At 47.6% G+C, this 72089-nt stretch overlaps 1 protein-coding gene across 1 annotated transcript; it reads right to left on the minus strand.

The window, feature by feature from the left end:
* Window positions 1-6330: 6330 nt before the first annotated feature.
* On the minus strand, window positions 6331-55418 carry pyroxd1 (pyridine nucleotide-disulphide oxidoreductase domain 1). The gene is made up of 12 exons (XM_038811075.1): window positions 55269-55418; window positions 53786-53866; window positions 53562-53681; window positions 41171-41299; window positions 30431-30504; window positions 28042-28202; window positions 27379-27479; window positions 23532-23670; window positions 20498-20610; window positions 9655-9777; window positions 9416-9553; window positions 6331-7918 (listed from the first exon to the last, which is right to left on the minus strand). The coding sequence occupies exons 1-12, from the start codon at window positions 55347-55349 to the stop codon at window positions 7670-7672; spliced, it is 1509 nt and encodes a 502-aa protein (XP_038667003.1). The 5' UTR covers window positions 55350-55418; the 3' UTR covers window positions 6331-7669.
* Between the last annotated feature and the right edge of the window lie 16671 nt (window positions 55419-72089).

Below are 72089 nucleotides of genomic sequence, written 5' to 3' on the forward strand. Positions count from 1 at the left end.
GCAGTGATGCAAAGACAAGAATTAGCTAAAGACATGTAGTTCAGGGCATTATCGGAAATAATTTAGAGATGTTTTAAAGCAATTCAAAGAGAATGAATTACTTTCTAAGTGTCGATATTATTGTTTTGTAGGCAAACCTGACAGCCACCACGCTCATAGACGTGAGTGAATTAACAGACAGGATGCCTGAAGAACTCAGCTATTCCCACAAAAAAGTGCCATGCGATCTTTCGCATCTGCAGACATGACTTCAATTCAACAAGAGTTGAAGGACAAGAGTTGACATCCTGCAAGCATGCCCTTAGTACTCGGTGGAAGTGTCAGCCTAGATTATGTGCTTCAACTCTGGTGTGGGTCTTGTGCCCACAACCTTTGAATCCAAGGCAGGGGCCTCACCATGGCACCAAGCTAATGTTAGGCATTTAAAACAGATCCCATTTTAGGGGCGCCATGGTGGCACAGTAGTTATCACTGCTGCCTCACGGCGCTAAGGACCCGGGTTTGATCCTGGCCCTAGGTCACTGTCCGTGCAGAGTTTGCACATTCTCCCCAATCGCTGCATGGGTCTCACCCCGACAACACAAAGATGTGCAGGGTAGGTGGATTGGCCACGCTAAATTGTCCATTAATTAGAAAAGAAAAGAATCGGGTACTCTAAATTTAGAAAAAAACATCCCAATTTAAAATTGTACGGTAAGCATATTATCTGTTTTCTGAAGCCATTGATTCTTCAGAGACTTTATAATTTAACAACTCCAATTGCCTTGACAAGACTGGCAGTCTGAAGAATAGGCCTGGATGATGCAATAGGAATGATATCTATGTGTGCTAGCGAGCGGGAATTATCACGGGTTTTCCAGCGAGACCAGCAACGCTAGTCAACGTTAATTGGTCCACTTAATGAGGTCTCCCGGGCTTTTCGCCCCGAATGCCGACTCGCCAGCTGAGTCGCCAGGACCGCGCTCATCAGCCCCCCGCTGACAAGATCGAGCAGCACTTAAGCTGCACTCACTCACCGAGCCCCAGCCAGCTCGCAATAATGGCGCGGAGAAGACCAGCCGCAGGATTCAGGAATAATAATAATAATACTCTTTATTACTGTCACAAGTGACTTACATTAACAGTGCAATGAAGTTACTGTGAAAAGCCCCCTTATCGCCACATTCCTGCACCTGTTCGGACATATTGAGAGGAATTCAGAATGTCCAAATTACTTAACAGCACGTCTTTCGGGGCTTGTGGGAGGAAACTGGAGCACCCGGAGGAAACCCACGTAGACACGGGGAGAACGTTCAGACTCCACAGGCAGTGACCAAGCAGGGAACTGAACCTGGGAGGCTGGTGCTGTGAAGCAACAGTGCTACCCACTATGCTATCGTACTGCCCGATGCTGACCTGGACAGGGTCCTGGACGCGGTGGAGGCCAGGAGGGATGTCCTGTTCCCCCGAGCGTCCCGGAAGGTGAGCCACAAGGCTCGAGATGGCGGCAGCAGTCAGCCCGGCAGTGCGACCAGGAAGACTGGCCATCAGTGTTGGAAGAAGGTCAATGACCTACACCAAATGATGCAGGGGCAGCCAGGGCTTAAACCAGCTGCCCCTCTGTAACAAGGTTAACCCCAGGGCCCTCGGCCAGGTGGAGGGGGCGCTGAGTGCCAACCGGGACCCATCGCATGGGGCGGCGACGGTGGCCATCAGCTCTCCAGAGTTCCATCCCTCTGATGAGGCTGCGTCTTGAGGCCAGCACACAGGACAGGGCAGCACGGCTGTGCATGTACCATCCACAAGTGAGCCAGTGCCCTCTGGCCCCAGAGGGCGCCAGCCAGGGGCATCGAAGGCGACGGCATGAGGTAAGCAGCTGCCTGTCCACCTCAGGTGTGCATGCTGGGGAGACACCTAGATGTAGTGGTAGAGCTAGGAGGACAAAGCACATCGAGGATCACTGAGGGCACCGGGGGAAGGGGTAGGTAGGGGTGAGGGGGCTGCATCATCGGGAGAGTGGGGACCTATATTGAACAATAAACACCCTTGTGCACAACCAGTAGCATGCCTCTGTCACTTTCTTCCACAATGCATCACTGCATGCAGGTGATGGGTGTGAGCGAGCACTCAGCAGAAGACAGGCAGGGGTCAGACTATGGCATAGATTGAGGAGCACCAGCGCCCATCTTTCTGTGGATTATCATCACTTCCCTGCCCTCGACAGTGCCGACATAGCCCCACACCCTGGAGTGATTTGACACAACCCCAGGAGGGTGGGAAATAGGGGTGATGGGTGGGTAAGGATGCGACGATAGACCAGGCTAGTGCAAAGGGAATCTGGCGAATATGTGGGCCTCCCTGCCCCTCCAGGTTTGCCGGACCCTCACCGCTGCCGTCTGTCCTGCAGCCTCCCTCCAGGGAGGGCCTCAGGTTCTTCCCTGGCCTTGTACTCCAGCCTCTGCCGGTCCTCCTCTTCCTCTGCAGTTGCCACATGTTCCTCATCATCAACATCCAGCTCGTCGCCCCACTGCTGTGCCAGGTTGTGGAGGACACAGCAGATGGCAGCAAAGTGGGCGACACTGCAGGCACTTGCATCTGTAGAGTGGTTGAGGGATCGGAACCACATCTTGAGGAGTCGGCGGCACCGCTCAATGACAGCCCGGGTGGCTGCATGGGCCTCGTTGTAGCGGGTTTCCGGCCTCCGTACTGGCGTCATTAGCCAGGTCCTCATTGGATATCCCTTATCCCCCAAGAGCCGCTGCCATCCTCGGGTGCTCCTCGAAGAGGGCCAGGCTGAAGCTGTCGTGCACACTCCCTGGGAAGCGTGCACACACGTGCATTATCTTATTTGATGATCGCAGACGAGTTGTATATTGAAGGAGTAGAACCCCTTTCGGTTAACATAGGGCACTCCCAGATGGTCCGGTGACCACATGGCAACATGCGTGGCGTCTATGACTCCCTGGACCTGTGGCATCCCAGCAATAGCAGAGAAACCTGCTGCCTGAGCATCCTGCTGGGCCTGGTCCATGTCAAAGTGGATGTAGTACAGGGCATTGTGACCAGCCAGATGCACCTGTGGGTTATGGCTTGTAAGATACTGCACATGTGCCAACTTGAGTCCTGGAATGATTCTGTGGCATAAAAGTTCAGGGCTGAAGTGACCTTGACATCCACTGTGAGCAGGTGTCCTCCTCCATGTGGTGCCAAGTCCACGAGGATATGGCACAGGTGTCGTACTGTCTCCTTGTTGAGTTGGAGCCTCCTGCGGCACACACTGTCCATCATCTGTTCAAACGACCAGTGACACCTGTACACCCTGGACCGTCGTGGGACTCCCCCTCAGGGTCCCTCTCTAGCTTGTTGGGCGGCCAGGTCCTCAGGGTGTGGGGCGGGGTCCGGCGCTTGGACCGCTACCTCGAGCATCTAGACACTGCCACCTTCTCCGGTGTCTGGCCGCATTGTGTAGCACCAGCACCACTAAGGCAACCTCTGCATCCAACATCTCTGCCATCATATTCAATATTGGTCATGCATTGGGAGAGGGTGTCAGATCAACAATCAACGATGGCTTCCACTCCGGGACCCTCCATTCCCCCACTGATCCTCCCCACCCTCCCATTCGGAACGTCCTGTTCACGTACTCCAGGGTGCAGCAGGCTGACAACTTTGTACCCCGACACTCGCTCACATCAACCGGGGCGCTGGTCCCCTTCCCGTGGCATTCACCAACCCTCCGCCCGTGGACATGTGATGGTTATTGGTGGTGCCGGAGCAGATGGGCAGGGACAAGGGTTGCTCCCGGAACAGGTACACATGATCAAGGGGTTGGCATGTTGGTACAGCAAGCGGTTGCCTCCCACCCTCCCATGGCTGCCCACCCCTGCAGAGGGTCCCCTGCCCCCAGCCAAGGGTCTGCCATCCCCCACCGAGCATAGGGCATCAAGCCCAGTGCCCTGGGCTCTTTGCCTGTGAGCAAAGATGGCTACTCACCTCCTCATCTCCCCACAGAAGCCCTTCTGTCAGGTTCATGTTTTTAAAAAGGAGTACTAATCGGCGCCAGCATGACCACTTGCTGGGGAGGCCGCTGGCTAAGGGGTGGCTCTCATTAATTGCATGGAAATTAATTGGTTTCTCGCCTCCTATGGCGTGATTCCGATTTCGCCTAGGGGAGCGGGCCAGATACATGGCAATCTGTTTGGCATCTGGCGCGGTTCCCATTTTTGGCCTCTCCCGCTATTCACCGGCCTCGTTTCGCTTGAGTGCGAGTGTAACGAGAACAAAGAAAAGTACAGCACAGGAACAGGCCCTTCGGCCCTCCAAGCCTGTGCCAACCATGCTGCCCGTCTAAACTAAAATCTACACTTCCTGGGTCCGTATCCCTCGTTTTTCATCCTATCCATGTATTTGTCAAGATACTCCTTAGATAAAGGCCGGAAGATCGCGCCCATTAGCTTTTATTAGCAGCTGCTCATAATTGGGGAAAAAGATAGGAATCGCTGAGTCCGTGATCCACCATTCAGGATCAAGAGGAGGGGTATGTGGCCACCTAAAGTGGCATCCAGCAAGGCATGCTGGGAATAGTGGCCAACATCAAGGGAAAGCAGGCTGCAGCTCAGAATAAACACTAAAACTGCAGCCTAGACTCTTGCAAATTCAGACGAAAAAGTTAATCTCCAGGCCATCCCGGGACAATAGGACTTGCATGTTAATTTCACTCAGCTAAAAGACATAACGGCACCTACTTTCCATATTTGGATCTACGTGCCCATGGCACCTACGGATATGGCAGGTAAAGACATGCCCCACCATCAAGGTGATGGACCTTGATTGGACTTTATTGATCAGGATAATCGAACCGTGATCGATTGATTGGACCACAAAAGAGCGCAAAATCCCCAGGGATAAAAGATGCTGCGCAACCCCACGATCTCTCTCTGCAGCAGCAACCAACAGCGGTGACCTTCACCGGCCAACAAAGATGACCATCAACCTAACCAGCAGAAGGAAGACCAGAGTGAGGAACGAACATCGTGGACTGCAAGACTCAGGATCACAGATAACGGCCGATATCTGTCCGGTACTTGTCAATCACTCCAAAGTTAAGTCAAGGTCTTGTATGAACTTGTTCTGTAATATAACTTATATTGGGTGTGTGTGTTATTGTCTAACTTTAACATTGTGTGCACGTGAATAAATATTGATTGTTTTATGCACAGACTTGCAGTCATTTGTCCACTGTATACGGGTTAAGACACACTGTGGTTTAGGGACAACAAATTCTGCAATTCATAAGTCCTATACAGTAATGTCGAAAAAACAAATGTACCTCTTTTATGGATGCAGATTGTAGAACTTCAGAAGAAATGGTTTCCAGGGGCACATCAGCAAAGGGTGACAAAATATTGGAAATAATTCCAGATCCTAGAGCTTTATTCCATTCCAGAATTTTAATATCCCTGAAACATTAGGCTGCAAATTCCAGGATCAATAAAATGGCTGGGGCCCTGTTCACAAGGGGCACCTGGATTGAAAACGCTTTACAAAAATGGGTGAGCGGGATGGCAGTAGTGAAGGAATTTTGGTCAAACATACGAATAAGGAGCAAGAAGAGTACATCACTCAAGCCCTCGAGCCTGCTCCATCATAATAAGATCATGGCTGATCTGATTGTAACTTCAGCCCCACATTACTGCCTACCCCCGATAACCCTTCATCCCGTTGTTGATGATCAAGAATCTATCTAGCACTGCCTTAAAAATATTCAAAGAATCTGCATCCACCACCTTTTGAGGAAGTGAGTTCCAGAGACTTACAACCTTCTGAGGGAAAAAAATAGTCTGAATCCTGGCTGTCTGTTGGGAGGAAAATGAAGATATGCAAGCTTGTGGACATGATACTTCTGCTTGTCTGGTGGAGAGATTGCTATTGTGACAGTACTTTATTGTTACAATTGTGGTATTTCATATCTGGGTTCCTTTAACATTACAACATGCTCAAAAGCCCCAGGGACAATGTGACACTTGTTAAGCATAAATTACACATTGGGTATAAACTACCTTAATTAAAAAAGCCATGATGTGGAGATGCCGGCTTTGGACTGGGGTGAGCACATAAGAAGTCTTACAACACCAGGCTAAAGTCCAACAGGTTTGTTTCGAATCACTAGCTTTCGGAGCACAGCTCGGAGCACATTCACCTGAGGGAGCTGTGCTCCGAAAGCTAGTAATTCGAAACAAACCTGTTTGGACTTTAACCTGGTGTTGTAAGACTTCTTACTGTACTAAATTTAAAAAATAGACAGAGTAGCTTTAAACACAATGGCTGCCCAGCATCGTTTTTTTGGGGGGGGGGGGGGGGGGGGTACTCAAATGGGGAAATGCACTGGATAAACCCTCTCAGAAGTTCCCAAGTGTTTATCCAGCAATTTTGTCCAGAAATGCTAACTTCCCCAGGCAATTGCGCTGGGCTGGGAACCATTCAGCAAAGCAATTTAAGTCACTAACTTCGGATGGTTCTGCCTCTTTTACCCTAGTAGCTACTCTTGACAGTTAGAAGGAAAAACACACTTCTAATTTCAGCAAAACTATTTTAACACCCAGATGCAGTCCTGCTCAGGACCCTCTCTCCTCCCAACATCCCCACTCCACCCTGGTTTGACCTCTACCCACCAACCCCGCCCAACCGCCACTCCCATCCGATTCCACCCCATGCCATAAAAGGGGATGTCCCCCCCCCTTCGCTTAACTTAATTTACACGCCAGTGCTGCGGCTAGGGGTGCACTCCGTTGCTCGTGTCTCACTCTCTCTGAGTGAGGATGGGCAGGCGACACAGGGATTTGCAATGCGAGCGAAAGAAAGTCCCTCGAGTGGCAATCTGCCGCTGACTGCCACTCTGAGGAAATTATGGGCCAATGACGGAATTAACATGAGATAAATGCCTAGTTAGAAAAACTGAATACTGACAAAAAAATTTACAACTTTCACTTGTGCTCTATATATTGGAAATATAAACATATAACGGCAAATTTTGTTTGACAGTGAAGCATTTTCGGATGTTTTAGTAATTTAAAGGCCCGACATAAATGCAAATTGACGTTGCTGGTGTGATGCTATTTCTAAAAAAAAAATGACAAAACAAAGTAGAGCAAGAAGCCTTCTCATCAAAATATCAATTCCCACGAGGTCAATCACAATCAAACACAAAACATAATTCAGAGCATTTTACGCCCCCCCCCCCACCCCCCTAGAAGAACAATTCATATGGAAGATCCGAGAAAGATGGAATCAATTCATGGCATTTCAGTAAAAATACAACTTAAAGCACTTTAAACAATTCAGGATAGATATTACACCTCCCACATACTCAGGATATCCAGAAGTGCTCCAGAGTCAGAGGTACCTTGAAGTGCAATCCCTGTTTTTTTATGTAAACAATCAAAGCAGCCAATTTCCACATAGCAAGATCCCCTGAACAGCAAATGATACAAATGACCATCTAATCTGTTTTGCTTGTGTTGGCTGAGGGAGGAAGGTTGATCAGGACATTGGAAGAACTCCCTGCATCTCCTCCAATAATACCACGGAGTCATTAACAACCACCAGGCACATGGTACTTCACTATAGTCCATCAGGACAGAATTAAAGAACTCGCACAATAAGATGTAAATGCGTTATTGATTTGTTCATCTTAATCAAAATAATCCTCAATGTCAATGTTTGGGTCGAGTAAATTCTCTCCATAAGCAGAAAGATCCATCTCATTCAAAATTAGATTTTCGAAGGTCTCTTCCAAGTCGGTTTCACCAATGAGCACGGCTCCCTTCATCCTTCCGTTCTGCATCACTGTTTTCACATACTCCTGGCCGCTGGTGCATCGCAGTAGCAGCTCATGATCTGTCCCCAGACCCTGGCCATTGTACTTTGCGAGCAACACCACCTTAAAGGGAAAAAAAGTATAAACAACTTGAAAGCATCAATGTTAAGTTAAGTCCTCTAATGAGTGAGTTTTTACACATCATTGAGTCATTTAGTTAAAAGCACGTAAGGGGCTGGAGCTGGTATACGCATATACCAGGACTTTACGGTGGAGTTGGCGAGGAGGCGGCCGGGTGAAGAAGGCACTGTACAACAGCAAAGTGCAGTGTGGCATAGTGCATCCAACTAAGTTTTTAAAAATAAATTTAGAGAACCCAATTCATTTTTCCAATTAAGGGGCAATTTAGCATGTTCAATTCACCGACCTTGCACATCTTTGGGTTGTGGGGGCGAAACCCATGCAAACACAGGGAGAATGTGCAAACTCCACAGTGACCCAGAGCCGGGATCGAACCTGGGACCTCGGTGCCGTGAGACTGCAGTGCTAACCCACTGCGCCACCGTGCTGCCCGTATCCAGCTAAATTGATGGTGACCTATTAATGCAAGGACTTATATTTTGGGACGGTGGAAGCGGCGGAGGGGTTTGCGGAGGCAGAATTGAGAAATGGGACTGAGAGCTGGTCTTGTATTGATGTAGCCTCATGTAACTTTATTTTTCAACTGCGTGTTGGTGTACTAAATGAGTCGACACTGTATATTTGGACAAAGGAAGAGTTGGGACTTTCATTTGCAATGATGGTTCTTTGGGGCTTGGGTATGTATGCTGGGGTTGTGTGGTAAAGGGGATTTGAAAATGAAAAAAATGAAAATGAATGAATTTCTTTGTTCAGATTTCTTTGTTTCCTTGGGACCGGGCAGGGGGGGGGGGGGAAGGAGCCCCGGGCGTGTGATTCCATGCTGGCTGGTTTAAGCCGGCCAGTGAACAGGAGAGAGGTGGGGGGAGGGGCTGCAGCCATCGGAGCCGGGTAGAACAGGTTTTGATGAGTCTAACTGGGGTGAAAAGTTGTGGGAGGGAACTGATGCTGGGGGGGAGGAGTTTACAAGAGGAAGTGGAGGGGAGGAATCTGTGTGTGCGGGGGGGTCTACAATTCATGGGTGTCATCCACAGTATACTTTTGGGGATTGGGTGGAATTGAATATTAGGGGGGGTTGACTATATATGTTAATGGTGACTATGACGATTCCTGATTCCTTTTTCTTTTCTTGGGAGGTTTCTTTTTATTTGATGCTTATATTGTCATGCGGGCCGTTGTTTGGGGGTTGGTGGGAGGGTGGGATCGTTGTTGATAAGGGGATTGACATTGTATTCGTTACCGTTTACTGTTTGTTGGTGGGGTGTAAATTTTGAAGAAAATGTGAAAAAGGAGAATAAAAATGTTTTTTTTTAAAAAAGCACGAGAGGACCATTCTCTCAGCAGTCATTGTGTAAAATAAATGGTAAATCGATTTAAAAAGCAGCACATAAGGAACTTTCCGCTATTATTAGTACCGATACTCAAGCTTCAGCTGAAAGCACTGGGTTCAGCTTATTTTATTATAACTGCTTTCAAGATTACCTTATAATTGAAGAATTTGGTGACGTGGGCAAATGATTCAAAGCAGAAGTCCAGTTCAATCGATTCCCCCAACATTTCTGCTGCTATACACTTTGCTGCATAATATCCCATCTGTCTAGCCTGGGTCCACAATCGCATCTGCTCGGTTGAGTAAATGAAAAAAAAATATCCGCTCATTCAGGCAAATTGCATTTTCTAAGGTGAATGACAAATGCTTTGACAGATGGCAGATACTGTACCTGTTGCCAAAGAGCACGAGGCTCCCATGATACAGTGCAGACGTCACCTGCAGCGAAGATGTCTGGGATCGAGGTATGCATCTGCTCATCAACTTTAAGGCCCCCATCTTCTGCCACGTCAAGCTATAAAAGAGAAAATTTGGAATTATGAATCAATTAGAACAGTACGATCAATACAAGAATACTTCTACCTGTTATGAATTAAAAGTTCAATTTAGTAATTTATTTTGATTGCACCGGCACACAAGGTGGGCAATTGACCTGTCGTGTCTATACTGGCTTCTTGCTGGAGCAATACCGAATTAATTCCACTTCCCTTTGCAGCAAACTTACTGTTCTAGCAAAGAGAAATACAGCAGTCAATTTGTGTACAACAAATTCCCACAGATAGTCATGTGATGGCACCCAGATTTGTTTTCTCAGGTATGGTTGGTTCAGGAATAAATATATTTGCCAAGGGAATGTAAGCAAGTAATTCAATATTTTTGCACTAAATTCCCATTTCCCTACATTATGTATATATCTCAGTTTCATAAAATCCTTTCAGTGCAGAAAGAACTCCATCGAGTCTATACCGACCCTCTGAAAGAGCACTCAAACTAGGCCCACTCCCCTGCCCTAGCCCCGTAACCCCACCTAACATACATATCTTTGGACTGTGGGAGGAAACCGGAGCTCCTGTGGGAAACCTATGCTGACATGGGGAGAATGTGCAAACTCCACAGTCACCCAAGGCTGGAAGTGAACCCGGGTCCCTGGCGCTGAGGCAGCAGTGTTAACCACTGTGCTGCCATGGGATTGTGTCTTGTGACTAATTTATATAAGCAATATTGACACTGAGCTGTCGTCCATAGACCATAGAATTTACAGTGCAGAAGGAGGCCATTCGGCACATCGAGTCTGCACCGGCACTTACAAAGGGCACCCTACTCAAGCCCACGTATCAACCCTATCCCCATAACCCCCACTTAACCTTTTTGGGCACGAAGGGCAATTTAGCATGGCCAATCCACCTAACCCACACATCTTTGGATTGTGGGAGAAAACTGGAGCACCCGGAGGAAACCCACGCAGACACGGGGAGAACGTGCAGACTCCGCAGACAGTGACCCAGCCGGGAATCGAACCTGGGACCCTGGAGCTGTGAAGCAACTTTGCTAACCACTATACTACTGTGCTGCCCTAGTCCTGGTGGGTATGGGTCGGTCATGATGGCAGGATAGGGAAGCATTCAGAATTCAGGGGCCAGAAATAAATGATAGTCATTAATAACACCCTGGACTGGTCAGGTGGGCAGAAAAGTGGCAAATGGAATTCAATCTAGAGGAGTGTGAGCCGGTGCATTTGGCGAAGTGAGAGTGACTGCCCTTGACATCAAGGCAGCATTTGTCCAAATATGGCATCAAGAAGTCCTAGAAAAACTGGAATCAATGGGCAAGCGGAGAGGGGGGGGGGGGGGGGGGGGGGGAAGGAAAGCGGGGAAGTTCTCTGCTGGTTGGAGTAATACTTGGTACAAAGGAAGATGGTTGTGGTGGTTGAAAGTCAATCATCTTAGTTCCTGTATATCAGGGTAGTGTCCTAGGCCCAACCATCTTCAGTTGCTTCATCAAGGACCTTCCTTTCATCATGAGGTCAGAAGCGGGAATGTTCGCTGATGACTGCACAATGATCAGCACCATTCCTGACATTACCATCACTGAATTCCCCACCATCAACATCCTGGGTTTACCATTGATTAGAAATTGAACTGGACTATCCATATAAATACTGTGGCTACAACAGTAGCTCAGAGGTTAGGAATCCTGTGGCAAGTAACTCACCTTCTGAATCCCCAAAGCCTATTCACAACTTACAAGGCACAAGTCAGGAGTGTGATGGAATACTCTCCACTTGCCTGGATGAGTGCAACTCCAACAACATTCAAGAAGCTCGACATCATCCAGGACAAGGCAGACCACTTGATTGCTCCCCCTTCCACAAACATTAATTCCCTTCACCACCAACGAACCACATCTGGATTATTGTGAACAGTTGTGGTCTCCTTACGTAAGAAAGGATGTACTAGCACTGGAGGGGGTGCAGAGGAGATTCACTAGGTTGATTTTGGAATTGAGAGGATCGGCTTGTGAGGAGAATGGGACTATACTCATTGGAACTTAGAAGAATGAGGGGGAATCTTATAGAAACATATAAAATTATGAAGGGAATAGATAAGATAGACGCAGGGAGGTTTTAATGTTTTTAACCACTAGCTTTCGGAGCACTGCTCCTTCCTCAGGTGAATGAAGAGGTGGGTTCCAGAAACATTTATACAGACAAAGTCAAAGATGCAATACGATACTTTGAATGCGAGTCTTTGCAAGTAATTAAGTTTACAGGTCCAGACGGAGCAACTGGAAAGAGGGATAACCCCAGGTTAAAGAGGTGTGAATTGTCTCAAGCCAGGACAGTTGGTAGGATTTCGCAAGCCCAGGCCAGATGGAGGGGGGTGAATGTAATGCGACATGAATCCAAGGTCCCGGTTGAGGTCGTACTCATGTGTGCGGAACTTGGCTGTAAGTTTCTGCTCGGCGATTCTGCATTGTCGTGCGTCCTGAAGGCCGCCATGGAGAACGCTTACCCGAAGATCACAGGCTGAATGCCCTTGACTGCTGAAGTGTTCCCTGACTGGAAGGTAACATTCCTGCCTGCCGATTGTTGCACGATGTCCGTTCATCCATTGTCGCAGCATCTGCATGGCTCGAGGGGCCAAATGGCCTACTCCGGTCCTAGTTATTATGTTCTTATGAACGATGGCAGCGGTGTGTACCACCTGCAAGATGCACTGCAGGATCTCACCAAGGCTCATTAGGCAGCACCTTCCAAATCCATGCCCACTACCACCTAGAAGAACAAGGACAGCAGATACATGGGAACACCACCACCTAGAGGTTCGCATCCAAGCCATTCACTATCCTTTTAGAATTAAAAAAAAATAAATTTAGAATATCCAATTGTTTCTTTCCAATTAAGGAGAATTTAGCTTGGCCAATTCACCTACCCTGCACATCTTTTTGGGTTGCGGTGGTGAGACCCACAGACACGAGGAGAATGTGCTAATTCCACATGGACAGTGACCCAGGGCCGGGATTGAACCCACGTCCTCAGCGCCGTGAGGCAGCAGTGCTAACCACTCCCCCACCGTGCTGCCCTAGCCACTCACTATCCTCACTTGAAAATATATTGCCGTTCCGTCACTGGGTCAAATTCCTGCAACTCTCTCCCTAATCTTTACCTGAAAGTGTAGTAGAGGCGGGAACCTACCAGCTCTTTTAAAAGGTGCCTGAATAGGCACCTCGAGTGCTGTATCCTGCAGGGCTATGGACCAAAGGGTGGAAAGTGGGATTAGGCTACGTGGTTCATTTCTCGGCTGGTGCAGACACTGGGCTAAGTGGCCTCTTTCTGTGCCACACGCTTTCTAGGATTCTGAACCCACTAGGGAATTCAGGAGAAGCTTCCTTACTTGATGCAGAGTTGGAAAACGGGCATGTAGAGCACAAACACCAGACTCAACCTGCTGGGTCGAATGACCTGTCTGTCCTGCAAATTTTATGTAACTTATCGAACCGTCACAGCATATATTCCATTCCTTTCTTCCTCATTTACTCCTCTAACTTTCCCTTAAATGCATCTAGGCTGATTGCCTGTTTGCCCCAAGGGTGAAGGGAGATCTTCACTGTTTTGCCAACACAGAAATGATGGCAATTGACGCACAAGCCACGCAAAGTTGCATTACTGGATATTCAGCCATCCTCCCAAGAGTTAATTATCCATTTTAAATTGCAATATTACGCACAATGTTGTTTAAAAGAAAAACTGTACCTAAAATGATTTCTCCAAGCCACTGTTAATCAGCCAAAAAGTCATTTAATTTTGACGTTGAACATCCAAGTATAGCAACCACACCGCATACTTTAAAACAACATGCATCAAGGAACTGAGTGGTCCAGCTAGTGTGCTGGACCAAAGTGTCAGCTTTCTGTATACATGAAGTGGAATAATTGTGTAGTTGCTGGAAATTGTAATGAAGCCAGATGCCGAGATTTTCCAGTAGAGGAAAAAGTTCCACAAATATTCCCAACCTTAATGATGGAGGAGCCGAACACATCTGTGCAAAAGACAAAATTAAAGAGTTTCTCGCCATCTTCAGCCACAAATGCCGAGTGGATGATCCACCTCACCCCTTTCTGAGGACCCAGCAACACAGATGCCAATGTTCAGCCAATTCGACTCACTCCATGTGATATCAAGCAACAACTGAAGGAATGGGATGTTCAAAGACCATGGGCCCTGACAACAACCCGGCTGCAGTACTGAAGATTTGTGCTAACTACACCTCTCGCCGAGTTGCACCGGTACAGCCAGAGAACTGGCAACTATTCAACAATGTGGAAAATTGCCGAAGTATGCCCTGTTCATAAAAACAGGTCAAATCCAATTTGGCCAATTACCATCTCATCAGTCTACTCTGATTTAAGTGATGGAAGATGACACTGACAGTGCCATTGAGTGGCACTTGCTCAGCATTAACCTGCTCACTGATTCTCAGTTTGGGTTCCACCAGGATCACGCAGCTCCTGACCTCATTACTGCCTTCTTCCAAACATGGACAAAGGATATGAATTCCAGGGTGAAGTGAGGGTGACTGCTCCTGACATCAAGGTGACATTTGACCAAGTGTGGCATCAAAGAGCCTTAGCACAGCTGAAGTCAATAGTTTTCTGTAGGTTTCAGGGGGGAAACTCTCCACTTGTTGGAGCCATACAAAAAAAAGGAAGGTGGTTGTGGTTGTCGGGGACCATTTGTTGTGGCGAAGTTTGCACAAAATGATCTCAGGAGACTCGCGTACAGCATGATCATTTATTCTTCCAACATATACTGGGAGAGAACGACATCGGAAGAACCTCTGAAGGAGAACTCTGCTAACCTATAGAATTGCAGTACCTTTATATGCTGACAGTCACCTACGCAGAACATTGTTTAGATTCCAATGCAGTCTGCATATACGTTTATATATTAAAACATTAGATTCCAATGCTGTTTGCATATATGTTTATGCATTAAACAGGTATCTCTAGATCCAGGTGGTACTTGGTTCATAAGCAGGGCTTAGGTATTATCTGTCCTCCTCCACCTTCACAGAAGCTGCACCTAATCTCTGTCTCAATGTCTGTCCCTCCTACAAAGAACAAGACACCTTTTCCTTCTACAATAAAAAGTTACAGCCTTGAGGAGTACAAGGCTCTCTGGGAAACTCATCACACTGCTCTGTGTAAAATTGACCCCATGGGCGGGATTCTCTGACCCCCCGTTGGGTCGGTGAATCGCTGGGGGCCTGCGCCAATCCCGCCCCCGCCTTGTCCCGAATTCTCCGGCACCGGAGATTCGGCAGGGGCGGGAATCGCTCCGCGCTGGTCGGCGTGCCCCCCCCCCCCCCCCCCCCCCCCCCCACGATTCTCTGGCCCGAAGTCCCGCTGCTGTCATGCTTCTCCCGCCGGATCAAACCACCTACCTTACCGGCGGGAGCAGGCGTCGCGGGTGGGCTCCGGGGTCCTGGGGGGGGGGGGTGGTGGCTATCTGGCCCAGGGGGGTGCCCCCACAGTGGCCTGGCCCGCGATCGGGGCCCATCAATCGGCGGGTGGGCCTGTGCTGTGGTGGCACTCTTTTCCTTCCATGTCTTCACCATGGCGGAGGCGGAAGTGACTGCCATCAGCAGCCGCTGATGCTCTGGCGCATGCGCAGACTTCCGGCGGCCGGCGAAGCCCCTTCGGCCCCGGCTGCCATGGCGCCAAAGGCCTTCCACGCCAGCCGGCGGAGCGCCAACCACTCCGGCGTGGGCCTAGCCCCTCAATGTTAGGGCTTGGCCCCTAAAGGTGTGGAGACTTCCGCACCTTTGGGGCGGCCCGACGCCGGATTGGTTCACACCACTCCATCACGCCGGGACACACCGCCCCGCATGGTAGGGGAGAATCCCGGCCCTTATGTAAACATGTAGCTAGTGGCGTTTTTTACTCCAAGTGCATTAATATTGGTTATAATCTCTTTTAATAAATTCACATTTCTTTAATTCGTTTTAACAATTCTTAACACTAATGATCTCAGACTCAGGACATTGGTGCGGGTTTCTCAGTCCCAGCCATCTTCAGTTGCTTCAACAATGACCATTTCTCCATTCTATGGTCGGAAGTGGGAATGCTCGCTGATGATTGCACAATGCTCCATTCATACCTCCTCAGATACTGAAACAGTTTGTCCCTATATGGAAGCATGACCTGAGCAACGATCAGCCTTGGGTTGGTGTGGCAAATAAAATTCACACTATGCATTAGTCAGGCAATGATCATCTCCAACAATAGGGAATCTAACCATCTCTCCTTGACATTCAATGGCATGACCCATTGCTAAGTCCCCCACGAATAATAATAATGTTTATTGTCACAAGTAGGCTTACATTTACACTACAATGAATTTATAGTGAAAAGACCCTAGTCGCCACACTCTGGCACCTGTTCGGGTACGCTGAGAGAGAATTCAGAATGTCCAAATTACCTAACAGCACATCTTTCGGGACTTGAGAGAGGAAACCCACGCAGACACGGGGAGAACATGCAGACTCCGCATCCCAGGTGTCACCATTGAGTAACGTTATTTTGTAATACCATTGAGCATAATCCCACTGGGAAAATCAAACTTGGACCAGCCATATAAATACTGTGGCTACAAGATCAGTACAAAGGTTTTTTTTTGCTGGGAATAACACAATATGTAACTCAAGGACTCCCCAAAGCTGGTCCACCACCTCTGTGGTACAAGTCAAGGGTGTGATGGAATACTCCCCACTTTCTGGAATGAGGACAATTTCACTAAACCTTACTTGTGGCAATAAAGATTATTAAGCAGCGTGACATCCAGAACAAATCACTCTGTTTGATTGGTGCCCTGTCACCTTAAACATTCACTCCCTCCCTGTGTCACCAGTGCACAGTGACAGCAGTGTCTACTATCTGAAAGATGCACTGCAGCAACTTGTCAAGGCTCCTTCAACAGCATATTCCAAACCTCTACCACCTAGAATAACAGGGGTAGTAGATGCATGAGAACACCACCACCTGCAAATTCCCCCAACCAACAAATCATTCTGACTTTAGAAATATAATGCCATTCCTTCATTGTTATGGAGTCAGAATCCTGGGGCAGGATTCTCCAATTCTGCGACTATGTCCGCAGGATCAGTCTGGTCTTACCACCAAAATGTCGGCGCCCTCCCCCGCACCGATGCTCCGTCTGGTGGGGGCTGGCAGCCGCACTGCGTAAAGCCCCCTACTTTACCTGCCAATGTGGACGCAGAATTGCCGGCTCTATGGCAGCGCATGCGCACAACGGTGGCCTGCAGGGGCCACGCCACACAACACTGTACCGGCCATGTGCGGAGCCGGCCTGCCAAACTGCACCCCTGTAACACCCCCTCGCCAGTCCTCCCAACTCTCGCCAAGCACCCCCCTGCCAGCAAAACAGCTCTACCCCCCCCCCCAAACTGTGGCGATGCTGGACACAGTCCACAGCCGCCACGCGAGGTCCCCGAAAAGATAGAGGACACGTGGCCCATGCCATTGGGAACCTGGCCCATCGGGGGCGGAGCATTAGGGGAGGGCCTCAGGAGATATTCTAGGGCCGTCCCGGCGGTGTGGGGCATACTTCTCGAGTACGCCATTTTTGAGGGGGCATAGCATTGAAAAAATAGCGGCTCCCCCGATTCCGGCATAAAAATGGATTCTCCGGCCAATCGCCGAACCCGATTTCGGCGTTGGCGATCAGAGAATCCCGGCCCTGGAATTCTCTTCCTAACATCACTGTGGGTGTTCCTACACCACAAGGACAGTGGTGGTTCAAGGAGGCGGCACACCAACACCTTCTCCAGGATACCAAAAATTGGGGAATTAATACTGGACTTCACGCTCACATCAAGCGAGTAAAGAAAAACTTTTAAAGTTGCGAAAAAGGACAAACAAAAAGTGAGGCATGGTGAGCTTTCAGAGGGCTTACAGCGACATTTTATACAGAATACTTTCAATGACTGCTCCTTTACCTGTTTTTCAAATTCCAATTAATTGCATAATCTGGATATTATTTGCAGGGTTTAAAAAGAGAAAAGAAGAGGAGCAAAAAGTACAGCAGCTGCAGAAGTAACACATGCCTGGTGTGCTAGGGAAATTAAGCAAGTTAAATATTCACGCAACTCAACTAAAACGTTGAAAACTAACCCAGCCTTAATAACTGCAAGTATAGTAAGAAATTTAATACTGGAAGACGTGACTGTTTTAGTCAACATTGGGATTCCGCAACTTGGAAGAAAGTTTTCTTTTTATATCCCTCACACAGCTTTCAAATTAACGAATCCTAATCATGAACCTTGATTTAAAAGGGTAAGAAACACGCTTCATTAAGATTGATTAAAGTCTGGCAGCACATTTAACATAATTATAAACTAGAGTTTACAGTTCAAAAGCATCTTTATAAATCCAGTAGTGAGTGCAAGGTGGCATAGAGAGAACATTTAATGGTTCAGCGTGTTTATCCCATGAACAACTGGATTACATAGTAAAGGACGGAGTCCCGGTCTGTTATGTTCATTTCTTGCGTGAGTAGGTGTGGGAATGTTACGCCAACCTTTTGAGCAGGTATATGTATGTGGGTAAGTAAAATGTCCCTTCCAGAGGAGGGCAAGAAGAAAATCTGCACAAAATAAAAATCCTTCGGTGACATTCAGAATTCACACCTGTACATCACCACAATGCAATACAAAAGTCAAATGATTATTGCCATGTAACATTTACTTTCATCAACTGGAGATTGCTGGTAAGTATTGCACACTATGTACGTTGCGCACACACTCAAATTCATTTGCTTAGCATTCAGATACTCAAACATACATGAGGAGTTACTGCTCGGGTGAAATGCCCACACAAAGAGTTATAACAACTTAGCATGGGACCACCAATAACATTCAGATCCAGCTTTTCATTTTCCAGCTTATTGATACTTCCTGTTGGGGCAGATGTAGTCACATATGGAAATCAGGAAATTACATTATTTCCACCTTCATGTTTGATCAAATAACAAGTTGAGATATCAGAAAAAAATTCCAAACCTCTGCAATTGATCTTCATTTGTTAGAGGTCAGATCTTCCAAATGATGAGAACTAGATAAATCTGCTTTATCAACTGTGCTACAAACTACCATTACTTACATACAGGAAGCAAAATATTCAGTGCCTTCCATATGCCATTTTGTTCTATTGACCGATAAATATTTTAATGCTCATTAACTTTTAAATGTTTACTAAACAAATTTAACGAGCGGTTTTGAGGGTGAAGAGATGAATTAGTTGTTCCCTTTCAATGTTCAAATTGAACGCATTTCGAGAATTAGAGCATGTTTTCACCCGTTGCTCTCTAGACATAGAATAAACCCCCTTCTACCTGTTTTAACCCCAAATTCTAATAAGCACACTTTAATGCAAAAAGGTGAACATTCCCAAGGTAACTATCATTGCATCCCAAGCAAAACTAGCAATTTATTTGATATTGATTTTCACATATTATTATTATCTGGCAAAGATCAAATCCACCACCCACCACCTCAAGGGTTACTGAAGACATTCTACATGATTGTGGCAAAACCAGCCCTTAAACCAATACATCTAACAACAATGTTTTAAAAGGATGGGTATATGAACCTGTTGTATTTGACAAACCAATCACAATACTAAACCATACCAAACATTCACAAAGTATTTCAGTGGAAACATCCCATATATAGCCACCAGGGTGCAGCCTTTAATAAGGTGCCACGACATTTTTGCAAGATTGCTCCATCCTCGCTCAGTTGACACAAGAAGGGGATCATTTTTTTTGTCAATACAAAGATTCATTTGTAACATAGCAAAAAAGCCTAAAAGTTTTAAGTTAAGAAAAAAGAGAAGACAACTTTTGACAAGCTAAGACTGATGCATGATTGACAGGGCGGCACAATGGTTGAGGCTACTGCCTCACAGCATCAGGGACCTGGGTTCAATTCCGGCCTTAGGTGACCGTCTGTGTGGAGTTTGCACTTTCTCCCCGTATCTACGTGGGTTTCCTCTGGGTGCTCTTGTTTCCTCTCATAGTCCAAAGATGTGCAGGTTAGGCGACTGACCAAGCTAAACTGCCCCAGACCTTAGTGCCCAAATGTTTGGTGGGGTTATGGAGATAGGGAGGGGGAAGTAGGGGGAGTGGGCCTAGGGAAGGCACTTTTTCAGAGGGTCGGTAAGACTTGATAGGCTGAATGGCCTCCTTCTGCACTGTAGGAATTCTGTGGTTAAAATCAGGATTTATGAATTGCTTTCAACAAAGCTGGAGAATTGCTGGTTTGAGACGCACAACAAGGAGGAAGCTTTCGATTGGGCATCAAATTTGAACAGATAGCTGATGATGGGCTCCAAAATGTGCACCTGATTCAACCATTCACATTTCACGATTTTGATTCATTTCTTACAAAGATAGTGGGATGGATTCTCCATCCCGCCACGCCAGATTTTTGGTTCAGCCCGCCAGCGGGATGCTCCATTTCGCCGGCTGGTCAATGGGGTTTCCCATAATGGGGCAGCCCCACGCCGTCGGGAAACCGGCAAAACAGAGCATCCTGACGGCGGAGAATCCAGCTCAGTATCTGTGTGGAGAAGCAACTTTGTGCCTTCGCTGAGGCCTAGTTCCAATTTCTAATACAGTACTCAAGTGGCTGAATAAAATCATGTACTGTACTTACAGGATTGTTTGTGATGAATGGTTCAATATTTGGTGTCACTCCAGTTGCACTCACGATTAAATCAGAGCCATAGACCTTTCCATTTGTCAATTGTACATAAACAGGCCAAGATTCTGAAAGGAGTGGAAAAGTAAATGCCAGTTAACTCTTATCTGGGAATTTAGGCATACTTCACTGCACCAGGCCACAGCAGATCATTCAAGGGAATATCAGCAGTAATTGAACAGCTTTGTGCAGCAAGAATTTTAGACAGTTTTCTTCCTTGATTCAATTACAATAAACTGAATTGATTCTACCCAGACATATTTTGCACAAGATTCTTACAGATGGGAGACAAGAGGGAACTTTGGATAGTCTGGACTGCATTTGATTGCAAATTGTAGCATGGAAAGAATATTGTCCACTGTTCTATATGACTTCACAAAATAAACTTGTAATATCCATTATTGTCATATGACATTTGTTTTGTTTCATTGTCAGTGCAGCAGTGAACCAATTTACATCCAGATAGAAGTGCTGAATTTACTTTTGATGTAATTGGAAGGCTTCGGGCAGAACAAAATGAAGGCTGAGTATAGTTGCGCACAATTTCGCTATTTTTACCCTCTTCAATTATTTATAGCCGCAAGTTAAACACTGACAATCCTGTTTATTCTACTTAATCAAGTACAGCATCCATAGTCTATATTAGGAATCCCGTTAGTAGCTTTATGCAGTCAGCTGGGGATGTACGACCACTGACTCCCAGGATTATGGATTAGAAAATTATTAAAGTTTTGAACTGCGATGTGTTCTGCAACACCACATCATTAACTCTCTAAACAACATCGGAAACCAAAGTCTGTGTGTCTTTCTATAGATTCCAGCAACTGTCAGTCTGCACAGTAGCAATGTCGATGTTTTTAAACTGAAAATGTCCTGGCAGTTACAGAATTACACATGTGAGAGGGATTAACTTCAGTAGTAATTGTAGCCTCTTCCTTTCTTTAATAACTAATGACTGGAAAATTAGGACATTGGACTTTGCATAGTAACTATTGGACATTGGGCTTCATAGTTAATTAATTCATAAATTACTGCCAACTATCTGATGCTGAACCAGACTGCTCACAAATTTGGTGTCATATCTATCTGACCCTGAAATGAGCTTCCGACCACTGGTACAGCCGGCGACATCCCCACATTAAAAAAAATCTGCACCGTTGTTAAGCTCACATATTTCCACTTCAATAACATTGTCAGATTCTGCTCGGTCTCAGCTCATATGCTGCTGACATCAATGCCTTTAATACCTCCAGACTTGACTTTTCCAAAACACTCAGATGGCCTCCCTTCTCCATTCTACTACTACTAATAATAATAATCGCTTATTGTCACAAGTAGGCTTCAATGAAGTTACTGTGAAAAGCCCCTAGTCGCCACATTCCAGCACCTGTTCGGGGAGGCTGGTACGGGAATTGAACCCGCGCTGCTGGCATTGTTCTGCAATACAAGCCAGCTGTTTAGCCCACTGTGATAACCAGCCCGTTAGGTCATCCAAACTCTGTTGCCCGTGCCCTTAATCGCACCCGTCCTATTCACCTCTGCACTCACCGACCTACAGCACTCCCAGTTAAACAAAGCCTCGATTTTAAAATCTGCATCCTTAGTTTGGAACCCTTTCCCTCTCATCCCTCCCTATCTCAGTAATTCTCTCCAGCCTCACAACGTTTCTTTTATTCAGGCCTCTGGAGCATTCCTGATTTTAATCGCTTCACGATTGGTGACGGTGGCTTCAGCTGCCTGGTTCCTGAGCTCCGGAAACTCAGCCCAAACCTCTCATTGAATCACAGAATCCCTACAGTGCAGAAGGAGGCTATTTGGCCCATGGAGTCTGCACCCACCCTCTGAAAGAGCACCCTACCCAGGCCCACTCCCCCGCCCTATCTCCCTAATCCGGTAACCCCACCTAACCTATTTTAAGGGGCAATTTAGCATGCCCAATCAAGCCAGTCTGCACATCTTTGGACTTTGGGAGGAAACTGGAGCAACCGGAGGAAACCCACGCAGTCATGAGAGAACGTGGAAACTCAATAAAATGAGTCATTCACGGTCAGAATTGAACCCGGAGGGCGGCATGTGGCGCAGTGGTTAGCACTGGGACTTTGGCACTGAGGACCCGGGTTTGAATCCCGGCCCTGGGTCACTGTCTGTGTGGAGTTTGCACATTCTCCCCATGTTTGCATGGGTTTCACCCACACAATCCAAAGATGTGCAGGTTAGGTGGATTACCCATGCTAAAGTGCCCCTTAATTGGAAAAAAGATAATTGGATACTCTAAATTTATAGAAAAAAAAGGATTTGAACCCAGGTCCCTGGCACTGAGGCAGCAGTGCTAACCACTGTGCTGCCTCATAAGAGTCAACCACACTGCTGTGGATCTGGAGTCACATGTAGGCCAAACTATATGAGGATGGCATATATTCTTCCTTCAAGGACATTAGTGAACCAGATGGGTTTTATGAAAATAGATAATGGTTTCAGGGTCATCATTAGACTTGAATTGAATTCAAATTTCACTATGGTGTAATTCGTACAGGGGACCCTCAAGGCATTACCGTGGGTCTCGGGATTACTAGTGATACCATTGAGCCACCACCTCCCTGTCCACCTCTCTACCTCTTTTAAGATGCCCCTAAAACATACATCTTTGGCCCACGTCTTGACAATCTGCCATAATATCGTCTAAATGGCTCAGTGTCAAATATTTCTTCATAACACTCCTGTGAATAATAATCACTTATTGTCACACGTAGGCTTCAATGAAGTTACTGCGAAAAGCCCCTAGTCGTCACATTCCGGCGCCTGGTCGGGGAGGCCGGTACGGGAATTGAACCCGCGCTGCTGGCAAGTACCGTCAAGATGTATTATTTCATAAAAGGCACTAGATAAATACAAATTGATGTTCTACCCACACTCAACTTTCAAGTCAGGTGTCACAACGAAAGAAAAGATGCAATAGGAAAAACTGAAAGGTAGTCTTGTTCCTGAATACCTTCATCTGCATTTCTTTTTCTTTCTTCTGACCCATTTTCAGGGAATGCGAGTGATGTTTTCTGTGTTGATACAAAATCATCTTGCAGGTAAATCTTATCAATTTCACACTGGTATTCAACATGGACTCTGTGGGAAATCTGTAAAAAAAGAACAGGGGTGTTCCACAATCGTAAGATATCCCAAAGGTTTTTTTTTAGTTTGCCAAATATGTGCTTTCTTGTGGTCAGTTCTGATGTAGGAAGCATGGCAACCAATTTCCACAAAGCAAGTTCACACAAAAATCTATGTGAAAATGACGACAGAATATTTTTCCGTGATGTCGATTGAGGGATAAGTACTAGCCAGGATACCAGAGAGAACTTCCATGCTCTTCTTCAAAATGGTATCATGGGATCTTTTACATCTGTGATGAATATAGGAATTTCTTAAGACATATTGCATTATAGGTATCTGGTGTAGTAATGGCTTTAAAAGTTTGGGTTAGAGATAGAGATAGAGAAATACAGCACAGAACAGGCCCTTCGGCCCACGATGTTGCGCCGAACTTTTGTCCTAGGTTAATCATAGAATTTTGGACAATTTGTCATGGCCAATCCACCCAACCTGCACATCTTTGGACTGTGGGAGGAAACCGGAGTACCCGGAGGAAACCCACGCAGTCACGGGGAGGATGTGCAGACTCCACACAGACAGTGACCCAAGTCGAAATCGAACTTGGGACCCTGGAGCTGTGAAGCAATTGTGCTATCCACAATGCTACCGTGCTGCCCTTAAGAAGTTAACCTACACTCCCTTATTCTACCCTAATCCAAGTACCTATCCAATAGCCGTTTGAAGGTCCATAAATTTTCTGACTCAACTACTACCACAGGCAGTGCATTCCATGCCCCCACTACTCTCTGGGTAAAGAACCTACCTCTGACATCCCCTCTATATCTTCCACCATTTATCTTAAATTTATGTCCCCTTGTAATGGTGTGTTCCACCCGGGGAAAAAGTCTCTGACTATCTACTCTATCTATTCCCCTGATCATCTTATAAACCTCTATCAAGTCGCCCCTCATCCTTCTCCGTTCCAATGAGAAAAGGCCCAGCACCCTCAATCTTTCCTCGTATGACCTACTCTCCATTCCAGGCAACATCCTGGTAAATCTCCTCTGCACCTTTTCCAAAGCTTCCACATCCTTCCTAAAATGAGGTGACCAGAACTGCACACAGTACTCCAAATGTGGCCTGACCAAGGTTTTGTACAGCTGCATCATCACCTCACGGCTCTTAAATTCAATCCCTCTGCTAATGAACGCTAGCACACCATAGGCCTTCTTCACAGCTCTATCCACTTGAGTGGCAACTTTCAAAGAACAATGAACATAGACCCCAAGATCTCTCTGCTCCTCCACATTGCCAAGAACCCTACCATTAACCCTGTATTCCGCATTCAGATTTGTCCTTCCAAAATGGACAACCTCACACTTGTCAGGGTTAAACTCCATCTGCCACTTCTCAGCCCAGCTCTGCATTCTATCTATGTCTCTTTGAAGCCGACAACAGCCCTCCTCACTATCCACAACTCCACCAATCTTCGTATCATCTGCAAATTTACTGACCCACCCTTCAACTCCCTCATCCAAGTCGTTAATGAAAATCACAAACAGCAGAGGACCCAGAACTGATCCCTGCGGTACGCCACTGATAACTGGGCTCCAGGCTGAATATTTACCATCCACCACAACTCTCTGTCTTCTATCGGTTAGCCAGTTTGTTATCCAACTGGCCAAATTTCCCACTATCCCATGCCTCCTTACTTTCTGCATAAGCCTACCATGGGGAACCTTATCAAATGCCTTACTAAAATCCATGTACACTACATCCACTGCTTTACCTTCATCCACATGCTTGGTCACCTCCTCAAAGAATTCAATAAGACTTGTAAGGCAAGACCTACCCCTCACAAATCCGTGCTGACTATCCCTAATCAAACAATGCCTTTCCAGATGCTCAGAAATCCTATCCCTCAGTACCCTTTCCATTACTTTGCCTATGTGCCTATTACTTAGGGTATGTGTGTATGTGCTGCAGTAATGTTTTTAGAAAATCCCGATTTAAAATACAGGCAGACACTGTGGCTACAGAATGTGCAATTAAGTGTTATACAAGATCGATCATCATTCATTCCAACCCTATGTTTTTTACCTAAATAGGGCTAATGGAAATTTTCTTATAGAAAGAAGGCTCCCTGTGGAGTAGATAATTAGAGACATTGGGCCCGATTCTCCCCAAAAATTTCAAAGTTAATTTGTGGTGTTTTTTTCAGAGAATTTCCCGCCAGCTCTTCTGGCGAGTTCCCCATTGCCATACATGACATTTAGATACTTTTTTGGATCCTGGGCGATTCCCACTGGTTTAGCCCACACTTGTGTTTATTTTAAGCACTGGGGAGTTGAACTCAGAGATTGGGCCGCCATTTTGAAAGGGTGCCCCGATCTCTAAGTGAGCTTGTGGGTCTCCCACACGCCCCACCCATGGGTAATGTCACCCCCCCACATACATGGACACTACCCCACACCCCGCAAGTGAGGACACCCCGCAATAGGATCCCTGGGGGTCCCTCTTCCTCAGGCTCCCCCAAGCCTCCTTACAGCACCTCCTTCTAGGACCTTCACTCACCACCTACCCAAACTCCTGGAGGCCCCTACCTATCTGGTCTGCACTCCCCCACCCATCAACCCCCCCTCCACCCTCATTTCATGAGCATGGTCCCCCTCGCCCCCTGGCCCTTGGCAGTGCCACCCTGGCACTCAGGCGGTGCTCCTGCTGGCTTGGCAGTGCCAGGGTGGCAATGCCAAGGTGCAAGCTGGGCTGTGCTAATGTGCCCGTGTTCCAGGGGCAGGGAACCACCTTGCACTTACCCTGACCACACAGAGGTCTCCGGTGGCCAGGGATGCCCCCCCCCCCCCCTCCCCTCCAGTGTGCTGTTCCGCTTGGTTCACGTTTGTGTGGACCAGCGCTGACAGACGCCCAGTTGCAGCCTCCCTGGGGAGCATAAGAATCAAGAGAGGCCGGTGGATCCCATGGAGGTAGGTCGTAAGTAGGTTTACGACTTACATCCGCGAGCGTCATTCAGTCCCACCCATTTGGGACGGGTCCTGACTCCGACATTTCGCGGGATGTCTGAGAATCACGGGAGGTGCGGAGCCCGTTGGGAGGGTCGCTGCGGGCCTTTCCCGGCATTCTCCGGCCACATTGCGCTCAAGCGAGATGGGAAATTTGCGCCAAATGTGTTTAGCCGTAGCAAGATGGTCATAACCTGGTGAGTGGAATAGAGATGAAGATGATATAAGTAACAGGAGGAGCCAGGTCTGAGGCAGTCAGTTTTGAATCAGTATAGATTTAGCTGTGAACAGAACAGCAGCTTCTGAAATGGCTGCCAGGTTAAACAGGAGTCTGACACAAACAGGAACCTGCAGGCTGTTGCCCGACTTGATTTATCTTTCTCTCCAATCAGTCTTTTAAAAGAAACTCTATTGAGCAGGTGACCTTTTGTTTGCTGACTGTATTTCAAAGTGTTTTTTTGACCTGTGGTGGCTTGATTGGAAATAAAAACAAAAGTATTGGGGTTTCAGTCCAGTATCCCAGCAAACATGGAGGTCTGGTCCGGTATCATAATACATCCACGTGAGAGACCTCCAGGTTTATCAGCGTGGCACTCACTCAGTAGTGCACAGAGTGTTAGGTGAGATTTTATGCGAGGTAGTGCACAGGTACTGAGTAAAAATGTGATTATGCAAGAAAAATCAAACAGCGAAAATAGACACACACAAATCAGCATTGAAACAGCTTATTACCTGTTTTGTTCCTTTCAATTTCATGCCCTCATGCCAGTCTGGTCCCAATGCACTACCATGTGCTCCATCTTCAGCAAGACTTTTCTTTTCCTGTTCTAAACCTGAATGTAAAGCGACCAAATAAGCTGCTATTCATCAAGACCATTTGCCACATCACCTACATATTTAATTTGGGTTAAAAATGATTGTTTAAATATCCTCAGCTCCACACAAGTGGTTCACCCCAGAGAGTGGGGAGGGGAGTCTCTTCAAACTCATGCTAGTGTTTAATATATTAGATGGGATTACAAGAGATCAGATCATCCCCAACATTTAACCAAAAACAGGTCAGTTTCAGGATACCACAGAAAATGACCTGGGTGAGGGAACACAACACTTCAACTTGAAATTATGCTCATCCATTGATGCTCTGTAGTGCTGCAATTAATTTTTAAAAAATCTTTTCAAAGATGTCAATTTAAATTGCAGATAACTGCAAGAGTAAGTGAAAATTCAGTCTAGTTCAGGTTCATTTTATTTCACAAGGTGTTCAGAGAAAAACAAATATTCTAAAATTAGATTCATGAGGGATAATGCAACTTTAACAGCAGCACAATTGGTGTAAAGTTATCTACACATCATGCAGTGTAAAGTGGATTACAAAAGCTGCATCTGTACAATTACCTTCTGTAGTGTATTTTGTCCTTTTACAAGGAGGAATAGCCCCAGGCTTATCAGCCTTGAGGCGAGGAATCAGAAATTCAGCTGCTCCTGCATCAAAGAAATTATTTCCGATAGCTTTATCTTTTATTGCCCAAATCACTTCGCATCCTTCAACTTCATAGCTAGAAATACAACGGAACAATTTAAAAAACATTTGATGCTTATCGGGCACTCACAACATAATACGGTTGGAAACTTATAAACCTAGTCTGTCAACAGGGCTGTTGATTAACACAATGGGCATATCAGTGTGCAGTACACGATATGTAGTTCTCACTGGCTGGTTTTCAAGCTATGGAGTGGAGCAGGTTTAATTCTTGCTAAATAGCAGAGGTAGACTCAACCAACCCTGTTAATGGAGGAAAGACCACAAGATCCGTCCAAACCAACGCTCTCAACCAATTCTTTCTTCTATGATTCTCAGGTCTTCGGCCTTACTCTACCCAAAGATCAAAGGACATTACAGCACAGGAACATATCTAGAAGTCCATTCCATACATTGGCCACCTGTACCTATAGTAAATTACATTTGTCTCCGTTCTGACCATTTAATGGAGCTAACTCATCTCGTGGCCCCTTGAATATTTCTTCAGATCTCACTGCCCCTCATCTGCCTCCACAAATAGTATAGCATCATCTGTGATTTGATCAGTTGACAGTGAATTTTTCAATCCATGTCATGCTGTAAATTAAAGAGGTTTTTTTTCCTGTTCTGCACCTGCATTTAAAGCAACCAAATAAGCTGTTATTCATCAAGACCATTTGCCACATCAGATACATATTTCGTTTTGATTAAAAATGATTGTTTAAGATATCCTCAGATCCATGCAAGTGATTCACTCCAGGGAAATTATGAGTCTCTCCAAACTCATGCTAAACATGTTTAATATATTATATGGGGTTACAAGAGATCAGATCGTTCCCAGCATTTTCTTGTAGCACTCCCTCCACCAACCTCAACAGAAGTGCTCTAATAAACAACTTCTGCTTAAGTATTGCTGAAAAAAGTAGACATGCTATCGAAGCTTTTCATTGTGTACTCATCAGGACAAGAATAGCAATAGTAACGTGACCAACAATTTATACTGCATGAGAAGAGAGCGCTGATTGGTTGGCAAGAGAGCTCTGATTAGTAGTGGCATTGTCCTGGACAATGCACCAGGGAATAATTAACTGGCAAGCATTTGTTCGATTTCAAACCAGGCAAGTCGACTCTGATTGGTCAAGGTATTGTCATGGGGAATGAACTGGGGAATGGCTATACTGCAAGCCTTGGTTTAGCTGAAAAATGTGCAACATGTGGACATGCTCCGTCTGCCTGTGAAGGACAGGGCCCTGTGTGTGAATTTATGTAACTTCTAACGTAGGTAAGAGAGCCGCACTGCGAGCCCAACTGGTAATCTTAAGTTGGCTTTCAGTGTAATTCTTAGTACAATCAGAACTTTTAGCAAGTGTTGTGAAATCATGGAATTACATCTAATTTTATCTAAACACATCTAACTTCTGCTTTCTACCTGCAGTTTATTTTCTATTGAATAACTAACATCATAGATTTGGCTATGTTGAAACCGCCAAGACACATTTGGATCATGACATTTGCTGCCTGAGGATACTGGTTGGCAATTGATCAAGAGGTAGATTACTATTCATTGTTTTACTAAAAAAATGGACCCGAACACCAAGTTTGTTCCACTGTTAATTTTAGAAAACAACTACTAGACTAGGTTCCATCCTCATCACCATGTCTTCAGTGATGCCATATGAAAATCATCCATTCTCTTACACTGTGGATCTGATAAAACAATTGAACCAATTGACCAAGAGAAATGCATCACAATTTATAATGAAATATTGGGCACGCAAATAACAAATTCAGAATGGGGATTTAGAAATCTACATATCGAGAAATGCAATGCTTTCCATTCAGGCACCACAGGGTCAACATCAAACACTCCCAGATTGTATGTATATGCAACATGGCAGAAAATCCCCATATTTACCCAAATGACAGACCTCAGCCTAAACCTCACAGAAGCCCCTTCACTGCACCAATGTGACTTTTCTTCTTTTCCACACAACTGATCCTGTGGAGAGTCTAAACAGGATTGCAAATTATGGTCTGCAAGCAGAAACCCACTCAGAACTGCCCATTACACACTGGACGTTTGCAGAGCCTTTCTGGGCTGAATTTGAACCCAGAGAGTGAAAAGCCTGGTGTCCAACTCACAATGCCTCCCCAGTTGTGAACTCATGTTTCCAACTGCCCAATATTCGAAACACTTAAACCTGGCAAATCAAATTTGAGCATTTGTTTCTAACATTTGGACTTTTCACTAAGAGACATACTTACACCAGTTCCAGCGCTATACCTCCATTGCCTATAACGGTAATCCTTTTGGCTTTAGCTAAACGACTTTGAAATTCCTGCAACGACAAACATACTTCAAATTATACAATACAAACATCTTCCCCTTTGGCAAGATGTTGATGTATCTCAAATTCTGGCTCTCAAACACTTGCTTTTCTGCGGTAGTCACTGTAAAAAGGCAAGTTGCTGCTGCACTGTGAAATGAAGGAAGAGGACTGGATGGGGCCAGGAAACTGTTAATAATCAGTACACTCTTGGTTCATTGGACTGACAAGATTAAGTTGTTTTGAGAATTGACATGGACCAATTATCCTGGTCCTGGCATGAGGGGCGAACGGTTTCCTTCTGTGCCAAAATTTTTGACTCTTAATTCGTTCTAATGAGATTTTGCTGATGGATATTTCTTGGCAGGGTCAATGATTAGGAGTATAGTACATGGAACTTTCAGCACTTACACAGGTCTTTCAGCCCACCTTGTCTGTGATGTCATGCTTCATACGAGTGTCTCCTTCCACCTTAAAATATCTCAACCCTCTCTGCTCATCCTTCTATTTTTCTCCCCTATATAGATTGAGCTTCTAAATAAATACATCTATATAGTTCCACATTCTCACCACTCTCTGCGTAAACAAGTTTCTCCCGAATTCCTTATTGGATTCATACACTACCTTATATTTATGGCTCTTGTTTTGGGTTTCCCCACAAGTGGAATCCTCTTCTCTACACCTACTTTATCAAACCCTTTCATAATCTTCAAACACCTCTGTCACAGTATCTCTTTTTTTTTTAATAAACATTTTATTGAGGTATTTTTGGTTCTACAACAACGACAAAATAAACGATAGACATAAGTCTATAAACACAGTGCAAAAAAAAGCCTGCTACCTCCCTTGCAGGTCGTACCTTTATTAACCCCCTACTCTAAACTAAACTAACCACCACCCCCCTGCCCCGCCCTTCTGCTGACGATGAATATTCTGCAAAGAAGTTAACAAATGGTTGCCACCTCCGGGCGAACCCTAACAGTGACCCTCTCAAGGTGAACTTGATTTTCTCCAGACAGAGAAAGCTAGCCATGTCAGATAGCCAGGGGGCTTTGAGTTCCTCCAAGCTAATAGTATCCGTCTCCGGGCTACCAGGGAAGCAAAAGCCAGAAAGTCTACCAGGGGCTGGTTTAGCACACTGGGCTAAATCGCTGGCTTTTAAATCAGACCAAGGCAGGCCAGCAGCACGGTTCAATTCCTGCACCAGCCTCCCCGAACAGGCGCCGGAATGTGGCGACTAGGGGCTTTTCACAGTAACTTCATTGAAGCCTACAATAAGTGATTTTCATTTTTCATTTTCATTTCATTTAATTTAATTTCATTTCTCCTCCTGGATTCTCGGGTCTTCCAACTCCACGAAAATCGCCATCTCCGGACTCGGTGCCACCCTTGTTTTTAACACCGTGGACATGTCATCTGCAAACCCCTGCCAGAATCCCCCGAGCTTTGGACATGTCCAGAACATATGGACATAGTTCGCTGGCCCCCCCGCACACCTGTCTTCTACAGCAAAGAACCTGCTCATCCGGGCCACTGTCATGTGAACCCGGTGAGCGACCTTGAACTGTATCAGGCTGAGCCTGGCACATGTTGTGGATGCTTTGATTCTAATCAACGCATCCGCCCAGAGACCATCCACTATCTCTCCGCCTAACTCCTCCTCCCATTTCCGCTTCAGCTCCTCTGTCTGCGTGTCATCTGACCCCATGAGATCCTTATAGATGTCGAAGACCTTCCCTTCTCGCACCCACACTCTGGAAACTACCCTATCCTGAATCCCCTTTGGTGGTATGAGCGGGAAGGTTGAGACCTGTCTACGTAGGAAGTCCCGCACCTGCAGGTACCTAAATTTGTTTCCCCTCACCAATCCGAATTTCTCTTCCAGCTCCCTCAAGCTACGAAAGCTCCCTTCTATAAACATATCCCCATTCTCTCAATTCCTGCCCTCTGCCATCTCTGAAACCCCCCCGTCCATCTTTCCTGGGAAAACTGGTGGTTATTACAGATTGGGGACCAGACCGATGCTTCCTTCACTCCCATATGCTTCCTCCATTGCCTCCAGACTCTCAGGGCTGCCACCACCACGGGGCTGGTGGAGTACCGTGCCAGCGGGAACGGCAGAGGCGCCGTTATCAACGCCCCCAAACTGGTGCCCGTACATGAAGCCGCCTCCATATGTTCCTATGCCAACCCTCCCCCCACCACGCACTTCCTGATCATGGCTCTATTCGCCGCCCAATAATAGTTACTGAAATTTGGCAGTGCCAGCCCGCCCACTACCCGGCTCCGCTCAATCAAGCCCTTTTTTACTTGCGGGGTCTTGCCCGCCCATACAAAGCCCGTGATAACTTTGTTAACCCATTTAAAGAAGGAGTGCGGAATAAAGATGGGGAGACACTGGAACACAAACAGGAATCTCGGGAGGACCGTCACCTTCACCGTCTGGACCCTCCCAGCTCGTGACAGCGGAAGCGCGTCCCACGTCTGAAAATCATCCTTCATTTGGTCAACCAAACGGGCCAGATAAAGTTTGTGTAACCATTCCCATTTCCGCGCCACTTGGATGCCTAGATACCAAAAACTTCCCCCTCCCACTCTAAACGGCAGTTCTTCGAATCGCCTCTCCTGTCCCCTTGCCTGGATCACAAACATCTCGCTTTTCCCCATATTTAGTTTGTACCCCAAGAACCGGCCAAATTTCCCCAGAATCCTCATGATTTCTTCCATCGCCCCATTGGGTCCGACACATATAGGAGCTGGTCGTCTGCGTAAAGTGAGACTCTGTGTTCCACTCCTCTTGGACCAACCCTTTCCAGCCCCTTGAGGCTCTCAGCACTATTGCCAGCGGCTCTATAGCTAACGCGAACAACAGTGGGGAGGGGGGCACCCCTGCCTCATCCCCGGTGTAACCTAAAATAGTCTGATGTCACCCTATTCGTTCGTACACTCGCCACAGGAGCCTGAAACAGCAACCTGACCCAGTCAATAAAGTCCAGTCCAAATCTGAACCATCCCAGTACCTCCCACAGATATTCCCATTCTACTCAATCAAAAGCCTTCTCTGCGTTCATTGCGGCCACTACCTCCACCTCCCTACCTTCTGGGGCATCATGATCGCATTTAGCAACCATCTTACATTGGATACCAACTGCCTTCCCTTAACAAACCCTGTCTGCTCTTCCTCAATCACATCCGGAATACAATCTTCAATCGTAGAGGACAAAATTTTGGCCAGCAGTTTGGCATCCACATTCAATAGGGATATCGGCCTGTAGGACCCACACAGCTCCGGGTTCTTGTCCCGCTGTGACATCGTCGGGGGAAGCACCCCTCTCTCCCTTGCCTCATTGAATGTCCTCATCAACAGCGGCCCCAATATCCCAGAAAACTTTTTGTAGAACTCCGCTGGGTACCTATCTGGCCCCAGGGCTTTACCCGACTGCATGACCTTCAGACCCTCCACTATCTCTTCAATCCCGATCCGGGCCCTCAGCCCTTCTACCAGCTTCCCATCCACCTTCAGGAAGTTCAGCCTCCGAGGAAGTGCCTCATTCTCTTCGGCCCCGTTAAGGGTTCCGACCTGTACAGCCGACTATAAAACTCCTTAAACTCCTTATATCACCCCTGCTGAGTCTCCCACCAGGTTCCCATCTCCATCATTTACTTTCCTTATCTCCCTGGCTGCCTCCCTCTTTCAAAGCTGCTGTGCAAGCATTCTGCTGGCCTTCTCTCCGTGCTCATAGATTGCCCCCCTCGCCTTCCTCAGCTGCTCCACCTCCACCCTGTGGTTAACAAGCTGAACTCCACCTGTTGCCTCTTCCGTTCCCTTAAAAGCCCTGCTTCTGGGGTCTCCACATACCTCCTGTTGACCTGTAGTATCTCCTTTACCAATCGGTCCATCTCTGCCCTGTCTACCTTCTCTCTGTGGGCCCATATCGAGATCCCCTCTAACCACCGCCTTCAATGCCTCCCAGACCACAGCTGCTGAAATTTCCCCCGTGTCATTGACTCCAGGTAGTTCTGAACACATTTCCTCAACATCCTGCACACCTCCTCTTCCGCTAAGAGCCCAACGTCTAATCTCCAGTGCGGGTGCTGATTACTGTCTTTACTAACATGTAGGTCAACCCAGTGCGGGGCATGGTCTGAGATTGTAATCTCCGAGTACCCCGTGTCCACCACCCCCGTCAGTAAAGCCCTGCTCAGAATGAAGAAATCGATCCGGGAGTACACTTTATGCAAGTGTGAGTAGAAGGAGAACTCCTTCACCCTCGGCTGCCCAAATCTCCATGGGTCCATCCCCCCCATCTGCTCCATGAACCCTTTTAGCCATTGCTGGCACCCTGCCTGTTTTTGAGCTTGACCGGTCTAAACCAAGGTCAGTAACTGTATTGAAGTCCACTCCCATGACCAACTTATGCGAATCCAGGTCCGGTATCTTCCCCAGCATCCTCTTTATAAACTCCACATCATCCCAATTTGGCACATATACATTCACTAATACCACCTGCACCCCCTCCAATTTCCCACTGACCATAATGTACCGGCCTCCCCCATCTGAAACTATTCTACCCGCTTCAAACACCACTCGCTTGTTGATCAGGATCGTGACCCCTCTGGTCTTTGAGTCCTGTCCAGAGTGGAAAATCTGTCCGACCCAACCTTTCCTTAACCTAGTCTGATCAGCTACTCTAAGGTGCGTCTCCTGCAGCGTTACCACACCTGCCTTCAGTCCCATCAGATGCGCGAACACACATGCCCTCTTAACAGGCCCATTGAGTCCTCTTACATTCCAGGTGATCAGTCCAGTTGGGGAGCTCATCGCTCCCCCACTTTGCCGATCAGCCATCACCTTTCTTGGGCCCGCCGGCCCGCCCCCAGGCAGCCTCCACCCCTGACCTCCTCTCTGTCCCTCAGCAACAGTCCCTCCCTCGTCAGCAGAACATTTTTCTCCCCCCTCCCCTAGTAACAGCACTAAATAAATCAACCTCTTTGATAAGCCTAACATCTGTACACCCCCACTACGCTTCCATCGGCTAGCCCGCCCAGCTAGCTTGGTGGCCCTCGCCCCTGGCGCCAGACAATCTCCCACCTATTGTCCCTTCCCCATCTCCCACCTATTGTCCCTATCCCACCCTCCCCCTGCACATACATACATATTCAAATGAAAAACAATCCCAACCCAACTGACAGACAGAGATGAAAAAAAAAATCCCAGTTGAACTCAAACAAAGGACAGTAAAAGATCCAGCATCTGAACAAGCACACCTCCATCCCACAACAGTGCAAATACAAACTTTTACCTCACTCAGCTCTGCAGCTGGCCCCAGATCCATACAGCAGGCTTTACAAATAATGTCCGAAAAAAAATTCCAAGAAACAAGAAATCTTTTCTTTGCAAAACATAGACGCTACAGCCAAATTCAAAGTTCAAAGTTGTCAGTCTGACACCAGTTCTTTCATTTTCGCGAAGTCCAACGCTTCCTCTGGCGACTCGAAATAGAAATGTTGTTCCTCGTATTTGACCCAGAGGCAGGCCGGGTACAACAGCCCGAACTTCACCTTTTTCTTGAAAAGGGCCGACCTGATCTGATTGAATCCCGCTCTTCTCCTGGCCACCTCTGCACTCAGGTCTTGATAGGCCCATAGAATACTGTTGTCCCACTTGCAGCTCCGTGTCTGCTTGGCCCACTGTAAAACACGCTCCTTATCCAGATATCTGTGGAATCTCACAATCATTGCCCTCGGGGGAGGGGTTTCCCATTCGCGGCTTCCTCGCAAGTGCTCTGTGAGCCCTGTCCACCTCCAAGGGATGGGCGAATGCCCCATCCTCCAGCAGCTTCTCAAACATGACCGCGATGTATGCCCCAGCGTCCGCTCCTTCGGATCCCTCCGGGAGCCCAATGATCCTCAGGCTCTGCTGGCGGGACCTGTTCTCTAGATCCTCCACCTTCTCCAGGAGCCTTTTCTGCTGGTCTCTTAACATCCCCACCTCCACCGCTGCTTGATGTTCCTCCTGGTCAGCCAGCGCCTTCTCTACTTTCTGGATCGCCCGATCTTGGGCATCCAATCTAAGTTCCAGCCGCAGAATTGCCTTTTTAATCGGGTCCAAGCAGTCCTGCTTCTGCTTGGCGAAGCCCTCCTGGATAACTTGCATCAGTTGCTCCGTTGACCGCTGGGTCGACAAGCCAGAGGTCTGGTCCTCCGCCATGCTTTCTCCCCCTACAGCTTCAACCCAAGCCTTCTCTATCTTTCCGTTTCTGCCTTTACGAGCACTTCTAGTCGTCCTCTCCATGCACCGATGTGGGAATTCAGTACACAATTGCCTCGGCCATCGATTTTTCAAATCAAGCCCGGTAAAAAAATCGGGGGAAAAGGTCCAAAAGTACGACCCGAGCGGGAGCCACCAAATGTGCGACTTACTCCTTCATAGCTGCCACCGGAAGTTCCGTCACGTTATCTCTTAGCCTTCTCTTTTCTGGAGAGTAAAACCTGAGTCTGTTCAATTTGATGATCATTATAACATCAATCCTGGTATCTTGCTTGTCGATCAATTCTGAACCTTCCATAATGCCTCCATATTCTTTTTAAGGATTATCTAAATGTGACGGAGCTTTCTATGAGACCACAACATCTCATCTTTCAACGGCCCCTGACCGGCGCCGTGTTGACTGTGCGCACGCGGCTGGCAACGATTCTCCAGTCGCCAGAGAATCGCGCGAAGGCATCGCAGGTTCGACACCATATTCTCCGCCCCCACGCCGGGTGCGATTGCGGCACAGGGGCTCGGAGAATCCCCGCCCTTATGTTTAATATTAAAGAACCATGTCTCGGAGAGCCTAAAAGTAACAGAAAACAAAGAATAAAACTGAATCCTCCATTTGTCATTCGGTATTTCAAATAAAACAGTGAGCTCCATTTTAAAATATATTTCCCTCAGTAACAGTTGCCACCTAAAAACCAACACTAAAGTCAAAGGCTGAGGCCAGAGGCCAATGACTAAGGTCAAAGACTATCAAGGATTAGAAGCATGCCCTAGCACATTAGATTTCATATCCAATTCTGTAAATTGGACCACAACAGCTGGATGTCCCCCGACAAATCCATACAAGCAAGCACTTCAACCAAATCTCAAGTTTTTGCAAGAAATTGTAGCAAAACATTTCATGTAAGCCCAAGCAAACAACACAAAGGTTCTAGTTGTCAAATGGGTGGAATTCTCCAGTAATGGGGCTATGTCCCCACACCCACGAAAAAATGCACGCGGATCACTCTGGACTTACTCCAGGTGTTTCTGCGATTTCTCGGGGACTAGCAGGGCCCTGGAGTGCTCCTTGCAGCTCCAGCTGCCGATACGGGGCCCTGCACTTCCGGTCGGGGATCCGCGCAAACGCACGGCGGCAGCCTCGGTCGGCCACGCCGCGTAACATGGCCGACCCACATCGCGGACTGGCACCGAAAACATAGCCCCCCTCCAGATCATACGCGCCCGCTGAACGGTGGCCCCCGATCGGAACCCTGGCCGTCCTGGAGGCCCCGCTCCCGGCGAAGGATGCCCCCCGCCCCCCCCACCAGGGCAGCCGCGGATTCTGTCTGCAGACGCCATGCCGATTGGAACCATGATAAAACCACGTATGTGGGAACTTGGACTTGGGAGAATCGCCCCGGGGGCCTTTTTCAATGGTCCCTGACCGGCGCCGCGTCGACTGCCACAACCGATTTGCAGCGATTCTCCGGCGATCTGAGGATCGCGGGAGCGGCATCGGACCCGATTGCGAGTTTGACGCTCATTTTCCGCCCAGCGCCGAGCGCGTTTACGGTGTAGAGACTCGGGGAATCTTGCCCACTGTGCTTCTGTGGACTATATTTGTGCAAGAAAATTGAATTTTTATCATTTAGTATCTCAAGATCACATTAGTCTGGTTAATTATGGGCAAGTACAATTAGAAAAGGTTGACAACATGTATTAATTCCCCAATATCACAGGGGCAAAAGCACAATACTTCTAACACTCACCCTTCCCATCACATTCCCCTTGTTCTAACTAGCCTGCATATATATATACTTTTCCAGTAATATGATACATCCATGACCAATTTTATTGAAATCAAACATACATGGCGGCAAATCCAAAAAAGAAATTATATAAAATAGTACTTAATTTGAAATGGGTGAAAGTCACTGGGAAATTGTTAAGATCCCTTTAATATTAAACATAGGATGTATTTTTCTTTTGAAACATTTATTTTATTGCTGAGAAATATTGCTGAGAGACCAATAATGTTTAAAAAGAAATTCAACTTCCAGCTAAAAAGGATGACGCAAGAAGATTACGATTTTACTGTAACAAATGACCTGAAAACAGTATTAACTGAACTTGTTTTTGTAGGCAACATATGCTTTAAGCTACAGGAAGAAATGTTTGTCATTTACACATTGTACTCTCGGCGGAATTCTAGTCTTAAAGCAAACAATCCACAGTTTCCCGAGTCGTAACGTCAGCCGACCATCTCCAAGCACCTCCCTCAATATTCAGAGAGACCCCCTGTCCTGACCATGCCAGGCGAATCTCCCAGGGTTTCTTTAGATGGCTGCGGAATGCTTCTCTTCGACTAGACTGTGCCCCTTCCACATCCTGCCTCAATAACTCAAAAACCTACGGCCTCTTCTCTCTGTTGACCACACCAACTGCTGCTCTTTTCCTCTCTCGCTTCTCTTCTATCCAAAGGTTTGGAGCTGGCAAGTCTCTTTTACGTTGGCACAACAGGCTTTGTCTTTTCCACAGAATCCCTATAGTGCAGAAGGAAGCCATTCGGCTCATCAAGTCTGCACCAATCCTCCAAAAGAGCACTCTACCTAGGCTACTCCCCACCATTGATCATGGCCTATCCACTAACCTGCACATCTTTGGACTGTGGGAGGAAATCAGAGTACCTGGAGGAAACCCATGCAGACACGGGAAGAACATGCAAACTCCACACAGAAAGTCACCCAAGGCCAGAATTGAATCCAGTCCCTGGCGCTGTGAGGCAGCAGTGCTAACCCTAGGTGAGAATTTTGTACATTGCTTAGCCAATCCCTTGATTAAGCCAGGCTTGATGTCAGACAGAATTCAGAATAGTCACTATATCCCCTTCCTTTTAGCCTGCCTTTAAAAGACACAGTCCAAAACATAATAATCTTTAAAAACCTCATTGTCACAGCAGAATAAATTAATTAATCCCATTTCATTGTCATTAATTCATCAGATCAAATTTCTGATGCAACAGTATCTTGCACTTCTGCCAGAGTGTACAGAGTGGTGGTGGGATCAGCTCATTGTAAACATGTTGATGATATGTGCCAGCAATTAAGTGAAGGAAGAAAGATACCTTGCTAGAATATCACAGAGGAAAGAAGTTGGTAATACCATCTGAAATAGCTATATTATTGTGCATACCTGCCTACAGTTTGCTGGATTGCTCCAGGCTAAGATACAAGCTTGGGCAACTTTTAATGCATGCTCACTAGACTGGAGCCAGCCTGCTTCTTTCAAATATAAGACAATTTCTAGTGTAAATGGAGCTAACACCCATCCCAGTTGGAATAATCATGAGGAACTTTTATAGTTAGAAACCCAGCATTTTGGGCTCAATTTCCCACTCCTGCTTCTCCTAGTTCACCTCCCCAGAAGTGCCAATAAACACACTTCAGCTTTACTGTCGTAATTGACTCTTATCAGCTGCAACCATGTATGCAACATATTCAAACCTAGTTAGTGCACTTTTTGTGATGTAAAAAAAGGCTGCCCTAATGTGATTCTGTAATTTTCACTAAAATGAACATTTCTGCTGTTCAAATCATACCATTCAATAGTTCTATTTGAATCAGGTGGTTGGATCATAGGGATTGCTCACCATTGGCGGCAGCTCAATCGACTAGGCTCTGGAATTCCCTCCCGACATCTCTTCGCTTCTCCACGTCCTTGTTCCGTTCCTTAGACAAAAACAGAAAATACTGGACAATCTCGGCATGTCTGACAGCATCTGTGTAGAGAAAAGGGAGCTAAACGGTTCAAGTCTGGATGACTCTTTGACAAAGAGCATTAACAAAGAGTCATCCAGACTCGAATCAATGGCCGCCGTTTCTCTCCACAGATGCTGTCAGGCCTGCTCAGATTGTCCAGTATTTTCTGTTTTTGTTTCAGATTCGAGCATCTGCAGCAATTTGCTTTTATTTGGTTTTCCCCTTCCTTAGACGCTGTTTAAAACTTACCAATTGACAAAACCTTTGGTTACCTGTCCTCATGTCTTGTTTTTTGGCTTGGTGTTAATTTTTTCCACTTTTGAAGTACTCTGGATTCTTTACTACCTTTAAAGTGCTATATAAATACAAGTTGTTCTGTCCATAGAAGGCAATGTCAAGGAAAACATCTCTACAAACTCACACTAAGTAAATTGTCACAACCTGGAACATACTTCAAGATATAATTCATTGCAAAGTTCCAATCACATTGAAACAATACCTTAACGCTCTTGTTATATGAACTCAGTACTTTATTCACATATAATACACCACAGTTTCAGTACTAGTATTGTTCACACCCAAAAAGTTACTTTTTAGGGAAAAAAATAACTTTTCTTCTCTATACAGAATAGATTGTGTGAATACTATGTTTTCATTGGAAGTTGGTTCCTACCTTTGCACTGTCCGTATCCCGAATTCCTAACACGAACGGATTGTTTTTGACTATCAGTTTTGGTCTCGCTCCAGTACAGATACACAGCTTTTCGTAAATGTACTCTTTGCCTTCTTCTGTGTGAAGTTTCTGCAAGTAAATTAACAAAATTGTCAAAAGAAAGTGAATGGCAAAATTAGAATCATAGAGACATACAGCACAGAAGGGGACCATTCAGCTGGGCATACTGCTAGCTCTTTGGAAGAACTCTAAAATTTAATTCCACATCCAGATATTTCCTCATAACAGCACAAAGTAGTTCTCTTCAATCACACTTCCAAGGCAAGTTATGATGGAATCTGGTGCATCCTAGATCTTATGCCAATTATTTTACATCTATGACCTCTGGTTAACAATCCAGGCTTGGGCTGATAAGTGGCAAGTTACATTCCTGCCAGACAAGTGCCAGGCAATGACCATCTCCTACAAGAGAAGATCCAACCACCGCCCCTTGACATTCAATGGCATTACCATTGCTGAAGCCCCTACCCTCAACATTCTGGGGGTGACCATTGAGAAACTCAACTGGATTAGCCATATTAATACTGTGGCTATCAGGGCAGGTCAAAGGCTAGGAATCCTACGGCACGTAACTCACCTTCTGACCCCACCCCCCCAGAGCCTGTCCACCATCTACAAGGCACAAGTCAGGAGTGTAATGGAATACTCTCCACTTGCCTGGATGAGTGCAGCTCCAACAACACAAAGCTTGACACCACCCAGGACAAAGCAGCCTGCTTGATTGCTCCGCCTTCCACAAAAATTCAAACACTCCACCACCAATTAACAGCTGTGTGTGCCATCTACAAGATGCGCTGCAGTAACTCAGCAAGGTTCCTCAGACAGCACCTTCCAAACCCACGACCATTGCTATCTAGAAGAGCAGCAGATACCTGGGAACCTCACCACCTGGAGGTTCCCCTCCAAGTCACTCACCAATCTGACTTGGAAATATATTGCCGCTCCTTCACTGTCGCTGGGGCACATTGTGGAACTTCCTCCCATAACAGCACAGTGGGTGTAGCTACACCTCAAGAACTGCAGTGGTTCAAGAAGGAAGCTCACCACAACCTTCTGAGGGGCAACTAGGGATGGACACTAAATGCTGGCCTAACCAGCAACACCTACATCCCGTAAATGAATCAAGAAAACTACACAGTATTCTGCATTAAAGTCAGGGACCAGATTTCTACGATCCCGCGGCCAAGTTCTGACGCCGGCTTAAGGTGGCGCGAGCCAGTCCGGCGTCAACGGGCTTCCAGGCCCAGGTATTCACCCCTTCCTAGGAGGCTAGTACGGCGCCAGAGTGGTGACCACTGCTCCTCCACCTAAAAGCCGGCGCGTGGGTACCTGTCTCCGCGCCGGCCCCCGGGCAATATGGCGGAGCCCTACAGGGGCCTGGCGCGGAGGAACATAGGCCCCCCCCCCCCCCCAAAGGAACTAGCCGTCTGCAGGCCCTGATTGCGGGCCAGGCCACCGTGGAGGCCCCCCCGGAGTCGGATTCCCCCCCCTCCCCCAAACCAGGACGGTTCCCGCAGCCAGAACTCCAAGATCCAGTCGGGTGGGACCATACATAACCTACGCCGAACTCGGCGGACACTTGGCCCATCGAGTGCGGAGAATTGCCAGCGGAGGGCGCTTTCAATGGTCCCTGACTGGCGCAGCGGCGATCCCGCGGGCGCCCGAGAATCAGCGGGCCGTCATCAGAGCAGCGTGGCGCGATTCTCGCACCCCCGGCGATTTTCCGACACGGCGCGGGATCAGAGAATCCCGGCCATGATAGTTGACTTTGTTACCGTTAGATTTGATTATCCCAATGGTCTCCTTGTCAGCCTCTATTCTTCCAATTCTGCAAACTTGAGTTCATCCAAAACGTTGCTGTTCATATCCTAACTCGTGACAAATCCTGTTCACACACCAACCCTATGCTTGCTGAACTATGCTGTCTCCTCATTTGGCAACCACCACAATTTTAAAATTCTCATCCTTCTTTTCAAAACCATTTAGTGTCTTATTCCTCCCCACCTCTATCTTTCTCTAGTTTTACAAAACTCCAGATTTCTTTACTCCTCCAATTCTGGTCTCTTGCAAGTCTCGGATGTTAACCATCCCACCACTGGAAATCATTGCCGAGACCTGGAGCAATTCCCTTCCTGAACAATTTTTTTTTTTTAATAAATAATTTTTATTGAAATTTTTTACAGAAAATATAACAACAAACAATGAAAAGCAACAATAAAACACCATAGTAACTGTAACACCCCCAAGACCGTATCAACGCATGTATCTCACCCCCCCACACCCCCAAACTCAGTAAACAAGAGAACTTAAAAATAAATTAAAATTAAATAAACCCCTTTTTTCCCCCCTCCCCCCCGGGTTGCTGCTGCTGCTGACCCAGTACCCTACCGCTGAGCCAGAAAGTCGAAGAAATGCTGCCACCGCCTAAAGAACCCTTGTACCAATCTTCTCAGGGTGAATTTGACCTTCTCCAGCTTAATAAAACCCGCCATGTCATTGATCCAGGTCTCCACACTTGGGGGTCTCGCATCCTTCCACTGTAGCAAGATCCTCCGCTGGGCTACTAGAGGCGCAAAGGCCAAAACACCGGCCTCTCTCGCCTCCTGCACTCCCGGCTCCAACGCAACCCCAAAAATTGCGAGTCCCCAGCCTGGCTTGACCCTGGATCCTACCACCCTCGACACCGTCCTCGCCACCCCCTTCCAGAACTCCTCCAGTGCCAGGCATGCCCAGAACATATGGGCATGGTTCGCTGGACTCCCCGAACACCTGACACACCTGTCTTCGCCCCCAAAAAACCTACTCATCCTAGACCCAGACATGTGGGCCCGGTGCAGCACCTTGAATTGGATGAGGTTAAGCCGCGCACATGAGGAGGAAGAGTTAACCTTCTCCAGGGCATCATCCAATGTCCCATCCTCGATCTGTTCCCCCAGTTCCCCTCCCACTTAGCCTTTAGCTACTCTACTGACGCCTCCTCCACCTCCTGCATTACCTTGTAGATATCAGATATCTTCCCATCCCCGACCCAGACCCCCGAAAGCATCCTGTCACTCACCCCCCTCGCGGGAAGCAAAGGGAATCCCTCCAGCTGCCGCCTAGCAAACGCCTTTACCTGCAGATACCTGAACATGTTCCCCGAGGGGAGCCCAAATTTCTCCTCCAACTCCCCCAGGCTCGCAAAACTCCCATCAATGAACAGGTCCCTCAGCTGTCTGATGCCCACTCTGTGCCAACCCTGGAACCCCCATCAATGTTCCCCTGGACGAACCGATGGTTCCCCCTTAACGGAGCCTCCATCGAGCCCCCAACTTCCCCCCTATGTTGCCTCCACTACCCCAAATCTTGAGGGGAAGCCGCCACCACCGGACTCGTGGTATACCTCGTAGGAGGGAGCGGCCACGGCGCCATTACCAGGGCCCCATGGCTTGTGCCTCCACAGGACGCCATCTCCAACCGTTTCCATGCTGCCCCCTCCCCCTCCATCACCCACTTGCGCACCATCGACACATTGGCCGCCCAATAATACCCCGATAGATTGGGTGACGCCAGCCCCCCACCATCTCTACCCCGCTCCAAGAAGACCCTCTTCACCCTCGGGGTCCCATGCGCCCAAACAAAGCTCATGATGCTGCTAGTCACCCTCCTAATAAAGGCCCTAGGGATAAAGATGGGCAAACACTGAAAAAGGAACAAGAACCTCGGGAGAACCATCATTTTGACGGACTGCACTCTACCCGCCAGCGATAGCGACACCATGTTCCACCTTTTGAATTCCTCCTCCAACTGCTCCACAAGCCTGGTAAAATTAAGCTTATGGAGAGTCCCCCAACTCCTGGCCACCTGCACCCCCAGGTATCTGAAACTCTTCACTGCCCTCTTAAACGGGAGCCTCCCAATTCCCTCCTCCTGATCACCCGGGTGCACTACAAATACCTCGCTCTTGCCCAGATTCAATTTATAGCCCGAGAAGCTCCCAAACTCAGCCAACAGCTCCATCACCCCCGGCATTCCCCCCTCTGGGTCCGCCACATACAACAGCAGGTCGTCCGCATACAGCGATACCCTATGTTCCTCCCCACCCCGCACCAGGCCTCTCCACCTCCCCGACTCCCTCAGCGCCAAAGCCAGAGGTTCTATCGCCAGTGCAAAAAGCAAGGGGGACAGGGGGCACCCCTGCCTGGTCCCACGGTAGAGCCTGAAGTACTCTGATCTCCTTCCATTGGTAACTACACTCGCCATCGGGGCCTCGTAGAGCAACCTCACCCATTTAATGAACCCCTCCCTGAATCCGAACCGCTCCAGCACCTCCCACAGGTACCCCCACTCAACTCTATCAAACGCCTTCTCTGCATCCAGTGCCACCACTATCACCGCCTCCCCCTCCACCGCCGGCATCATAATAACATTTAACAATCTCCGCACATTCGTGTTAAGCTGTCTTCCCTTGACAAATCCTGGTGGCCAGGATCTTCGCCAGCAACTTAGCATCCACATTGAGGAGCGAGATTGGCCTGTATAATCCACACTGCAAGGGATCCTTATCCTGCTTCAGGATCAGAGAGATCAGCGCCCGTGACATCGTCGGGGGCAAAGCCCCCCCCCCTCTCATACCTCATTGAAGGCTCACACCAACAGGGGGCCCACCAGATCCGCATACTTTTTATAAAATTCCACCGGGAACCCATCCGGCCCCGGCGCCTTACCTGACTGCATTTGACCAATCCCCCTGACTAGCTCCTCCAACTCTATCGGCGCCCCCAGCCCCTCCACCAGCTCCTCCTGCACCTTTGGGAAGCGTAGCCTGTTCATGAAGCTCTCCATCCCCCCGCACACCCACCACCGGTGGCTCCGACCGGTACAGTTCCTCGTAAAAGTCCCTAAAGACCCCGTTCACCTCTGCCCCCTTCTGCACCACATTCCCACCCTTATCCGTCACTCCACCAATTTCCCTAGCCGCATCTCGCCTGCGGCGCTGATGCACCAACATCCTGCTCGCCTTCTCCCCATACTCATATACCGCGCCTTGCGCCCTCCTCCACTGTGTCTCCGCCTTTCTGGTGATCAGCAAGTCGAACTTGACCTGCAAACTGCGCCGTTCCCCCAGCAACCCCTCCTCCCTCCGCGTACCTCCTATCCACATCCAGGAACTCCCCCACCAGTCTCTCCCTCCTCTCCCTATGGGCCCGGATGGAAATCAGCTCCCCCCGGATCACTGCTTTCAGAGCCTCCCAGGCCATCCCCACCCGGACCTCCCCCGTGTCGTTGGTCTCAAGATACCCCTCAATACTTCCCCGGACCCTCCTACACACCTCCTCATCAACCAGCATCCCCACATCCAGACGCCACAGCGGGCGCTGGTCCCGCACCTCCCCCATCTCCAGATCGACCCAGTGCGGAGCATGGTCTGAAATTGCCATGGCCGAATACTCGGCATCCTGCACCTTCGGGATCAATCCCCTGCTCAGGACGAAAAAATCTATTCGGGAGTAAACCCTATGCACATGGGAGAAAAAGGAATACTCCCGCGCCCTCAGCCTCACAAACCTCCAGGGATCCACCCCTCCCATCTGGTCCATAAATCCCCTCAGCACCTTGGCCGCCGCCAGCCTCCTACCCGTCCTTGAACTGGACCGGTCCAGTGGGGGATATAGCACCGTGTTAACGTCTCCCCCCATGATCAGGCCCCCTGCCTCCAGGTCCGGAATGTGGCCCAACATGCGCCTCATAAAGCCAGCATCATCCCAATTCGGGGGATACACATTTACCAGCACCACCTTCTCTCCCTGCAGCCTACCCTTCACCATAATAAATCTGCCCTCCTTGTCCGCCACCACCTCAGACGCCTCGAACGCCACCCTCTTCCCCACCAGAATCGCCACCCCCCGGTTCTTCGCGTCTAATCCTGAGTGGAAAACCTGCCCCACCCACCCCTTCCTCAGACGAACCTGCTCCGCCACCTTCAAGTGGGTCTTCTGGAGCATAGCCACGTCCGCCTTCAGCCCCTTCAAATGAGAAAATACCCGAGCCCGCTTAACCGGCCCATTCAGCCCCCTCACGTTCCAGGTGATCAGCCGATCAGAGGGCACCCCGCCCCCCTCCCCCACTGACTAGCCATAGCTTATCGGCTGCTCACCCCAAGCCAGCACACCCTACCAGACCCGTTCCCCATGACGATACCGCCTCCCCTCTACCCCCCCGGCCCACACCAGCTCTCTACTGGCCCTTCCAGCAGCAACCCGGTATCCCCCCCCCCACAGGCTAGGACCCCTCCTAGCCGCGACGCACCCTCCATGGTACTTCCGTGAGTCAGCTGACTTCTGCTGACCCCGGCACCCTTCCTGAACAATTGAACGTAAGAAATAGCGCAGGTGAAGATGATGTAGCCTGTCAAGCATTCAATTTAATCAAAGCTGAACTTGGGCTTCACTCACCTTTCCGCCCGTTCCTCATATTCCTCGATTCCCTGAGAGACCAAATATCTGTCCTTCTCAGCCATAAATATATTTAATGGTGGCATGTCCACAATCCTCCGAGATAGGGAACTCCAAAGATTCACAACCCTGGAGTGAAGGTGCTTCTCATCTTGGTACTAAATTATCAGTCCCTTATCCTGAAGCTGTGTCCCCTTGTATTAGATTCCACAGCCTGGGGAAACAACATCTCAGTAGTGACCTTGTCTAACTCATTCATAAATGTTCCAATGAGATTGCCTCTTATTCGTCTGAACTCCAGGGAAGATAGGCCCAATTCATTTAATCTCTCATTGTCGGATAACCCTCTCATCCCAGGGACCAATCCAGTGAATCGGACTGCTTCTAATGCAAATGTACCCTTCCTTAAATATGGAGACCAAAACTGCACACAGTATTCCAGGTGCGGCCTCATCAAAGTGCATACAATATTAGCAAGACTTTCTTATTCTCATTCTCTAAATCCCTCGATATAACGGCCAACATGTGTTCCCTAGCTCATGGATGATGGGCAAGGGGAGGGCCTGATACGTCTGGGGGGGTTGCCTCTATTGCAGACTCCCTGCCTGAGATGGTCTACGTGCTTGCATACAGTCTGTTCCCTGGTTTTGACCTTGGAGGAGACTTGTCCCGTCTTCTCCACTATGGACTGCAGCACCCACTGAATGCCAAACCCAAGGTTCCTGACGTATAAAGTATCCCCTGGCTTGAACCCACTTTTCCGGTGTTCATGATGCCTCTTCTGGTGGTTTTATTTCTTCTCCACTTTCCCACCAAGGTTGGGAAATGTTAAGCTTAGAGGGGTTTGAAGCCGTCGGCCCATAAGTAGCTCTGCAGGCACTACCCGGTTGTCATACATGGCATGGTCCATAGTTAAATAAAAAACATGCCTGTTTCATTTCAACTGACCCTATGGCTTGTTTCGTCATGCTCCTCTAACAGTTTGCATTTCCCACTCAACCAGACAGTTCGAAGAGGGGTGATATCGGGCGGTCCAAATTTTTTTTACCCCAATCGTCTGCATGAACCCCAAAAATTCCACCCTAGTGAAGGGGGGTGCCGTTATCAGTGACAAGAACCTCCACAATACCACGGATGTTGAATGAGTGGCATAGCTTCTCTATGGTAGCTCGCGAATTGGTGGACGGTATCCAGCATACAGCCACACACTTTGAGTGGGCATCGATTAGTAGCAGAAACCAGGAATTAGTAGCAACCCCAGGAAGGGCCCGGTGAAGTCAATGTGTAATTTCACCCAAGGCCGAGCTGGCCACTCTCAAGAGTGGAGCAAGGCGGATCCTCTTAGCATGCCACACACCGCTGCACCTTCTGATATTGCTATTGAGCCCTGGTGCTCATATGTAGTTCCTGGTGAGCATCTTCATTTTGAACACCCCCAGATGTCCACCGTGCAGGTCCTGCAAAATTTTTTTTGGTCTTCTTCGGACTATCACACGGGCTCCCCAAAAGAGAATGCCATCTTCAACACTAAACTCCAGTTGCTTGGTTGCGAATGCTCATAGTTCTTCAGTAGGTTTCCTCTGGAATCCTCCATGTAGGATGACAGGGTGCAATTTTGCCAACGTAGGGCCCTTCTGAGTCCACACATGAATTTGTGAGGCCATGGCAGGCAACCTGTCCATACAATTAAGTACCACCACAACTTATGAGCAGTTCAGATGGGTCATATTGCGTCAATAGATTAAAGGAGAATAGTTGTGCTATACTTTGGAAAAGTGCCTCCTCTTGCGCATATAACAGCGTCAGTATGGTTGCCAGATTTGGAATGAACTTTCTATAATAATTAATGAGCCCTATGAATGAACTTAGCCCTGTCGTACACTCTGGCGTTAGGGCCTGTTTAATAGCTTAGACTTTGCCTTCCACTGGGTGCAAATTGTTCTTGTCAACCCACTACCCCAGGTATATGACTTCTCCCGCCTTGAAGATGAATATACCCCTTTTCAGACAGGCCCCTTTTCAGGCAGGCATCTACCTGCGTGAATTAGTGGAGGACTTCTTCTAGGTTATCTACTGTTCCTTCTCAGAGGTTCAATTTTTCGTCCAGGTTAACCACCACCTTGGGAAACCTTGAAGGATGCTCTCCAAAACCTGTTGGAAGATTGCACAGGCGGATGATACTTCAAATAGGATCCTGATGTATTCATACAATCCCTTGTCGGTATTGGTGGTCACATATTTCCTGGATGCCGTGTTGAATTCCAGTTAGACGTATGAGCCATGCATTGGGGGGGGGGGGGGGGGGGGGGGGGGGGGGGGGGGGGGGGGGGGGGGGGGTGGTACTCGCTTGTCATCTCCTACAATAGCATTCACTTGGAGGAAATACCGCATCCCTTTGGTATACTGGGCCCAATCTTTCACGCCTGCTTCACAGCCTTCCAAAAAGCGGCATTTTAAAATTTGCTCCGACCTTGTTCTCGTGTGTTACAACATCCAAAACTGCAGTCGTAGTTTTTCCTCGTCGCCAGTATAAAATCTTCAGGAGACCAGAGAAGGTGAGCCAAACATAGGTTTATTTTCTAGACAAAAGAAAAGGCTGCAACGCGGCAGACAGCACATAGGTCCAAACCGGAACTACCGATTATGCCGATCCTAATCTGGGGTGGTATTTTAAGTGTTGGTTTCACGAGTCCCAGCTGACAGGCCTCCACCCATCAGCGGGGATGACTCTATTCCATGAGCCCTACAGGGAGATCAATTGGGCTATCCCCATGGGGTCTTGTGAGAGTTATTACAGATCCCTTAACAACCTTTTGGTGGCCCTTTACTGGTTTCTAAAACACTGCCAATCCCCAATCTTAGAACTATTCTTTGCACATTATAAGCCTCTTCTTTTAATCTACTATTATCCTTAATCTCCTTCATTAGCCACAAATGGATATTTCTTACTGAATTTTTGTTTTTCACTGGAATGCATTTTTGTTCAATGTTTTGAAATGTCTTTAGCTCTCTGCCCCCCCTTGTACTTCAAGATGCTACATATAAATTATCTCTGACCAAGTTTATTGGTCACCTGTTCCAATATTTCCTTTCCTGGTTTGCTTTTACATCATGGTGCAACAAAATGTTAAGCTGTGCTAAGTGTTCAACAATTTTCTTTCAATGTCCAAATATAAGGACAACAGTTTTGGCATTGCTAGCACAGAGGTCTGCAGCTAATAAATGACTGCTCAGTCATAGGTTGGGGATCAACATCCAAATAATATTGGAATGCAGGCATGGTCTAAACAACGACATTTCAAACAAGAATGGAAGCAAAGTCACATGGTATGACAAGTGTTTTGTATGGAGGGCAAATTGTGGATTAGACACAAAGGACATGACATCCTCTTAGGCTCATCAATGAATCCAAAATTCCATTTAGTGCAACAATTTATTTTATCAGGGAAGCATTTCTGTTGTAGTAAATTGCATTTATAACCCTGATGGAAAATAATTTTTTAAAATAAATTTAGAGTACCCAATTCTTTTTCTTCCAATTAAGGGGCAATTTAGCGTGGTCAATCTACCTATGCTGCACATCTCTGTGGGGGTGAGACCCATGCAGACACGGGGAGAATGTGCACACGGACAGTGATCCGGGTCCGGGGTTCAACCTGGGTCCTCGGCGCTGTGAGGCAGCAATGCTAGCCACTGTGCCACCCCTGATGGAAAATAATTTTAACTGCAAAGTCATTGAATCCTGAAAATCTTCATGCCCATGTCATTTTGTCCCCATTAAAGTAGTAACATTAGAAACAATGGAGGGATCAAGAGATAGTGGAACAGGGTGCCGTCAGTGTACACGTGGAATCTGGTTGTGTTTTTGGATGTCAGCAAGGGCCTGTATGTAGATGAGGAATAAGAGGGGGGCCTTCGGGGGCAGAGGCAATGGCTTGGGAGTGGGAAGAGAAGTCGTTTCAGGTGATTCTCTGATGGCCATGATCAGATACAAAATGGAACCAGGTGAGTGCAGAGCCACCCAGCTGGATAGTAACCAATAAGTAGATGTAATTTTTAAAAAAAAACTTCTAATCTTCAATCGTCATTAACCAGATCACTGGGTAAATTAGCGAAATGTACTCTGTTATTTTATGAAATAACCAGCTTGCCAGTCTTCTAATCATACTAGCATCACTTAAATATTTGCATCTGACTAGCCAAATAAATAGCGGCAAGGATTAAATGACAAATTAAATAACAGATTACTGTTCAGTTATGTACAATAGCACAACGTTAACTGCTTTATTGTGCGTAGGATGTAGATCCATGAGATTAATTTAGGATTCTTCGATAAATGAAAATTTAACAGCATTGGAAAGCCAGTCTCGTCAGATTACGTCTACGTGCATATAGTTACCAATATTTCCAGAAATGTGAGACCTCGTCTTTATGAGCTGGCATAGTTGATGCTAGCTTTCCAAGTGATGAATCTCCAGGTGTAGAGATTCTCTGTTCTGGATACACTCTCTTCTGGATCAGCAGCTTAAAGCTCACTACTCTTTAACTTGCACACCTAAATTCATTCATGGGATGTGGGCATCGCTGATTGGGCCTGTCATGTTGCCCAAGCCTAATTTCCCCAAGTGACTTGCTAGGCCATTCCAGAGGGCAGTTAAGACTCAACCCCACATTGCTGTGGGCCTGAGTTGCAGGTAAGAATGGCAGAGGCATTAGTGAACCAGTTGGGTTTTTACGACAATTGCTTCATGGTCATCATTCGACTTCCAGATTTTTACTGAATTCAAGTTTCACCGTCTGCCATGGTGGGATTCGAACCCGGGTCCCAAAAGCATTACTTTATAGAACAGTACAGCACAGAACAGGCCCTTCGGCCTTCGATGTTGTGCCGAGCAATGATCACCCTACTTAAACCCACGTAACCCGTATACCCGTAACCCAACAATCCCCCCCATTAACCTTACACTACGGGCAATTTAGCATGGCCAATCCACCTAACCCACACATCTTTGGACTGTGGGAGGAAACCGGAGCACCCGGAGGAAACCCACGCACACACGGGGAGGACGTGCAGACTCCACACAGACAGTGACCCAGCCGGGAATCGAACCTGGGACCCTGGAGCTGTGAAGCATTGATGCTAACCACCATGCTACCGTGAGGCCCCGGCGTCCCGCCGGATTACCCGGCGTCTCTGGATTACTAATTACACCACCATCTTCCCTTACAATACACTTATATCTACTCGTAACTGACGGGTTTGGCTATAAAAGCTTTACTCCTGTAAACTCTCTCCCTGTCAGAAATGCATTTTACATATTGTAAACAAAAACATCTGCATCCAAGGTTTTGCATGCCTTTGCTCAAACACAACTCATGCACAGGTCCAGATAAGACAGGGCATCTCAAAGGTTTGTCTTCCATTTTTGTTTACGTCAACCTTCGAGGCTTTCATAGAATCCCTACAATGCAGAGGAGGCCATTCCGCCCATCACGTGTGCACCAACGCTCCGAAAGAGCACCCTCAGGCCCATCCCCTGCCATATTCCTGTATCCCCACCTAACCATTGGACACTAAGGGGCAATTTAGCATGGCCAATCCACCTAATCTGCACATCTTTGGTTTTCCATGGGTCTGATATATGACTCCATTTTGAAGAGAAATTTAAGATGATTTTGGTGCATTTCTCTCGCAACATTGAAATGGTTTTATAAAAAGCAGATGAATTGTAAAATAAAATGAAAGCTGTGTTATGTGAAAGAAAATTCCTTTTGTAAACACTATTTTCAAAAAAACTTACTTTTTATGATATTTTAAAATATTCTACAAGCATCTTACCACCAAGAACTCTAGTAAGAAATAAGCATAAATTATCTTTAAACAAATTCATTCTTACATGTTTTGCTGCGTCCAGTGCTCGAACAGCAGACTGTACCACTTTGACGTTGGGATAGTGCTCTTCTAGTATGTGAGATGGTCTTTCTTCAACCTCAAACTCTTCTAATGTCCTGGAAACCTTCAATAAAAAAGACAAAATTGCAACCCATTCTGATTTTAAAGGCATAAAAATGTAAAGTCAGAAATGGCTCACAAGTTTTTTTAAAACACAACCATACCCACCTGTTTGAAGTTCAACACTGCTTTAATTAATGGTGATGCTGTAATTAAAAGAATCTCATCTGCTGGGAACTGGCCAGCAAGCTACCAAAACAAAAAGAAAAATTCATCTGTTCAGAACTAATAAAATTAAGACAGAAGGTATGCAATTCAACAAACATAAAATGAAACATACATTATGACAAAAATACTTTTTAAATATATTCCAAAATTACACTTTTATCATTTCCGCATCACACTACAACGATCATCTGCACAGTCTTCTCCCCAACATCCCCCCCCCCCCCCTCCATCCGCTACTTTTTCTTTTTCTAGGCTATTCATCTGCAGTAGCTTCCAGTTTCAGCAATACATGACTGTTAACATTGCACCTTTACTTATAAATGCCATCTGACTTACTGCTTGGGGGTTTCTGGCGACCACCTCAATTTTGGGTGGGGTTCCCAGGTGAGTGGGTCGATATTGATGGCGGGAGGAAATATCTGGGTGTGTCAATATTGACATGGGATCAAAGATGATCATGCCGATATTGTCAGGGGAATCCCAGAGGATCATGTCAATATTGACAGGGGATCCCAGGTGATCATGTCGCTATTGGCAGGGAATCATAGGCGATCACATCGATATTGACAGGGCATCCCAGGTGAGCATGTCAATATTGACAGGGGATCATAGGTGATCGTGTTGATATTGGCAGGGTATCTCAGATGAGGGTTAATATTGACAGAGAATCCCAGGTGATCGTGTCGATATTGACAGGGCATCCAAGGTGAGCACGTCAATATTGACAGGGATCATAGGTCATCATGACAATATTGGCAGGGGATCACAGGTGAGCGTGTTGCTATTACCAGGGGATCACAGGTGAGCATGTCAATACTGACAGGGGTTCATAGGTTTTGTGTTGATATTGACTAGGCATCCCATGTAAGCACGTCGATATTGGCAGGGGATCACAGATGAGCATGTCAATATTACCAGGGGATCACAGGTGATCATGTCGCTGCTGACAGGGAAATCCCAGGTGATGTTGTCAATATTGAAAGGGAAATCCCTGATGATCGTGTCAATATTGACAGGGGATCCCAATTGATCGTTTTTGCTGTTGACAGGATCGCAGGTGATCGTGTCGATATTCACAGGGTATCCCAGGTGAGCGTGTCAACATTGACAGGCAATCCCAGGTGAGAGTGTCAACATTGACAGGGGATCGGGGGGGGGGGGTTATGTCAATATTGCCATAAGATTTTAGGTGATCGTTTTGCTGTTGACAAAGGATTGCAGGTGATCCTGTCGATATTGACAGGGTATCCCAGGTGATTTGTGTCGATATTGACCGGGTATCCCAGGTGATTTGTGTCGATATTGACCGGGTATCCCAGGTGATCCTGTCAATGCTGATTGGGTAGGTAGGTTCTGTCCTGGGACCCGCTCCTTGCCTGCTCACCTGTACCACCGCCCCCTCCCACGCCACTCCCCCACGCACCTGCTCGGTGCAGGTCACCCCGGCGACCCCGCCTCCCACCACAATGAACCGGGCTCGAGCTGGACCCGGCACCGTCGCCATAGCAGCGCCGCGATCCGCCCCCAACCGACACACGCCAGCCACACCGGAAGCGACACCCTCCAACTGCCTGGAAATTACGTCAGAAGGAACGCGACCCATCCGCCGCCGGAATGCCCAGCCTCTGCGCATGCGCCTCCACCATCCCGGACCAACGTGGTTCTGGATCGCCTGTGGCAGTGACACTGCCTCAGGTGGTCACTTAACGTTGCTGCGCTTATAACTTCCATCGCAGAACACCTAAAAAATAATTTCAGGATGAATTCAAACTCTGAATTTTTTTTCAGTTTGTTTCATTATATGTTAAGACATTTTCTCTATATAAAAGGAATGCTCAAATCATTGGAAGCCATGATGTGGAGATGCCGGCGTTGGACTGGGGTGAGCACAGTAAGAAGTCTTACAACACCAGGTTAAAGTCCAACAGGTTTGTTTCAAACACGAGCTTTCGGAGCACGGCTCCTTCTTCAGGTGAATGGAAAGGCTTGTTCCAGAAATGTTTATATAGACACAGTCAGAGATGCCCCGGAATGCGAGCACCTGCAGGCAATCAAATCATCAAAGACGCAACCTGGTGTTGTAAGACTTCTTACTGTGCTCACCCCAGTCCAACGCCGGCATCTCCACATCATGGCTACCATTGACACCGCAAACTGCCGGCTCAAAGTGGAGAGGATCTCCAGGAAGATCGCGCATATAGACACTGACATTCAGTTTCTACAAAGATGCAAAAAAGCAGACAAGATCCCGAAAGGACTACAGATCAAAAACCCACTCAAGTCGACTTACAACACAGAGTACGCTGAAAGACTCTGCCACCGCACCTCTGTCACACTCCTCAAACACCTCGTACACCAACTCTACAGCAGTCGACGCAACCTGGAAACCAAGAGAGAGGCCATATTCTCAACTTGCGCTCAGGACACAGCAGACCAGCTGCGGAACACCGCCAAACAGATGATACAGCAATACTATGCCACCTACATGCACACCAAGAACAGGAAGCTTGAGAAACTTGGCATCACCACCAGCAGCAATCAAGCTTCTCCCGGTACAACAGTCGAAAACAATACAGGGAAATCCATTGTCAACTTGTCAGACTACACCCTTCAACCAGACGAAATCGAAGTCCTCAGCAGAGGGCTCAATTTCTGCACCACCACCAAAATGGACCCCATCAGTCTCGCGGCAGATACGGAGGAATTCATCAGGCGAATGAGGCTCCGGGAATTCTTCCACAGACCCCAAGAGGCCGACAGCGAACCCAGGGACACGACCAATGAACCGGAACAGCAGACCGCGAGATCTGCAGTGCAGCAACCGAAAAGGAAAGAGTCAAATTGGACCCCTCCGGAAGGCCGCTGCCCTAGACTCGACATGTATGCTCAAGCCGTCAGAAGTCGTGTCAATGCCAGATTCATCACTCGCAATCACAAGGCAGCCTCAAACATCACCCAAGCACAACGCAACGCCATCCGCACTCTCAAGACCAACCGCAACATCGTCATCAAACCAGCAGACAAAGGAGGGGCCACCGTCATACTGAACAGAACAGACTACTGCAAAGAAGTATACCGACAACTCGACAACCAGGAACACTACAGGCAGTTACCCGCAGATCCAACCAAGGAACACATCCGCCAACTCAGCAGACTGATCAAGACCTTAGATCCAGACCTTCAGAACACCCTACGTGCTCTCATCCCACGTAATCCCCGCATTGGAGATCTCTACTGCCTCCCGAAAATACACAAGGCCAACACACCAGGCCGTCCTATCGTTTCAGGCAATGGGACCCTGTGTGAGAACCTCTCTGGCCACATCGAGGGCATCTTGAAACCCATCGTACAAGGTACACCCAGCTTCTGTCGCGACACGACGGACTTCCTACAGAAACTCAGCACCCATGGACCAGTTGAACCAGGAACATTCCTCGTCACAATGGATGTCTCGGCACTCTACACCAGCATCCCCCATGACGACGGCATTGCTGCAACAGCCTCAGTCCTCAACACCGACAACTGCCAATCTCCAGACGCAATTCTGCAACTCATCCGTTTCATTCTAGACCACAACGTCTTCACCTTCGACAACAAATTCTTCATCCAGACGCACGGAACAGCCATGGGGACCAAATTTGCACCTCAATATGCCAACATCTTCATGCACAAGTTTGAACAGGACTTCCTCACCACACAGGACTTTCAACCGATGCTATACACCAGATACATCGATGACATTTTTTTCCTTTGGACCCACGGCGAGACATCACTGAAACGACTACACGATGACATCAATAAGTTCCATCCCACCATCAAACTCACCATGGACTATTCTCCAAATTCAGTTCCATTCTTGGACACACTCGTCTCCATCAAGGACGGTCACCTCAGCACCTCGCTTTACCGCAAGCCCACAGATAATCTCACGATGCTCCACTTCTCCAGCTTTCACCCGAAACACATTAAAGAAGCCATCCCCTATGGACAAGCCCTCCGTATACACAGGATCTGCTCAGACAAGGAGGAGCGCAACAGACACCTACAGATGCTGAAAGATGCCCTCGTACGAACGGGATATGGCGCTCGACTCATTGATCGACAGTTCCACCGCGCCACAGCAAAAAACCGCACCGACCTCCTCAGAAGACAAACACGGGACACCACTGACAGAGTACCCTTCGTCGTCCAGTACTTTCCTGGGGCGGAGAAACTACGACATCTTCTTCGCAGCCTCCAACACATCATCAGCGAGGATGGACATCTTGCCAAGGTCATCCCCACACCCCCACTACTGGCCTTCAAACAACCGCGCAACCTCAAACAAACCATTGTTTGCAGCAAATTACCCAGCCTTCAGAACAGCAACCACAACACCACAAAACCCTGCCAGGGTAATCTCTGCAAGACATGCCAGATCATCGACATGGACACCACCATTACACGTGGAAACACCACCCACCAGGTACGCGGCGCATACTCGTGCGACTCGACCAATGTAGTCTACCTCATACGCTGCAGGAAAGGATGTCCCGAAGCGTGGTACATTGGCGAGACCATGCAGACACTGCGACAACGAATAAACGGGCATCGTGCGACTATCAACAGGCAGGACTGTTCCCTTCCAGTTGGGGAACACTTCAGCAGTCAAGGACATTCAGCCTCTGATCTCCGGGTCAGCATTCTACAAGGAGACCTTCAGGAGACGCGACAACGCAAAATTGCTGAGCAAAAACTTATAGCTAAGTTCCGCACGCATGAATGCGGACTCAACCGGGATCTGGGATTCATGTCGCATTACATTCGGCCCCCACCAACAAGCCTGGACTTGCAGAGGCCTACCGACTGAACTGGCTTGGGACAATTCACACCTCTTTAACCTGGAGTTACCTCTCTCTCTGCATCTTTGATGATTTGATTGCCTGCAGGTGCTCGCATTCCGGGGCATCTCTGACTGTGTCTATATAAACATTTCTGGAACAAGCCTTTCCATTCACCTGAAGAAGGAGCCGTGCTCCGAAAGCTCGTGTTTGAAACAAACCTGTTGGACTTTAACCTGGTGTTGTAAGACTTCTTACCACAAATCATTGGAGTGAGATGGATTTTTGTTGAATGAAATGTCATGGAGCTGTGGCAGTGGAGTACATGCTGTTGGGTGTACAGATTAGCCCTGATTTAATTGAACAGAAGAGAGGGTGGGTCAAACGGCTGAATGGCCTCCTTCTGGGTCTTGATATTCCTATTCAGTCACTTCCATTCGATACCTATTAATACTAATAATCTTTATTGTCACAAGTAGCTTTACATTAACACTGCAATGAAGTTACTGTGAAAAGTCCCTAGTTGCCACACTCCGGCGCCTGTTCAGATATACTGAGGGAGAATTCAGAATGTCCAATCCACCTAACAGCACATCTTTCGGGACTTGTGGGAGGAAACCGGAGCACCCAGAGGAAATGCACGCAGTCACGGGGAGAATGGGCAGACTCCGCACAGAAAACGACCAGGAATCGAACCTGGGACCCTGGTGCTGTGATGCAACAGTGCTAACCACTGTGCTACCGTGCTGTCCTGAAGTATCAAATGCTGAAACTGCTACCATCTGACACCTATTTATCTTGTAGAAATAAATATTGTTCAAAGGACGGAATAGTTCACAAAGCAACAGCTATCAATCATACAATGTTTTCCCTGAGATGCAGCTGTTTCAACAGACTAATGGCCGACTGATCTCTCAGCTAAGCAGCATTATGCTTCTTGGCACACCTGCATCCTTATCCTGCACTGGGAGAAAGTGTCGTGAATCATGGAATTGGATGCTGACTGCCACATTTAAAGATGTAGAGTCTCACTATCTCCATGAAAATCCAGCCCCAAGTCTTATTATGTGGCTCAGTGTCACACATTGTTTTATAATACTTCTATGGAGCGTCTGGAGTTGTTTTCATTATGTTCAAGGCAATGTATGGATCTATTTTGTTGTTCGCTGAACTTCAGTGGCATCCTGTCGAACAACAATTTGTAAATCCTCACCGTTGGTTTCAAATTCCATCATAGCCTCATCCCTCTCTGTTGCCTCTAGCAGCCTTATAGACCTTTGGGATTTCAGCGCTGCAGTGAATTTAATCCACCATAGGCAGCGAGCTTTCAGCTGTCTTGCCCCAAACACTGGGATTCCCTCCCCAAATATCTCTGCCTCTATATCAGTCTCTCTATTAAGAAAACCTATCTCCTTTATTGAGCTTCTGGTCATCTATCCTGATTTCTCCTTTATGGCACCATGTCAAAAAAGGTGTCAGAAATGTCATGATGAAAGGTCACAATGGGAAACGATAATTCGGTTTCTCTACATAGATGCTTCCAGACCTGCTGAGTACTTCCAGCATATTGTTATTGCAGATTTCCGGCATTTGCAGTATTTTGCATTATTAAGAAAAGGCTTTGCTCAGTCTAATACACCAGTGCTCACCGTCACTGCGTTCCATTTAGACAGACTTGAATTTATATGGTGCCATTAACATAAAGAAAAATATCATAGTGCTTCTCTGGACCTAATCAGAAAAGAAAATAAACACCAAGCGAAAGAAGATATTGGGAAAGGGTGAACAAAAGATCAGTTGACAAGATGGATTTTAATGATTATCTTACAGGAGGAGGGGAAGGTGAAAGGGAAGGAATTATAGAACCTATCTCAGGCCTAAGGTGCTAATGACATGGCTGCCAAAGGTTGGGTGAAGAGAGAAGATTGTCCATACCAGTCATTTTCAAACCTAGGGTCACGATGAGTCGCAGGCGGGTGTCGGGAGGGTCACGGGGCATGCGTCGCGACGTTCCTGATCGCGGGGCCTTGAGTCGTATCCCCAATCGTGAGGCCATGCATCGCGGCGTTTCTGACCGTGGGGCCATGCGTTGTGGTATCCCTGATCGTGACCATCTTTTAGAACGCCAGTCGTCCCATGCACGCGCACACCCTCAGCAGTGCGCAGACCCAGAGCCCAGCAGCGCAGACCGCCTCCTCCAGACGTCAGCACGCTGACCCAGGAGCGGAGGTTTTTTTTTAAACAATCGCTGGAGTCTTCCTGCCTGGAGTGGTGACAGAGAGCAGGTCATGCGCCCTGTACACTGACGTCACATGCTCTGGGCGAGAGAGAGAGATTCCTCCATTTTGTAGTTGCCAGCAGTGTTGGTGTGAACTCCTGCGCCTCTGGTGAACAACCCATGAAGAAGAAGCTGACATTAGGAATAAAGCAGGATAAAGGTAATTACTTGAGGTGTGGGTTTACTAATTGTGGCACTGCAAACCAGGATTCAAAGTTAATGTGGATGATGTGCAGGGAAGCACTGGCAAATGAAAGATTAAAACCCTCAAAACTTCAAAGTAGTTTGAAGACTAAGCATGGTGAGTCCGAGGACAAACCTATTGATTTTTTTCACGGATGAAGTGAGGTCTTAAATCATCAGGTGAAGTCATTATCAGAAGTGTAACATTGAATAACAAAACAAGTGACACCGTGAAGACCGAGCATGCTCACCTGTCACATTAAAGGTAAGTGAAAATGGTTCATCGCGATAGGCCAGCTGGCATGGATTCCGAAGGATGGCCGGTTGGGAAAAATGGGTCCCGGGCAAAAAAGATTGAAAAACACTGGTCAATACCATCCAAGCTGCCACTAACCATTTCTGCCAATCATGTCAAACTTGCCCAGGAAAGATTATGGGCTGAATTTTTGCTTCGAGTGGCAGGAATCCAAGGTCGGTGCCATTTCCAGATTTTTTTAGTGGTGCTAACCACTTTGCCAGGATGGCGCTCTTATCATTTGTTCAATGTGACGAACTTCCTGATATTATTTTTAATTTCCCTTTTACTAGTTTGAAGTTAATCCCATGTCTTCTTCTCATAACTTAATTTAAAGCGTAGCTCATTCGTGTTCCAGCTCTCAAACTCAGTATGGAGAGGGGTCTCTCATTCCAAGTGTGGGCTGGATTCAAACACAGATTCCTCAAATCGGGAACCAGTGTTCAACTCCAAGTATCAGTTCTTCCTCTCTGAACCAGTGATGCGACCATTAATTCACTCGGAGACTCGAGTCAAAGTAAACAGTGGTTTTAATCAGCTTCCAACTTTGCCTGCCTGCGACTGGTACAATACTGAAGGTGGTCCCGCAGGTCTGCTGCTCTTATACTTCCTCTAAAGGGCGGAGCCACGGGCGGAGCCCGTACATGCTCCACATATCCTCCTGTGGGTGAAGCCACACAGTGACCCATAGATGGAACCCACAGGGTTAATAGCATGGTATAATGCAACACAGCATACTGGTGAATTAACAGTATTTATACATTCACCACCTGTAAAACAATCCGGCAGGGGTGATGGGTTCACAAATTCAGTCGGTCTGGCGCCCGGATCGTACGTTGCGACAGACAAAGCCCTGGTGTCGCAGCCGTTTCGGGTGGCTGTGGAAGTGGGTCCGGTGCGGGCCCGGGGGTGGACTCCAGGGGCGGTTCTTCTGGAGCTTCGTTCCTGCGAACTGGTGTGCCGGGTGGAAGGGAGGGCGGAAACCAAATAGGTGTGGGGGTGCATGACACTGTGGGTTGGGCGGGGTATAGTGTGGGGTACATTAGTGATAGTGGTGGAGGAGCCTGCGGGCGCCAGGTCTCGGAGGGAGATGGTATCCTGCCGTCCGTCGGGGTGTTCGACGTATGCATAGTGTGGGTTTGAGTGCAGGAGCTGGACCCTCTCTACCAGGGGGTCGGTCTTATGGGTCCGAACGTGTTTCCGAAGGAGGACAGGGCCTGGTGTCCTCAGCCAGGATGGAAGCGAGGCGCCTGTGGTAGTTCCCCTAGAGAAGATAAACAAGCGGTCATGAGGAGTCTGGTTTGTTACCGTGCAAAGGAGGGACCTAATAGCATGGAGCGCATCAGGGAGGACCTCCTACCAGTGGGAAACTGGGAGATTCCTGGACCGTAGGGTCAGTAGGACCGTCTTCCAGACCATCGCGTTCTCCCACTCCACCTGCACGATTCCCCTGGGGTTGTAACTGGTAGTCCTGCTCAAGGAGATGCCCTTACTGAGCAGGTACTGACGCAGTTCGTCGCTCATGAAGGACGAGCCCCTATCACTTTGGACATAATTGGGGAAACCAAACAGAGTGAAGGCGCTGTGCAGGGCTCTGATAACGGTGAGGGTGGTCATGCCGGGGCATGGGATGGCAAACGGGAAACGGGAGAACTCATCTATAATGTTAAGGAAATAGGTATTGCGATTATTTGAGGGGAGGGGAATCAATACTGAAACGTTCAAAGGGCCGGGAAGCCTTTACCAGGTGGGCCTTATCTGGTCGATAGAAGTGCGGTTTACACTCCGCACAGATTTGGCAATTCCTGGTTACAGCTTTGACCTCCTCGGTGGAGAAGGGCAGGTTGCGGGCCTTGATGTAGTGGGCGAGCCGGGTGACCCCCGGGTGGCAGAGGTCGTCGTGGATAGCCTATAGTTGGTCGTCCTGCGCATGTGCCGTGGGACAGGGCATCTGGGGGCTCGTTGAGCTTCCCAGGACGATATACTATATCGTAATTATAGGTGGAGAGTTCGATCCTCCACCTCAAGATCTTATCATTTTTGATCTTGCCCCACTGCGAATTATCAAACATGAAGGCAACCGATCTTTGGTCGGTGATGAGGGTAAACCTCCTACCAGCGAGGTAGTGCCTCCAGTGCTGCACGACTTCCACGATGGCTTGAGCTTCTTTTTTGACCGAGGAGTGTCGAAGTTCAGAGGTGGAGAGGGTGCGTGAAAAAAACGCTACTGGCCTGCCTGGTTAAGGGTGGCGGCGAGAGCGACCTCTGATGTGTATTTCAATACCAATCCGGGGTAGTGGGTACGCTGTGTATTTCAATACCAATCCGGGGTAGTGGGTACGCATCAAGGTGCGTAAACCGGTTAATGGCCTGGCTATAATCAACCACCATCCGGAACTTTTCCCCGGTCTTGACGACCACCACCTGAGCTCTCCAGGGGCTATTGCTGGCTTCTATGACTCCTTCCCGCAAGAGACGCTGGACCTCGGACCTAATAAATGCCCTGTCCTGCAGACTATACCTCCTGCTTCTGGTGGCGACTGACTTGCAGTCTGAGGTGAGGTTAGCGAAGAGGGGAGGGGGGGTCGATTTTTAGGGTTGCGAGGCTGCATATAGTGAGCGGGGGCAGGGGTCCACCAAAACTAAGAGTTAGGCTCTTGAGATTGCACTGAAAATCAAGTCCTAAGAGGAGAGGGGCGCAGAGGTCTGGGAGCACGTACAATTGAAAATTTGTGTACTTGGCGCCCTGTATCGTTAAGGTTGCAGTAGTGAGGGGCAGCACGGTGGCCTAGTGGTTAGCACAACCGCCTCACGGCGCTGAGGTCCCAGGTTCGATCCCGGCTCTGGGTCACTGTCCATGTGGAGTTTGCACGTTCTCCCCGTGTCTGCGTGGGTTTCGCCCCCACAACCCAAAAATGTGCAGAGTAGGTGGATTGGCCACGCTAAATTGCCCCTTAATTGGAAAAAATAATTGGCTAATCTAAAATTTAAAAAAAAAGGTTGCAGTAGTGAGCCCTTGGATTTGTACTGAGTGCGACCTAGAGGCGAGGGAGATTGTTTGTTGCGTCGGGAATATCGGGAGCGAACAGCGTCTTATCAGATCCGGGTGGACAAAGCTCTCGGTGCTCCCAGAGTCGAATAGGCAAGGTGTCTCATATCCGTTAACCCGGACGGCCATGATTGAGCTCTTGAGGTGCTTGGGTCTTGACCGGTCCAAGATGACTGCACTGAGTTGAGGGTAGTCGGCGGCGTGGTTGGCGGTGCTGGGGCGGCCCCGCGATGACTGTCCGTGTAGATCGTATGCGTCGAGGGGGTGATGGCCAAGATGGTGGCCCCCGTTGATCGCACGTGGTGGGCGGCGAGGGAGATGGCGCCCAAGATGGCGGCTCCCATGGATCGCACGTGGCGGGCGGCAAGGAAGATGGTGCCCAAGATGGCAGCCCCTGTGAGTCGCACGTGTGTGCGGAGTCGGGGTCGGCAGACACGCTGCCACATTACGGGGTCTGCGGGCCCGAGTATCAGTGGATCGAGTTTGTGCGTTCGAGTTAGAGTGTTTGGGATTGGCCAGGCAGACCTTTGCAAAGTATCCATTTCGCCCACAGCTGCTGCAGTTCACGTTGTGGGCCAGGCATTGTTGCCTGGGGTGTTGAGGCTGGCTGCAAAAATGGCCAGATATCCCACCGTGGTGGGCGGGCGGGCGGCCGCACGGCGCAGGCCTGGGGTAGTCTCTGGTCGGGGGCCCACGAGGGAGTCGCGTGATCGGCTGGGAATGCAGTGAGACTCTGAAAAGCAACCTCCAATGAGGTCGGCAGTTTTACCGTGTCCTCCAGGTCCTGGGCCCCTTTTTCGAGCAGGTGCTGCCTCACATAGTTCGAGCGGACCCCCGCAACGTAAATGTCTCGGACGGCGAGTTCCATGTGCTGAGTGGCTGTAACGGCCTGATACTTACATTCGTGCGTGAGGGCTTTGAGGTCGCGCAGATAGTCATCTAGCGACTCCCTGGGGCATGGCAGCAAGTAGTGAAGATATGTCGCACGTAGACTTCATTCACAGGCTGCACGTAGATGCGTTCGAGTATCATGAGGGCCTCAGTATAGGAGGTGGCTTCGTCGGGTTGGGCAGAAATGCGATGGCTCACCCGTGCGTGGAGAAGACTCAATTTCTGTTCGTCCATGACAGATGATGTCGACGACGCGGCCTTGAAACACCGAAGCCAATGTGAAAACATTTATTTCGCCTCCGCGGCCTGTGGATCGAGTTCCAGTCAGTCAGGTTTGAGGGCTGACTCCATAGTAGTTCTCTAAGCTGATTAAATTGATGCGACCATCAATTCACTCAGAGACTCGAGTCGAAGTAAACAGTGGTTTTAATCAGCTTCCAACTTTGCCTGCCTGCGGCCGGTACAATACTGAAGGTGGTCCCGCAGGTCTGCTGCTCTTATACTTCCTATAAGGGGCGGAGCCCGTACATGCGCCACATCTCCCCCTGTGGGTGAAGCCACACAGTGGCCCATAGATGGAGCCCAAAGGGTTAATAGCATGGTATAATGCAACACAGTATACTGGTGAATTAACAGTATTTATACATTCACCACAACCAGGTTGCAGATTAATTGTAGCGAAAAAATAACAGGTTAGGCAAGTTAAACTAGCTTTTTATTTAAACAACTATATAATTTCCTTCTAATGCCATGATCTTTAAAAAATGCCACATGTGCTTAGGTTTTACGTTTGAGCCATTTTCATAATTGGGATGCCTGCCAGTAATGATTAATGATTTAATTTTATGCAATGCTCATGGCTCTTCTTTCAATTAACCTGCAGAAATAACATGACAAATGCGACTTTAAACAGTTCCAGGCATTCTCCATTTTTGACATCGTACTTTTCCCTCTAAAATAATTTTTTCTAATAGTGAAAAAGATTTGAAAAAAAAACATCTTCTTGAGCTCTTCAACGTATCTTGTATTGTGTATCACATGGAAAGGTAAATGTCTCTGTCATAAACTGCCTAATGTTGTCTCAGACTGCATAGGGAGAATACCTGCCCCTCAGTGTTTTTAATTTGCAAGGCAGAGCAATTCTGCACTGTCCCATCAAACACTCCTCGGGCAGGTAACCACAGGTTACATGCAGGGTGTAGCTCTGCAGGGTGTAGCTCCCCATGCACTTTCTCCATCAAACAGTCCAAGGCAAATACAGCACAGGCTAGATATAGAGTAAAGCTCCCTCTTCACTGTCCCCAGCAAACATTCCTAGAACATACAAAGCACAGTTTAGGTTCAGAGCATGCTTACTCTACACTGTCCCATCAAACACTCCCAGGGCAGGTGCAGCACGGGATTAGAAGCAGAGTAAGGGCAGCACGGTAGCATTGCGGACAGCACAATCGCTTCACAGCTCCAGGGTCCCAGGTTTGATTCCGGTTTGGGTCACTGTCTGTGTGGAGTCTGCACATCCTCCCCGTGTGTGCGTGGGCGGTTGCTCCGGTTTCCTCCCACAGTCCAAAGATGTGCAGGTTAGCTGGATTGGCCATGATAAATTGCCCTTAGTGTCCAAAATTGCCCTTAGTGTTGGGTGCGGTTACTGGGATATGGGGGTATGGGGATAGGGTGGAGGTGTTGACCTTGGGTAGGGTGCTCTTTCCAAGAGCCGGTGCAGACTCTATGGGCTGAATGGCCTCCTTCTGCACTGTAAATTCTATGATCTAAAGTTCCCTTTACACTGACCCTGTAAAATGCTCCCAGGGCAAGTACACCACAGGCTAGATACAGTGTGAAGCTCTAACTACACTGTCCCCAACAAACACTCCAGGGCAGATACAGGGTGAAGTTCCCTCTAAACTGTCTCTGTAAAACACTCCCAGGACAAGTATAGTACAGGGTTAGAAACCGAGTAAACATTATCCCCATCAAAAACTCCCAGAACATGTAGCATGGTGCAACGGTAGCATGGTGGTTAGCATCAATGCTTCACAGCTCCAGGGTCCCAGGTTCGATTCCCGGCTGGGTCACTGTCTGTGTGGAGTCTGCACGTCCTCCCCGTGTGTGTGTGGGTTTCCTCCGGGTGCTCCGGTTTCCTCCCACAGTCCAAAGATGTGCAGGTTAGGTGGATTGGCCATGCTAAATTGCCCGTAGTGTAAGGTTAATGGGGGGATTGTTGGGTTATGGGTATACGGGTTACGTGGGTTTAAGTAGGGTGATCATTGCTCGGAACAACATCGAGGGCCAAAGGGCCTGTTCTGTGCTGTACTGTTCTATGTAACAGGTACAGTACAGATAGCTTTTGGTGAAACAGACCCTTACAGATTTGTACCATGACTTTGCAGGTAAAATGGATAAAGGTTAAATTCAGAGTAAAGTGTAATGAACATGGTCAGTGGAAATGGGTAGCCTGTACAACGAGTGGCCATCCATGACTACCATTTCTCTGCATCTTCCATTAATCCTCTGTTCAATTTTAACTGGCCCTTGTTCTGCCTGATTTCTGGCATCTATGGAAAAGACGATGAAAACAGCTTGTGTTGGTTCATTCAAATGGAAGTTTGACATATTTATCATTTTTTGGGATTGGAGTACATGAGTAATTTGAGAAATGACATCCTGTAAGTGTTGCATGTTTGGGATGATGACTTTGGGCTATGATTCCCAAAGCTCTCCACCACTCTTGTCCTCACCCCATGTCTGGGCCTCATTGATAGAGACAGATTGTCACAGCTAATAGCATCGTATGGCTACCAAGAGAATTAGATATGTAGTCTTGGTCTCTTTTTGTTCAGTAATTCCGAAGTTCCACAAAAACATGATGGCAAATTCCATATTTTTGTTAAAATTGGGTCCTTTATAAAGCCTAGCGCACAGTGTGCAGGAACCACCACAACTGATGTCCCATGTCAGTCAGGTACAGAGCAGACAATATTCCTTCAAAAGGGGTGTGTAAGAGCCATGCAGGCCTCCAACAAGTTGTCATGTATACTATAATAGCATATTTGGCCGTGGCAAGAAAATACAAAAATACCGTGTATTAAAATGAACAGGCTGGCGCACACAACAAAAAATGGAGGGGATTATTGATAGCAGACCCCAGCTCCTAGAGCTAGGTTCCCATAAGCCGGGGTGCTCACATTTGCTGGGTCAAAGGTCACATTAGCGACTCCACGCTTCGAAACCTGCACGAAATACAAGGGTAGAATTCAACGTGACCTTTTATGAGGTGGAGAGTGATTGTTCTGTAAAGACAGTGACAATAATTTCCTTCATTTTTTTCAAGCTGTTTAATTGTAGTTCAACCCAAAATATAATAATTGAGAAGTACGGTTGAACGTGTTCTCAATGCGGCCGCATTTCCTTTTCTTTTGGAACGTGGGAGAATAGTGTAATATAGGTATACAGATTTGTATCTTTACAAGTGTTGGCCACCAAGCATCTTCCTAATTAATTCTGTGTCTGATGGTATTGTTTTGCAACCGCTTCCAGCCCCTTGATAAAATAGTTAAACTGAGAGACTTAACATTTACGAGCAATTAATAGAAAGTCTCAAGAAGTGAACCCTTTCAAAAATGACTGATCCTGTGATCAATGCGCTGAAGTTTAAATGCATTTTATTGTGTACTTACACAGATCATGAACAAGGGTTGATCCTAATTGCATTTGGGTGCTTTTTTATTGCTGCAATTGAGGTATGGGAAATAAATCAGTAAAAGCGAGCCAAGTAATTTTCAGCATCTTGAATGGTGGCTTAGAATGGTTTGAAATATGTACAATCAAAATATTAGTATGACCAAACCTTCAACCAATTAGTGATCCATCAATAAGCTCATTAAGCAACACAGACTCTGCAGTTATACCAGCTTAATCTTTCTCACTTAGGTAGGCAGCATTTATTAGCTCATGTAACATCTTAAGTAACAATCCAGATTCCATGTAAATATCTACATGTCAGTCACAGTTTCCATAAAAGCCGTTCTAATTTACAAACCTGGGTTATCACTCATGGGCAGCACGGTAGCATGGTGGTTAGCATAAATGCTTCACAGCTCCAGGGTCCCAGGTTCAGTTCCCGGCTGGGTCACTGTCTGTGCGGAGTCTGCACGTCCTCCCCGTGTGTGCGTGGGTTTCCATCGGGTACTCCGGTTTCCTCCCACAGTCCAAAGATGTGCGGGTTAGGTGGATTGGCCATGCTAAATTGCCCTTAGTGTCCTAAAAAATAAGGTTAATTGGGGGGGGGGGGGGGTTACTGGTATAGGGTGGATACGTTGGCTTGTGTAGGGTGATCATTGCTCGGCACAACATCGAGGGCCGAAGGGCCTGTTCTGTGCTGTACTGTTCTATATCTATATCACTCAAGCTCAGGAAAGTAAAATAGGGTTTAACCATTAAGTGTAATTGACAACGTAGACTGCATTCAGGGTATGAGTGTAGCATCAATGCAAAAGCAGCATCCTTCACATCAACTCTGTAGTTTTTAGGTGGGTGGAAAAAAAAAATCACATGGCAGCATTTCGAAGAAGTCAGGGAGATGGTCCAATGTTTATCTCTTGACATGCTTCATCAGAACAGAATATCTAATCATTATTACATTACTGCCTGTGGGAGCTTGCTGTGCACGGGAAGGCAAGATTGTGATAGTGGATTTGGAGACCAGTGCAACCCACATTATTCTTGCTTCTCCTGGCTCAACAATAATAGTTTCAAAACTGCTTTTTTTTCTTAGTGCGGACTCTGCATAATTGTCTGTGTACATGATAATTGTCTGTGTAAATGCCTGATTGGCATTTTGGAAGAGCCTACCACCCAAATGACGTCAGCATTGCCATTGTCGAACAGGAGGCCCTTTTTAGGAAAGTGCCAATCAATTGGGGATGGCAACGGGATCATAAGATTTTCCCTCAAATTTTTGAGGTGGCGCACATGTTTAAATTTGACAGAACCACTAAATCATTTGCAGAGCTAGTCAAACTAGCGAAGGGGCATTATCAGCCTAAAACCTCGGTGACACTGCAAAGACATAAGGTTAACATGGCAGGAAGGGGCCTGGGAGAGACCATCACAGCATTCATAGCCAGGCTAAAGCAGATTTGCAGAGAACTGTGACTATGTATCAGCTGTAAATGATTTACCAAGTGTTCGGCTAGTATGTTATTGGCTGAGTCTGATGTGACTTTCAAGAAATGGCGATGTCATAATATACACACAGGTATATGATGGTGCACAGACAGGCAGTGATTGACACACAGGATGACCAATGAACACACAGAACACAGCAGCCAATCATCAGACAGGACACGACCACTATAAAGCCAGAGGGCACTAGTTTCCCCGCTCTCTTCGGATCCAGCCTCTGAGACAGTCAGAGCCCATGAGCAGCAACTAGAACATACACCATGTGGAAGTAAGATAGTCTGGTCAGGCTAGCCTCAGGTCTCCAGTCGAGTCGGCATAGTGTCAACCCACAGTTAAAGTATGTATGATAGTTAATCATAGATTATCATATAATTTACAGTGCGGAAGGAGGCCATTCGACCCATCGAGTCTGCACCGGCTCTTGGAAAGAGCACCCTACCCAAGGTCAACACCTCCACACTATTCCCCATAACCCAGTAACCCCACCCAACACTAAGGGCAATTTTGGACACTAAGGGCAATTTAGCATGGCCAATCCACCTAACCTGCACATCTTTGGACTGTGGGAGGAAACCGGAGCACCCGGAGGAAACCCACGCACACACGGGGAGGATGCGCAGACTCCGCACAGACAGTGACCCAAGTGACACTGAGCAAGCCGGAATCGAACCTGGGACCCTGGAGCTGTGAAGCAATTGTGTTATCCACAATGCTACCGTGCTGCCCATGAGAGTTCAATAAAATCGAGTTGCATTTCTTCAAGTGTTGGAAGCCTGCCTCTCTCACTGCTGCAGTAAACGCAATCCTCGCAGACCCAGCTTACCCAACACATCAGGCAACAGCAATCGAGAGTGCTGAAAAGGGCCCCCAAGAGTTACAAGTTGAAGTCCACCAGTTAGGACAGGAAACCACAAATATTACTAGTGCCAGAAGCAAGGGTGCAGGATGAGGCTCAGGAAGTGAATGGAGTACAAAAGCTGGAAGAATCACTAAATAATGACAATTAAGCAGTTTAGGAGTAACTCAGAGTGCTTTCAATGTGGGGGAAACCAATCCCAAGAAGGGTGTCAATTCAGTGGAGTCAAGTGCTAAGTTATGGGGAAAGAGGCCACCCAAGGCACAAATACAGAAGTAAGCGGGGCTAGCCCAGTACAAACAGAGAAGTAATCAAACATTAGTAAATAACATGGGGGATTGTCCAGAGGCAGAACGTAATGTCATGTCCTTAAACAACGTGGAAGAGGGCAAGTTAGCCCCAGTGATAGTGAACAGCCGGCCACTAAAAATGGAGGTGGGCACGGGGCCATCAGCTACTGTTATAAACAAACATACCTACCGGTATCTGAAAGAAGGAGTTGAACCCCTAAAGTTGCTTAAACATTACAGCAAAATTAGCCACTTATACCAGAGAGGCGATAAGGACGGAGGGAACAAGTAGAACCCCAAGGAGTTACAAGCAGCAGTCAGCACTGCTTCCGTTGATAGTAGTTAGGCCAGGGGCCGGGTTTTATGGGATGTGATTGGCTCTGGGAGATAAAATTAAACTG

Source organism: Scyliorhinus canicula, chromosome 11, assembly GCF_902713615.1.
Source record: "Scyliorhinus canicula chromosome 11, sScyCan1.1, whole genome shotgun sequence".
Taxonomy (NCBI): domain Eukaryota; kingdom Metazoa; phylum Chordata; class Chondrichthyes; order Carcharhiniformes; family Scyliorhinidae; genus Scyliorhinus; species Scyliorhinus canicula.

Coding starts and splice junctions, on each gene's coding strand:
- pyroxd1 (XM_038811075.1), bottom strand. CDS start 55,349: ATGGCGACGGTGCCGGGTCCAGCTCGAGCCCGGTTCATTGTGGTGGGA. Junction 53,867..55,268: donor GGGTGACCTGCACCGAGCAG/GTGCGTGGGGGA, acceptor TTGTTTTGGTAG/CTTGCTGGCCAGTTCCCAGC. Junction 30,505..41,170: donor GGGATACGGACAGTGCAAAG/GTAGGAACCAAC, acceptor TTGTCGTTGCAG/GAATTTCAAAGTCGTTTAGC.